Source organism: Xenopus tropicalis, chromosome 5 (assembly GCF_000004195.4).
Source record: "Xenopus tropicalis strain Nigerian chromosome 5, UCB_Xtro_10.0, whole genome shotgun sequence".
Taxonomy (NCBI): domain Eukaryota; kingdom Metazoa; phylum Chordata; class Amphibia; order Anura; family Pipidae; genus Xenopus; species Xenopus tropicalis.
In genome coordinates this window covers 1,634,856-1,706,944 of record NC_030681.2, presented here as the reverse complement: position 1 = coordinate 1,706,944, position 72,089 = coordinate 1,634,856, and the positions used below count along the sequence as shown (strand labels likewise).

Here is a 72,089-nt window from a genome sequence, read left to right as displayed (position 1 = left end):
GAGTTTATCCAACCAGAACTTGGTGCCCACCTAAGTTTATCCAACCAGAGCTTGGTGCCCCCCTGAGTTTATCAAACCAGAGCTTGGTGCTCCCCTGAGTTTATCCCACCAGAGCTCGGTGCCCACCTGAGTTTATCCAACCAGAGCTTGGTGCCCACCTGAGTTTATCCAACCAGAGCTTGGTGCTCACCTGAGTTTATCCAACCAGAGCTCGGTGCCCACCTGAGTTTATCCAACCAGAGCTTGGTGCCCACCTGAGTTTATCCAACCAGAGCTTGGTGCTCACCTGAGTTTATCCCACCAGAGCTCGGTGCCCACCTGAGTTTATCAAACCAGAGCTTGGTGCTCACCTGAGTTTATCCCACCAGAGCTCGGTGCCCACCTGAGTTTATCCAACCAGAGCTCGGTGCCCACCTGAGTTTATCCAACCAGAGCTTGGTGCCCCCCTGAGTTTATCAAACCAGAGCTTGGTGCCCACCTGAGTTTATCCAACCAGAGCTTGGTGCCCCCCTGAGTTTATCAAACCAGAGCTTGGTGCCCACCTGAGTTTATCCAACCAGAGCTTGGTGCCCCCCTGAGTTTATCAAACCAGAGCTTGGTGCTCACCTGAGTTTATCCCACCAGAGCTCGGTGCCCACCTGAGTTTATCCAACCAGAGCTCGGTGCCCACCTGAGTTTATCCAACCAGAGCTCGGTGCCCACCTGAGTTTATCCTACCAGAGCTCGGTGCCCACCTGAGTTTATCCAACCACAGCTTGGTGCCCACCTGAGTTTATCCAACCAGAGCTCGGTGCCCAACTTAGTTTATCCAACCAGAGCTCGGTGCCAACCTGAGTTTATACAACCAGAGCTCGGTGCCCACCTGAGTTTATCCAACCAGAACTTGGTGCCCACCTGAGTTTATCCAACCAGAGCTTGGTGCCCCCCTGAGTTTATCAAACCAGAGCTTGGTGCTCACCTGAGTTTATCCCACCAGAGCTCGGTGCCCACCTGAGTTTATCCCACAAGAGCTCGGTGCTCACCTGAGTTTATCCCACCAGAGCTTGGTGCCCCCCTGAGTTTATCCAACCAGAGCTTGGTGCCCCCCTGAGTTTATCAAACCAGAGCTTGGTGCTCACCTGAGTTTATCCCACCAGAGCTCGGTGCCTACCTGAGTTTATCCCACCAGAGCTCGGTGCCCACCTGAGTTTATCCAACCAGAGCTTGGTGCCCCCCTGAGTTTATCCAACCAGAGCTTGGTGCCCCCCTGAGTTTATCAAACCAGAGCTTGGGGCTCACCTGAGTTTATCCAACCAGAGCTTGGTGCCCACCTGAGTTTATCCAACCAGAGCTCGGTGCCCACCTGAGTTTATCCAACCAGAGCTTGGTGCCCCCCTGAGTTTATCAAACCAGAGCTCGGGGCTCACCTGAGTTTATCCAACCAGAGCTCGGTGCCCACCTGAGTTTATCCAACCAGAGCTCGGTGCCCACCTGAGTTTATCCAACCAGAACTTGGTGCCCACCTGAGTTTATCCAACCAGAGCTTGGTGCCCCCCTGAGTTTATCAAACCAGAGCTTGGTGCTCACCTGAGTTTATCCCACCAGAGCTCGGTGCCCACCTGAGTTTATCCAACCAGAGCTTGGTGCCCACCTGAGTTTATCCAACCAGAGCTCGGTGCCCACCTGAGTTTATCCAACCAGAGCTCGGTGCCCACCTGAGTTTTTCCTACCAGAGCTCGGTGCCCACCTGAGTTTATCCAACCAGAGCTCGGTGCCCACCTGAGTTTATCCAACCAGAGCTCGGTGCCCACCTGAGTTTATCCAACCAGAACTTGGTGCCCACCTAAGTTTATCCAACCAGAGCTTGGTGCCCCCCTGAGTTTATCAAACCGGAGCTTGGTGCTCCCCTGAGTTTATCCCACCAGAGCTCGGTGCCCACCTGAGTTTATCCAACCAGAGCTTGGTGCTCACCTGAGTTTATCCCACCAGAGCTCGGTGCCCACCTGAGTTTATCAAACCAGAGCTTGGTGCTCACCTGAGTTTATCCCACCAGAGCTCGGTGCCCACCTGAGTTTATCCAACCAGAGCTCGGTGCCCACCTGAGTTTATCCAACCAGAGCTTGGTGCCCCCCTGAGTTTATCAAACCAGAGCTTGGTGCCCACCTGAGTTTATCCAACCAGAGCTTGGTGCCCCCCTGAGTTTATCAAACCAGAGCTTGGTGCCCACCTGAGTTTATCCAACCAGAGCTTGGTGCCCCCCTGAGTTTATCAAACCAGAGCTTGGTGCTCACCTGAGTTTATCCCACCAGAGCTCGGTGCCCACCTGAGTTTATCCAACCAGAGCTCGGTGCCCACCTGAGTTTATCCAACCAGAGCTCAGCGCCCACCTGAGTTTATCCAACCAGAGCTCGGTGCCCACCTGAGTTTATCCAACCAGAGCTCTGTGCCCACCTGAGTTGCTCAACAAACAGTTAATAAGAAATCACTGCTTCTCTGGGGATTTGGTTCTGCTCTGGCCCAAATCCCCAGAGGGACCGGGTCAGAGTGTTCAGAGATAAGAACCTCCTGTATGAAAGGGGAAATGTTCCTGTCCCTGGTTTCTCATTATCCCATAATTATTAGCAGGAAAGGGAAGATAATGAGGGAAACATTCACTTCCTGCTGATTGGTCAGTAATTATTGCACTCACTGTAGGTGAGACGTCTCCTTACCCAGCGATATATAGGGGTTGGTAGCACTAGGTAGGTACCTAATATATAGGGGCAGAGACAGGGGAAAGTGTTGGAAGGGTTACTGCCTGCCCTGCTCTCATTTCCCTACAGAAATAGGGGTTGGTAGCACTAGGTAGGTACCTAATATATAGGGGCAGAGACAGGGGAAAGTGTTGGAAGGGTTACTGCCTGCTCTGCTCTCATTTCCCTACAGAAATAGGGGTTGGTAGCACTAGGTAGGTACCTAATATATAGGGGCAGAGACAGGGGAAGGGGTTGGAAGGGTTACTGCCTGCCCTGCTCTCATTTCCCTACAGAAATAGGGGTTGGTAGCACTAGGTAGGTACCTAATATATAGGGGCAGAGACAGGGGAAAGTGTTGGAAGGGTTACTGCCTGCCCTGCTCTCATTTCCCTACAGAAATAGGGGTTGGTAGCACTAGGTAGGTACCTAATATATAGGGGCAGAGACAGGGGAAAGTGTTGGAAGGGTTACTGCCTGCCCTGCTCTCATTTCCCTACAGAAATAGGGGTTGGTAGCACTAGGTAGGTACCTAATATATAGGGGCAGAGACAGGGGAAAGTGTTGGAAGGGTTACTGCCTGCCCTGCTCTCATTTCCCTACAGAAATAGGGGTTGGTAGCACTAGGTAGGTACCTAATATATAGGGGCAGAGACAGGGGAAGGGGTTGGAAGGGTTACTGCCTGCCCCGCTCTCAGTTACAGGAATAGATGAGAGCGCCTATAAGGAGACTGCAGGGACAGGAGACGCCAGAGGTTGAGAATGACACCAATTTGACTGTCTCGGGGCCACACAAAATGTCCCTTCTGGGAGGCGGTTGGTCTGTTCGGGCCGCAGGGTATAATCGTGGTTGGGGGGGGGCAGACCAGGAACCACAAGGAGAATCTGTCTCTTTGTGCCACATTCCTCATCGCCTCACCCTGAGACAGCGCTCACTGTCACTTACCTGTAGGACTCGCTGTCACTTACCTGCAGGACTCACTGTCACTTACCTGTAGGACTCGCTGTCACTTACCTGTAGGACTCGCTGTCACTTACCTGTAGGACTCGCTGTCACTTACCTGTAGGACTCGCTGTCACTTACCTGCAGGACTCGCTGTCACCTGCAGGACTCGCTGTCACTTACCTGTAGGACTCGCTGTCACTTACCTGTAGGACTCGCTGTCACTTACCTGTAGGACTCGCTGTCACTTACCTGCAGGACTCGCTGTCACTTACCTGTAGGACTCGCTGTCACTTACCTGTAGGACTCGCTGTCACTTACCTGTAGGACTCGCTGTCACTTACCTGCAGGACTCGCTGTCACTTACCTGCAGGACTCGCTGTCACTTACCTGCAGGACTCGCTGTCACTTACCTGCAGGACTCGCTGTCACTTACCTGTAGGACTCGCTGTCACTTACCTGTAGGACTCGCTGTCACTTACCTGTAGGATTCGCTGTCACTTACCTGTAGGACTCGCTGTCACTTACCTGTAGGACTCGCTGTCACTTACCTGTAGGACTCGCTGTCACTTACCTGCAGGACTCGCTGTCACTTACCTGTAGGACTCGCTGTCACTTACCTGTAGGACTCGCTGTCACTTACCTGTAGGACTCGCTGTCACTTACCTGTAGGACTCGCTGTCACTTACCTGTAGGACTCGCTGTCACTTACCTGTAGGACTCTCTGTCACTTACCTGTAGGATTCGCTGTCACTTACCTGTAGGACTCGCTGTCACTTACCTGTAGGATTCGCTGTCACTTACCTGTAGGACTCGCTGTCACTTACCTGTAGGACTCGCTGTCACTTACCTGTAGGACTCGCTGTCACTTACCTGTAGGATTCGCTGTCACTTACCTGTAGGACTCGCTGTCACTTACCTGTAGGACTCGCTGTCACTTACCTGTAGGACTCGCTGTCACTTACCTGTAGGACTCGCTGTCACTTACCTGTAGGACTCTCTGTCACTTACCTGTAGGATTCGCTGTCACTTACCTGTAGGACTCGCTGTCACTTACCTGTAGGACTCGCTGTCACTTACCTGTAGGACTCGCTGTCACTTACCTGTAGGACTCGCTGTCACTTACCTGTAGGACTCGCTGTCACTTACCTGCTGGACTCGCTGTCACTTACCTGTAGGACTTGCGGGAGTGGCCAGGGCATGTTAGTAAATAGCTCCTGTTATCCAATGCAGAGGGGCGGGGCTCGGGGCGGGGCTGGGGGTAAGTTCCTTAGGGGGCATCACAACCTATAGATCATTTCTAAGAATTCTGGGTTTAAAATGGACCCCAGTGAGCGGCCGACCCGTCCAGTACGTGCAGCTGCAGTCAGGGGGGGGTTGTTGGGTCCCCAGACAAATGTGGGGGTGTCAGTTTGGCCCAAAGTCTGACCTGGCACTCGAGTCTCTCGGATTCGGAGCTTCAGGACTTTCCCAAGGTCTCGCGCAGAACTGTATCCAAATCCCCGATAACGGGACCTTCATCCCCAGCCCGGAATGTTCTGGCACCGGCAACGGGATTAACCCCCCCAATATCCTTACTCATCTGTATAGCGGGGGGACTGTTACCCCAATGTTTCTATATATCTGTAACCTTGTTATGGGCTAAGGGGGCCCAGCCTGAAGGCCAGTTAGGGGGGGATTTGGGGTGAGTGCTTATTTGTGCCCTGGGTACCCCTGGAACTATAGCGGGGTGACTGTTACCCCAATGTTTCTATATATCTGTAACCTTGTTATGGGCTAAGGGGGCCCAGCCTGAAGGCCAGTTAGGGGGGGATTTGGGGTGAGTGCTTGTGCCCTGGGTACCCCTGGAACTATAGCGGGGTGACTGTTACCCCAATGTTTCTATATATCTGTAACCTTGTTATGGGCTAAGGGGGCCCAGCCTGAAGGCCAGTTAGGGGGGGATTTGGGGTGAGTGCTTGTGCCCTGGGTACCCCTGGAACTATAGCGGGGTGACTGTTACCCCAATGTTTCTATATATCTGTAACCTTGTTATGGGCTAAGGGGGCCCAGCCTGAAGGCCAGTTAGGGGGGGATTTGGGGTGAGTGCTTATTTGTGCCCTGGGTACCCCTGGAACTATAGCGGGGTGACTGTTACCCCAATGTTTCTATATATCTGTAACCTTGTTATGGGCTAAGGGGGCCCAGCCTGAAGGCCAGTTAGGGGGGGATTTGGGGTGAGTGCTTATTTGTGCCCTGGGTACCCCTGGAACTATAGCGGGGTGACTGTTACCCCAATGTTTCTATATATCTGTAACCTTGTTATGGGCTAAGGGGGCCCAGCCTGAAGGCCAGTTAGGGGGGGATTTGGGGTGAGTGCTTGTGCCCTGGGTACCCCTGGAACTATAGCGGGGTGACTGTTACCCCAATGTTTCTATATATCTGTAACCTTGTTATGGGCTAAGGGGGCCCAGCCTGAAGGCCAGTTAGGGGGGGATTTGGGGTGAGTGCTTATTTGTGCCCTGGGTACCCCTGGAACTATAGCGGGGTGACTGTTACCCCAATGTTTCTATATATCTGTAACCTTGTTATGGGCTAAGGGGGCCCAGCCTGAAGGCCAGTTAGGGGGGGATTTGGGGTGCTTATTTGTGCCCTGGGTACCCCTGGAACTATAGCGGGGTGACTGTTACCCCAATGTTTCTATATATCTGTAACCTTGTTATGGGCTAAGGGGGCCCAGCCTGAAGGCCAGTTAGGGGGGGATTTGGGGTGAGTGCTTGTGCCCTGGGTACCCCAGGAACTATAGCGGGGTGACTGTTACCCCAATGTTTCTATATATCTGTAACCTTGTTATGGGCTAAGGGGGCCCAGCCTGAAGGCCAGTTAGGGGGGGATTTGGGGTGAGTGCTTATTTGTGCCCTGGGTACCCCTGGAACTATAGCGGGGTGACTGTTACCCCAATGTTTCTATATATCTGTAACCTTGTTATGGGCTAAGGGGGCCCAGCCTGAAGGCCAGTTAGGGGGGGATTTGGGGTGAGTGCTTGTGCCCTGGGTACCCCTGGAACTATAGCGGGGTGACTGTTACCCCAATGTTTCTATATATCTGTAACCTTGTTATGGGCTAAGGGGGCCCAGCCTGAAGGCCAGTTAGGGGGGGATTTGGGGTGAGTGCTTATTTGTGCCCTGGGTACCCCTGGAACTATAGCGGGGTGACTGTTACCCCAATGTTTCTATATATCTGTAACCTTGTTATGGGCTAAGGGGGCCCAGCCTGAAGGCCAGTTAGGGGGGGATTTGGGGTGCTTATTTGTGCCCTGGGTACCCCTGGAACTATAGCAGGGTGACTGTTACCCCAATGTTTCTATATATCTGTAACCTTGTTATGGGCTAAGGGGGCCCAGCCTGAAGGCCAGTTAGGGGGGGATTTGGGGTGAGTGCTTATTTGTGCCCTGGGTACCCCTGGAACTATAGCGGGGTGACTGTTACCCCAATGTTTCTATATATCTGTAACCTTGTTATGGGCTAAGGGGGCCCAGCCTGAAGGCCAGTTGGGGGGGATTTGGGGTGAGTGCTTATTTGTGCCCTGGGTACCCCTGGAACTATAGCGGGGTGACTGTTACCCCAATGTTTCTATATATCTGTAACCTTGTTATGGGCTAAGGGGGCCCAGCCTGAAGGCCAGTTAGGGGGGGATTTGGGGTGCTTATTTGGGCCCTGGGTACCCCTGGAACAGAACAGTAGGGTTCCCAGGCAGTTGGATACTTACAGGGGTAACTAAAGGGGCAGAGTTGCTCCCTGACAAGAGGAGGTGCCCCCCGGCGGGGCTAATATCCCTATAGGGTGGGGGGGCAATGCAGCAGTGCTACTGTTACAGAGAATATGAAGGTATCACAGTGCATCATGGGAATTGTAGGCATAATTATCTGTGTGAGGGGATAAAGTGCAACAAATTCCCATGTTTCTATGTATAACAGTATCAGAAGTGTCAGCTCTTGTGGGCCCCCGGGGTAAAGCACAGGGCAAATAGCTACATTTCTGCCCCCAAATCCTTGTGGGGCCCATTAGCGCATTATCAGGTTGCACTCGGCTCCTCTCCCCGCGGGGTTAAAGCGAAATCATTAGAGCGAAGCCTTTAGAGCCAAGTGGCGCGTGTCCCAGGGTGGGGCCCCGTGGGTGTGCGGCCAATCCTGCGCGACCTGTTTGGGGCAGGGAACCCACTGGGGCAAAGAGGCAATTAGCAGGGAGAGAATGCCCCTCGGTGTTACTGTGCCCCACAGGGGTAATAGATAGGGGGCAGATCATTATACAGGGGTAGAAGTGGGAGGGAGAATGCCCCTCGGTGTTACTGTGCCCCACAGGGGTAATAGATAGGGGGCAGATCATTATACAGGGGTAGAAGTGGGGGGGAGAATGCCCCTCGGTGTTACTGTGCCCCACAGGGGTAATAGATAGGGGGCAGATCATTATACAGGGGTAGAAGTGTGGGGGAGAATGCCCCTCGGTGTTACTGTGCCCCACAGGGGTAATAGATAGGGGGCAGATCATTATACAGGGGTAGAAGTGGGAGGGAGAATGCCCCTCGGTGTTACTGTGCCCCACAGGGGTAATAGATAGGGGGCAGATCATTATACAGGGGTAGAAGTGGGGGGGAGAATGCCCCTCGGTGTTACTGTGCCCCACAGGGGTAATAGATAGGGGGCAGATCATTATACAGGGGTAGAAGTGGGGGGAGAATATAAGGAGGAGGCATTTCCCATAGGAGCCCCCAGAGAGACGTCTGATGGGGCCGGTGGGGTAACTACTCCCAATAGTTTGCAGTGGGGCAGTTTCAGGGGGGAAGGGGTTAAACAAAGCGCCAGTGAGGGCCGGGGGCCGGGGGTGATGAAAGGAAACTTCTAATTATCTAATCGCCAATAGGAAAGATAAACACCCGCCCCGTGATCTCTCCCTGACATTTCCCTCTGCATTTATTGTACCTGAACCTTCTCTGCCCCCAAATACCCACTGCCCGGGGCAACTGCCGACCAATGCAATTAACTGCCCCCTGGTGGGGCAACTGCTTATCGGTCTGACATGGGCCTCTTGGAGGGGGGATAATAGCCTCTGGGAAGGGACTGGGGCTGTGGGATAGCAGGTATAGTAGGGAGAGATGGTGCCTATAGTAGCAGTGGGGGGATAATAGCCTCTGGGAAGGGACTGGGGCTGTGGGATAGCAGGTATAGTAGGGAGAGATGGTGCCTATAGTAGCAGTGGGGGGATAATAGCCTCTGGGAAGGGACTGGGGCTGTGGGATAGCAGGTATAGTAGGGAGAGATGGTGCCTATAGTAGCAGTGGGGGGATAATAGCCTCTGGGAAGGGACTGGGGCTGTGGGATAGCAGGTATAGTAGGGAGAGATGGTGCCTATAGTAGCAGTGGGGGGATAATAGCCTCTGGGAAGGGACTGGGGCTGTGGGATAGCAGGTATAGTAGGGAGAGATGGTGCCTATAGTAGCAGTGGGGGGGATAATAGCCTCTGGGAAGGGACTGGGGCTGTGGGATAGCAGGTATAGTAGGGAGAGATGGTGCCTATAGTAGCAGTGGGGGGGATAATAGCCTCTGGGAAGGGACTGGGGCTGTGGGATAGCAGGTATAGTAGGGAGAGATGGTGCCTATAGTAACAGTGGGGGGATAATAGCCTCTGGGAAGGGACTGGGGCTGTGGGATAGCAGGTATAGTAGGGAGAGATGGTGCCTATAGTAGCAGTGGGGGGATAATAGCCTCTGGGAAGGGACTGGGGCTGTGGGATAGCAGGTATAGTAGGGAGAGATGGTGCCTATAGTAGCAGTGGGATAATAGCCTCTGGGAAGGGACTGGGGCTGTGGGATAGCAGGTATAGTAGGGAGAGATGGTGCCTATAGTAGCAGTGGGGGGATAATAGCCTCTGGGAAGGGACTGGGGCTGTGGGATAGCAGGTATAGTAGGGAGAGATGGTGCCTATAGTAGCAGTGGGATAATAGCCTCTGGGAAGGGACTGGGGCTGTGGGATAGCAGGTATAGTAGGGAGAGATGGTGCCTATAGTAGCAGTGGGGGGATAATAGCCTCTGGGAAGGGACTGGGGCTGTGGGATAGCAGGTATAGTAGGGAGAGATGGTGCCTATAGTAGCAGTGGGGGGATAATAGCCTCTGGGAAGGGACTGGGGCAGTGGGATAGCAGGTATAGTAGGGAGAGATGGTGCCTATAGTAGCAGTGGGGGGATAATAGCCTCTGGGAAGGGACTGGGGCTGTGGGATAGCAGGTATAGTAGGGAGAGATGGTGCCTATAGTAGCAGTGGGGGGATAATAGCCTCTGGGAAGGGACTGGGGCTGTGGGATAGCAGGTATAGTAGGGAGAGATGGTGCCTATAGTAGCAGTGGGGGGATAATAGCCTCTGGGAAGGGACTGGGGCTGTTGGATAGCAGGTATAGTAGGGAGAGATGGTGCCTATAGTAGCAGTGGGGGGATAATAGCCTCTGGGAAGGGACTGGGGCTGTGGGATAGCAGGTATAGTAGGGAGAGATGGTGCCTATAGTAGCAGTGGGGGGATAATAGCCTCTGGGAAGGGGCTGGGGCTGTGGGATAGCAGGTATAGTAGGGAGAGATGGTGCCTATAGTAGCAGTGGGGGGGTAATGGGGGGTAATATTGTAGTTAATATCTATAGGAAGAGGCTGATTTGGGGAAGATGGTGCTGGGGGGTAACAGAGGCAGTTTAGGACATTGGGGGTAGGAGAGTGGGGGGGGTGGGGGCTATGGGACAATTATATAACACAGAGGTTATTGGGTGTAATACCCCCCCGCCTCGGCCAATCAGTGATTCCGTTGGGGCGGCTGCTGGTTGGAATGTTGCCGGATAATCCTATTTCCATTTATCGGCTTAGGCCGGCGCACAAGCAGTTAATGGGGAGGAGTCAAGCGATTGCGTCGGGTCACGTGAGCGTGAAAAGTCCAACGGCAGCTCCTGTTAATAAATCCGGTGTATTAGAGGTCAGAGAGCTCCCTGCGGGGCCGCACGTCTGTAGGGAACCTGGGGGGGGCGGGGGGTAACAGGGATGTATTGGGGGGCAGGGAGAGGGGGAAATGGGGCCAAACAGGGCAGAAAGGGAAATAATCTGCCTGTAACTGCCCTTTCCAACTCTTCCCTTTGCACCTGCAGGGGTATTTATCATTAAAATCCCATGGGCCCTTCCTACGTTCTGTACAACTACAACTCACACAGGCCCTCACCATAGATTTGTCATACGGTACCTGCCCCCTCAGCGATCTGTTACCCCCACTGGCTCTGTTCTGCGCCCCAGACCAACGGAGCTATTGGCTATGAGTAAAGGCTGCCCAGGGGTGCAGGGCAAGATGGAGACAGTAGGGCAAGATGGTGACAGTAGGGCAAGATGGAGACAGTAGGGCAAGATGGAGACAGTAGGGCAAGATGGAGACAGTAGGGCAAGATGGAGACAGTAGGGCAAGATGGAGACAGTAGGGCAAGATGGAGACAGTAGGGCAAGATGGAGACAGTAGGGCAAGATGGGGACAGTAGGGCAAGATGGAGACAGTAGGACAAGATGGAGACAGTAGGGCAAGATGGAGACAGTAGGGCAAGATGGAGACAGTAGGGCAAGATGGGGACAGTAGGGCGAGATGGAGACAGTAGGGCGAGATGGAGACAGTAGGGCGAGATGGAGACAGTAGGGCGAGATGGAGACAGTAGGGCGAGATGGAGACAGTAGGGCAAGATGGGGACAGTAGGGCAAGATGGAGACAGTAGGGCAAGATGGAGACAGTAGGGCAAGATGGAGACAGTAGGGCAAGATGGAGACAGTAGGGCGAGATGGAGACAGTAGGGCGAGATGGAGACAGTAGGGCGAGATGGAGACAGTAGGGCGAGATGGAGACAGTAGGGCGAGATGGAGACAGTAGGGCGAGATGGAGACAGTAGGGCGAGATGGAGACAGTAGGGCGAGATGGAGACAGTAGGGCGAGATGGAGACAGTAGGGCAAGATGGAGACAGTAGGGCAAGATGGGGACAGTAGGGCAAGATGGAGACAGTAGGGCAAGATGGAGACAGTAGGGCAAGATGGAGACAGTAGGGCAAGATGGAGACAGTAGGGCAAGATGGAGACAGTAGGGCAAGATGGAGACAGTAGGGCAAGATGGGGACAGTAGGGCAAGATGGAGACAGTAGGGCAAGATGGAGACAGTAGGGCAAGATGGAGACAGTAGGGTAAGATGGGGACAGAAGGGCAAGATGGAGACAGTTGGGCAAGATGGAGACAGTAGGAGAAGATGGAGACAGTAGGGCAAGATGGAGACAGTTGGGCAAGATGGAGACAGTAGGAGAAGATGGAGACAGTAGGACAAGATGGAGACAGTAGGACAAGATGGGGACAGTAGGGCAAGATGGTGACAGTAGGGCAAGATGGAGACAGTAGGGCAAGATGGAGACAGTAGGGCAAGATGGAGACAGTAGGGCAAGATGGAGACAGTAGGGCAAGATGGAGACAGTAGGGCAAGATGGGGACAGTAGGGCAAGATGGAGACAGTAGGGCAAGATGGAGACAGTAGGGCAAGATGGAGACAGTAGGGCAAGATGGAGACAGTAGGGCAAGATGGGGACAGTAGGGCAAGATGGAGACAGTAGGGCAAGATGGAGACAGTAGGGCAAGATGGAGACAGTAGGGCAAGATGGAGACAGTAGGAGAAGATGGAGACAGTAGGGCAAGATGGAGACAGTTGGGCAAGATGGAGACAGTAGGGCAAGATGGGGACAGTAGGGCAAGATGGAGACAGTAGGGCAAGATGGAGACAGTAGGGCAAGATGGAGACAGTAGGGCAAGATGGAGACAGTAGGACAAGATGGGACAGTAGGGCAAGAGACAGTAGGGCAAGATGGAGACAGTAGGGCAAGATGGAGACAGTAGGGCAAGATGGAGACAGTAGGGCAAGATGGAGACAGTAGGGCAAGATGGAGACAGTAGGGCAAGATGGAGACAGTAGGACAAGATGGGGACAGTAGGGCAAGATGGAGACAGTAGGGCAAGATGGAGACAGTAGGACAAGATGGAGACAGTAGGACAAGAGGGAGACAGTAGGGCAAGATGGGGACAGTAGGGCAAGATGGAGACAGTAGGACAAGATGGAGACAGTAGGACAAGAGGGAGACAGTAGGGCAAGATGGGGACAGTAGGGCAAGATGGAGACAGTAGGGCAAGATGGAGACAGTAGGGCAAGATGGAGACAGTAGGACAAGATGGAGACAGTAGGACAAGAGGGAGACAGTAGGGCAAGATGGGGACAGTAGGGCAAGATGGAGACAGTAGGACAAGATGGAGACAGTAGGACAAGAGGGAGACAGTAGGGCAAGATGGAGACAGTAGGGCAAGATGGAGACAGTAGGGCAAGAGTAAGACAATAAGTCAAGATGGAGACAGTAGGGCAAGATGGAGACAGTAGGGCAAGAGTAAGACAATAAGTCAAGATGGAAAAGATCAGAGAAAAGTGGAAATAAAGGGGCAACATGTATAACTATAACTATATAGTAAGATTTAAAGGGCCACAGGACAGAATGTCTTTTGCCCCAGATACCCCCCCCCCTCAACCCGGTGCTGTGATTAGGAGGGTGAATCCCAGTAGGACTGTGGGTGGGAGTCTGTGGCTAATAGTGGGGGGGCTGCGTGCGTCGGGGCGTCTCCTCCCCTATTAGTAGTTACTCTCCCATGGAATCAGTTCCTCTCGGTTCCCTTTGATTCATGGGAGTGAGGAGCCGGGAGCTGATGGGACTCGCCCAGACCCCGAGGAGGTGCAATTAGCCAGATCCGGGGGATTAACCGGCACAAAGCCGCCGCCTCCAACCTGCCCCCCCCCCCCCCATTCCCAGGGGAAGCTGGAGTAGGAGTAAGCGGTTTCTACTCACACCGGCAGGGCTGGGCCACCGACACCTTCTCATACGGGGGGGGGGGGGGGGCAACCTGGTTGCTAGGCTCACGTTTACCTTAGTAACCAGGCAGTGGATGAAAGGCTGGAATATGAATAGGGGAGGGGCTGAATAGTAACAGTAACAATATTAATACACGTGTAAGTGCACAGAGCAATAGCGTTTGGTTGTTGGGGTCAGTGACCCCCATTTGAAGGCTGGAAAGATATAGAAGATAAAGGCAAATAGTTTGAAATGATAAAAAATAAATAATGAAGACCAATTGCAAAGTTACTAGGAATAGGGCATTCTATGACATACTAAACGCCAATGTAAAGGTGACCCCCCCCCCTTCCTTTATTACTAGGGATGCGCCGATTCAGGGTTCAGCCAGATCCCAAAATAGGGAATTTGGTGCATTCCTACTTAATACTCACACGGAGTAAGCTCTGAGTAGGAGATTGGGGTAAGAGATGGACGGTATGCTCACACGGAGTAAGCTCTGAGTAGGAGATTGGGGTAAGAGATGGACGGTATGCTCACACGGAGTAAGCTTTGAGTAGGAGATTGGGGTAAGAGATGGACGGTATGCTCACACGGAGTAAGCTTTGAGTAGGAGATTGGGGTAAGAGATGGACGGTATGCTCACACAGAGTAAGCTTTGAGTAGGAGATTGGGGTAAGTGATGGACGGTATGCTCACACGGAGTAAGCTTTGAGTAGGAGATTGGGGTAAGTGATGGACGGTATGCTCACACGGAGTAAGCTTTGAGTAGGAGATTGGGGTAAGAGATGGACGGTATGCTCACACGGAGTAAGCTTTGAGTAGGAGATTGGGGTAAGAGATGGACGTATGCTCACACAGAGTAAGCTTTGAGTAGGAGATTGGGGTAAGTGATGGACGGTATGCTCACATGGAGTAAGCTTTGAGTAGGAGATTGGGGTAAGTGATGGACAGTATGCTCTCATGGAGTAAGCTTTGAGTTGGAGATTGGGGTAAGTGATGGACGGTATGCTCACATGGAGTAAGCTTTGAGTTGGAGATTGGGGTAAGTGATGGACAGTATGCTCTCATGGAGTAAGCTTTGAGTTGGAGATTGGGGTAAGTGATGGACGGTATGCTCACACGGAGTAAGCTTTGAGTAGGAGATTGGGGTAAGTGATGGACAGTATGCTCTCATGGAGTAAACGTGGAGTAGCAGGTTTATATTCACAGGGAATACATTTAGGGCCGGCACCCAATTCTATCATGGAGTAAGGCTGGAGTAAGGCTGGAGTAAGGCTGGAGTAAGGCTGGAGTAAGGCTGGAGTAAGGCTGGAGTAAGGCTGGAGTAGGAGATTCCCACTGATACTGAGGAAGGGGATCGATCACTCAGACAATGAGTATGTGAGTATGGAGCACACAGGGCAGTTTGCAGGGGGCAGATTTGGAGTTGGGTATTTACAATTCATAGTAAGAAGTTCCTACCCAAGTAACCAAAGTAATGGTATGTTCCGGGGGCTCCGGCCTGAACCCACAGGGTCACGGGGCAGATAAACTGGGCAGCGGGAAGTTCCATGAAGGGGCCGACACAGGGGTAGTAAAAAAGTTTTAAAAAATCTTCATTTCTGCCCTCCTTTCTGCCCTCCTTTGTGCCCTCCTTTCTGCCCTCCTTTCTGCCCTCCTTTCTGCCCTCCTTTCTGCCCTCCTTTCTGCCCTCCTTTCTGCCCTCCTTTGTGCCCTCCTTTCTGCCCTCCTTTGTGCCCTCCTTTCTGCCCTCCTTTCTGCCCTCCTTTCTGCCCTCCTTTCTGCAGCTTTTGGGTTTGTTTAGAACTGGAATTTCCGGTTCTTTGAAGCAACAGAAAGTGGGAACCAACCGGATCGGCCCCCAAATACCCGTTTCCCAGGGGTAGAAGATAAAGTGTGGGGGGTACAAGGAAGTTACACTCTGGGGGTTACAGGGTTGGAGTCAGGAATCGAGGGGTTATTCTGTGACTTGGGGCTAATGAGATCCCCCCTAGTGCCCCCCCGAGGGTTCCTTGTTGCACCCCTACAATTCCTGGGGGGACACCTGGCTTCCTGCCCCGGTGCTGGGGGTATTTGGTTATGGGGGGGGGATATTCCGGAGTCTGAAGGGCAGGTAAGTGTTGTGCGTAGTCAGAACCAGCAGTGAAAAGAACAGACTCTGCTTTGGGCTTTATTTCCCCTTTAAATGGGATGAGGGGGGAGAAATGATACAATGGTTCTGGCATGGGATTGGGCCAGAGGGACTAACTGCCCCCCAGGGGCAACAAATGACTGGGGGTTAATAGCTACAAGTTGTGCCACCCTGTCAGCGCTGGGGGCATCGGGGCTAAAAGTCGCACCCAGTTGGATTCTCAGGGGGTGAGTGACCCCCACACCCCATGAACCTCTCCTGACACAGCAACAACCCCATTACCCCCCCACCCCCAACTTGGCAGCATTCCCGGGGGGGCGGGGCCATCAGAACAATGTTATATACATTCCAAGTTAATTGGGCCACACTCTCCGACCAATGGGAAGGCCGGCCTGTATCAGCATACCCTCAGCACTGGGAACCAGTCAAGTGGCTGCAGCGGATGCCAGCACCTTATTGGCTACTGCAGGGAGGCGGTGCCCCAGGAATACGAGCCCAAAGGGGGGGGGCGATGACACATTGTTTTGTGTATTGGTAAACAGACACGCATGCCCTATTAACCCTTCCAGCACTGGCGCCACTCTGCACCCTTTCACTGCCAGGCCCTCTAGCTGCACCCGGGGGGTAAATAGAGTTGCCCTGCACCAGACTGAGCAATCACTAGCGCCCCAGGAGACAGAACTAGACATCACTAGTGCCCCAGGAGACAGAACTAGACCTCACTAGCGCCCCAGGAGACAGAACTAGACCTCACTAGCGCCCCAGGAGACAGAACTAGACCTCACTAGTGCCCCAGGAGACAGAACTAGACCTCACTAGCGCCCCAGGAGACAGAACTAGACCTCACTAGCGCCCCAGGAGACAGAACTAGACCTCACTAGCGCCCCAGGAGACAGAACTAGACCTCACTAGCGCCCCAGGAGACAGAACTAGACCTCACTAGCGGCCCAGGAGACAGAACTAGACCTCACTAGTGCCCCAGGAGACAGAACTAGACCTCACTAGTGCCCCAGGAGACAGAACTAGACCTCACTAGCGCCCCAGGAGACAGAACTAGACCTCACTAGCGCCCCAGGAGACAGAACTAGACATCACTAGTGCCCCAGGAGACAGAACTAGACCTCACTAGTGCCCCAGGAGACAGAACTAGACCTCACTAGTGCCCCAGGAGACAGAACTAGACCTCACTAGCGCCCCAGGAGACAGAACTAGACCTCACTAGCGCCCCAGGAGACAGAACTAGACCTCACTAGCGCCCCAGGAGACAGAACTAGACCTCACTAGTGCCCCAGGAGACAGAACTAGACCTCACTAGCGCCCCAGGAGACAGAACTAGACCTCACTAGTGCCCCAGGAGACAGAACTAGACCTCACTAGCGCCCCAGGAGACAGAACTAGACCTCACTAGTGGCCCAGGAGACAGAACTAGACCTCACTAGTGCCCCAGGAGACAGAACTAGACCTCACTAGTGCCCCAGGAGACAGAACTAGACCTCACTAGCGCCCCAGGAGACAGAACTAGACCTCACTAGCGCCCCAGGAGACAGAACTAGACATCACTAGTGCCCCAGGAGACAGAACTAGACCTCACTAGTGCCCCAGGAGACAGAACTAGACCTCACTAGCGCCCCAGGAGACAGAACTAGACCTCACTAGTGCCCCAGGAGACAGAACTAGACCTCACTAGTGCCCCAGGAGACAGAACTAGACCTCTCTAGCGCCCCAGGAGACAGAACTAGACCTCACTAGCGCCCCAGGAGACAGAACTAGACCTCACTAGTGCCCCAGGAGACAGAACTAGACCTCTCTAGCGCCCCAGGAGACAGAACTAGACCTCACTAGCGCCCCAGGAGACAGAACTAGACCTCACTAGCGCCCCAGGAGACAGAACTAGACCTCTCTAGCGCCCCAGGAGACAGAACTAGACCTCACTAGCGCCCCAGGAGACAGAACTAGACCTCACTAGCGCCCCAGGAGACAGAACTAGACCTCACTAGCGCCCCAGGAGACAGAACTAGACCTCACTAGCGCCCCAGGAGACAGAACTAGACCTCACTAGCGCCCCAGGAGACAGAACTAGACCTCACTAGCGCCCCAGGAGACAGAACTAGACCTCACTAGCGCCCCAGGAGACAGAACTAGACCTCACTAGCGCCCCAGGAGACAGAACTAGACCTCACTAGCGCCCCAGGAGACAGAACTAGACCTCACTAGCGCCCCAGGAGACAGAACTAGACCTCACTAGCGCCCCAGGAGAAAGAACTAGACCTCACTAGCGCCCCAGGAGACAGAACTAGACATCACTAGTGCCCCAGGAGACAGAACTAGACCTCACTAGTGCCCCAGGAGACAGAACTAGACCTCACTAGCGCCCCAGGAGAAAGAACTAGACCTCACTAGCGCCCCAGGAGACAGAACTAGGTATCACTAGCGCCCCAGGAGACAGAACTAGGTATCACTAGCGCCCCAGGAGACAGAACTAGACCTCACTAGCGCCCCAGGAGACAGAACTAGACCTCACTAGCGCCCCAGGAGACAGAACTAGACCTCACTAGCGCCCCAGGAGACAGAACTAGACCTCACTAGCGCCCCAGGAGACAGAACTAGACCTCACTAGCGCCCCAGGAGACAGAACTAGACCTCACTAGCGCCCCAGGAGACAGAACTAGACCTCACTAGCGCCCCAGGAGACAGAACTAGACCTCACTAGCGCCCCAGGAGACAGAACTAGACCTCACTAGCGCCCCAGGAGACAGAACTAGACCTCACTAGCGCCCCAGGAGACAGAACTAGACCTCACTAGCGCCCCAGGAGACAGAACTAGACCTCACTAGCGCCCCAGGAGACAGAACTAGACCTCACTAGCGCCCCAGGAGACAGAACTAGACCTCACTAGCGCCCCAGGAGACAGAACTAGGCATCACTAGCGGCCCAGGAGACAGAACTAGGCATCACTAGTGCCCCAGGAGACAGAACTAGACATCACTAGTGGCCCAGGAAACAGAACTAGACATCACTAGTGGCCCAGGAGACAGAACTAGACCTCACTAGCGCCCCAGGAGACAGAACTAGACATCACTAGTGGCCCAGGAGACAGAACTAGACATCACTAGCGCCCCAGGAGACAGAACTAGGCATCACTAGTGGCCCAGGAGACAGAACTAGGCATCACTAGTGCCCCAGGAGACAGAACTAGACCTCACTAGTGGCCCAGGAGACAGAACTAGACATCACTAGTGGCCCAGGAGACAGAACTAGTTGGACTAGTGGCCGCCTATGGTACTTAATGTTGCCACTTGGTAGCGCTTCCCAGTATGTACCCCACCCTTCCTCTCTCATGCCATCTGCCCCCATGAGGCTTTGGCACTGTGTCAGGGCACAGAAACTCATCTCGTGCCAACTCACTATAGCCTCCCCTGCCCAGGCCCTGGCATGAACTGCCCCAATAATCTCTCACACATCATGTTCTGAGCTACAAATGCCCAATAAATCTGTGTCAGTGTTGGCCTATAAGCACGTTAGCCTTTCCTCAATAGGCCGGGTCATTCTATTCTCATTAACCCCTCACCCCTACATCAAATTTGACTGGATAAGGATAAGTCTCATAATTTATTGTTTTAGATAACAAAAAATATATATATTTTGAGAGCAGTTGCTATAGCTGCTCAGATAGTGTCATGGGCTAACAAATGGCGCTCAGATAGCTTCTCAGGCTGACAAATGGAGCTCAGAAAAACTTCTCAGGCTGACAAATGGAGAACAGATAGCTTCCCAGGCTGATAAATGGAGCTCAGATAGCTTCCCAGGCTGATAAATGGAGAACAGATAGCTTCCCAGGCTGATAAATGGAGCTCAGATAGCTTCCCAGGCTGACAAATGGAGAACAGATAGCTTCCCAGGCTGATAAATGGAGCTCAGATAGCTTCCCAGGCTGATAAATGGAGCTCAGATAGCTTCCCAGGCTGACAAATGGAGAACAGATAGCTTCCCAGGCTGATAAATGGAGCTCAGATAGCTTCCCAGGCTGATAAATGGAGCTCAGATAGCTTCCCAGGCTGACAAATGGCACTCGGATAGCTTCTCAGGCTGACAAATGGAGCTCAGAAAAACTTCTCAGGCTGACAAATGGAGAACAGATAGCGTCCCAGGCTGATAAATGGAGCTCAGATAGCTTCCCAGGCTGACAAATGGAGAACAGATAGCTTCCCGGGTTGACAAATGGAGAACAGATAGCTTTCCAGTTGACAAATAGAGCTCAAATAGCTTTCCAGTTGATAAATAGAGCTCAAATAGCTTCCCAGGCTGATAAATGGAGCTCAGATAGCTTTCCAGTTGACAAATAGAGCTCAGATAGCTTCCCAGGCTGACAAATGGTGCTCAGATCAGATAGCTCCCCAGGCTGACAAATGGAGAACAGATAGATTCCCGGGTTGACAAATGGAGAACAGATAGCTTTCCAGTTGACAAATAGAGCTCAAATAGCTTCCCAGGCTGATAAATGGAGGTCAGATAGCTTTCAGTTGACAAATAGAGCTCAGATAGCTTCTCAGGCTGACAAATGGCGCTCAGATAGCTTCCCAGGCTGACAAATGGAGCTCAGATTGCTTCTCAGGCTGACAAATGGAGCTCAGATTGCTTCCCAGGCTGACAAATGGCGCTCAGATAGCTTCCCAGCTGACAAATGGCGCTCAGATTGCTTCCCAGGCTGACAAATGGCGCTCAGATAGCTTCCCAGCTGATAAATGGCGCTCAGATTGCTTCCCAGGCTGACAAATGGCGCTCAGATAGCTTCCCAGGCTGACAAATGGCGCTCAGATTGCTTCCCAGGCTGACAAATGGAGCTCAGATTGCTTCCCAGGCTGACAAATGGAGCTCAGATAGCTTCCCAGGCTGACAAATGGAGCTCAGATTGCTTCCCAGGCTGACAAATGGAGCTCAGATTGCTTCCCAGGCTGACAAATGGAGCTCAGATTGCTTCCCAGGCTGACAAATGGAGCTCAGATTGCTTCCCAGGCTGACAAATGGAGCTCAGATTGCTTCCCAGGCTGACAAATGGCGCTCAGATTGCTTCCCAGGCTGACAAATGGAGCTCAGATTGCTTCCCAGGCTGACAAATGGCGCTCAGATTGCTTCCCAGGCTGACAAATGGAGCTCAGATTGCTTCCCAGGCTGACAAATGGAGCTCAGATTGCTTCCCAGGCTGACAAATGGAGCTCAGATTGCTTCCCAGGCTGACAAATGGAGCTCAGATTGCTTCCCAGGCTGACAAATGGAGCTCAGATTGCTTCCCAGGCTGACAAATGGAGCTCAGATTGCTTCCCAGGCTGACAAATGGAGCTCAGATAGCTTGTTAGATAGATTTCATAGGCTATTAAGGAAATGGCACTTTAAAATAACAAAACCTGTTACAATTTTATAATTATGGGCAAATATCACCCCCATATTGTTATTTAGCCCCCAATAGATGCCTGACTGGGTCATACCCCGCGTGGGCAACCAATCAAACAAAAGTATCCATATATTCATTTTCATGACAGTTTTTAATAAAAACAATAAGCATCGGAACATTTTAAAATGGTATATTTATACTTTAGTTTAAAAATAAATATTTCTAAGATATTTTTAAAAGAAAGTGTTAATAACTTTTTTTTGTATCTTTTTACAATTACAAATCAAAGCACCAATAAATAAAGAGACATAATATTACAATTAAAAAAAAAATTGTTAGGCACAATTATCTCATTTCCGTTTTTTTGTCTGTTTTCATTTTATTTACAAAAAAAAAAACGAGTTTTTTGCCTAATACACAAATATACAGATACGAATCATTCGGCCCTCGCGGAGCACTAGGAGGAAGGGGTTAATGATTCCATCTATTGGTTAGTAAGATAGTGGTAAAATGGTCAGTAGCAGCATTAATGCACCAATCAGATCCACCGAACCGCTGCACGCTCATCGGCCTATAGCAAGCCACCCAGATAGCCCTGTGCTAGGGGGTACTAAGGTCCGTGACCTGGGGAAGGGGTATTATGGTCCGTGACCTTGGAGGGGGGGTACTAAGGTCCGTGACCTGGGGAAGGGGTATTATGGTCCGTGACCTTGGAGGGGGGGTACTAAGGTCCGTGACCTGGGGAAGGGGTATTATGGTCCGTGACCTTGGAGGGGGGGTACTAAGGTCCGTGACTTGGGGAAGCGGTATTATGGTCCGTGACCTTGTGGGGGGGTACTAAGGTCCCTAATTCTGTGGGACAGGGGAATTTGTGGGGGACACTGGAAGTTGGGGGGCTACCAAGACTCATACAGGTAACCCCCCCATCATGCCCCCAGTAGAACACCAGGATCCCCATTGCACGGCTGAGTTTTGGTGTTTTTCTTGCCCAAAGCGACCCAAATCCCACAGTGTATGTGCCAGGAGTCCATCCATGGGCAGAACCCAACTGCCAGCTACAGATTGGCACCCCTATATACACTCCCTTATGGGGGGGCAACCCTTTATTTCTCCAGGAACAGCCCCCCCAGAACCTTATTATTCAGAACAAGGCGGGGCTGTACCGGTCCATCTGTGCCCAATCAGAAGCAAGCCCATATACTTGCGGCACGTACCATTGGCTGGGCAACTCCACCCGTTGGGCTCCTCGATTCTCCATTAATGCTGCGCGAGACCATTTCTATCCACAGTCAGGTTCTCACGTCTATGGGCTCTAGGGCTGGAGAGGAACCAAGGCTGCACTCACACTCACACTCACATAACGGCTCCCTTAGTAGCTCTATGATTTACACATCAGCATTAAGCACATTGGGTTACATTCTAACAAGCTGGGGTTGCCCCACAATGAGCCCAGGGGCAGGGGCCTCCAATGGGGTGTCAGGATGTCCCCGACATGGGGGTCATTTCCTATGGGCAGTGGAACCACCACAACTGGACAGATCCTGTAGGGGGGCATTTAGGCACAGATGAGGGGGACGTTCCTTATGGGACTGGGGCACTCTATACAACGCCCCCCCCCCCCAAGGCTGCTCTTTATATGACACTATTACGTTAGCAGCACCGACCAATCACAAGTGTCGGTGATGACTTTTTGGCTACGTGACCTAATGCTTCTCATTCCAAAAACAACGTTCTAGGTTCCCTTCATGGCCTGGGCTTGTGACTAGTGCCGGCCCATACAGAGCCCAATGGGGCAACGGGGAATTCATTTAATCGGGAACAGACTTTATGGCCATTTCTATCCGTTTCATTGGCCCAGGGCAGGTACCGTATTGGAAGTGGCGGTTCTGTCAGTAGAACGTGGGCCACGAGTCACTAAATGGCATTTTGCTGAATCACGTGACCCATAATTAGCAGGCATTAGGGAAATCCCAGGCAGGTGATTATTGCCTTGTACTGGTTCGGTTCTGGCGGTACCAAGGTGGGTAACTGATCCAACACGCGTGGCCCTACCTAAGCACTGGGCTACCGGTATCAGGGCGGCGGCCCGGGGCAATGAAATGTGTAACAGGTTTGGGCACCGAAGTCGATTGGCCGGAATGGATCCGACACCCATCTCCCTCAGCACCTTCCCAGAAGCACCCAACACTGACAGAAATGACATGACCACCAGAGAGAAGAGAAACGTCAGACAATTTATGAAATTCTTTTATAAATAAGCTTAGATTTAAATATGACAAAGAATACTGAGCCCCCCCCCCCCCCACTCGCTATTAAATTACCGGCATTAAATAAACACAGGGTGCGATGCTCTGATGTACGTGCCGCTAGCGGGGGCGCTATTTACATTAGTACTGTCAGGGGCGGGTTACTCCCTCGCTCACTCACACTCACACTCAATATAAATATGTACACGCGCACATACACACATCCCGGCAAGGGCGCATTCCTGCCAATCAGACAAACCCAATGGCGCCACCAACACGTGCCCCGAGCCGCGGCCTCTGCATAAACGGTGCCCACGTTACAGTAGTTATTTACTTTCAATGACAATGAAAGGCACTTACACGTTCTTGGGGTGAGACCCCCTACAATGCATTCTCAGTATTTGGCACAGGGGGGGGTACCTAGAGAGGAAGGTTACATGCAGCCAGGCACAGCTTGTGTCTATGGAGGGTGCGGGGAGTTAGAAGTGGGAGGAGCCATATATGCACACAAGGACGGGGCAAGTACAAAAGGAGCAAAGAACGTGAACGGGTTAAAATAAAATGCCCCCCAAGGCGGAGCTATGAATCTGTAAGGCGAAGGCCACACATGGCGGGGACTCGGAATGGGTTTAACGCTTTATATTCCCGTGCCCAAATCTGCACCGTGGGCCTTAGAGAGAGGCTGTTATTGCCCCGGCACCACGGGGGGGGGCCTTGTGTGGCACCGGCCTTAGAGAGAGGGCTTATGGGTAACACTGATTAAAGGCAGATACACCCTGCTATATTCTCTTACTGTACAGCCCTATACCCAGAATGCTCAGCTGCAGAGGCTTCGTGCCCACACGATCTCTAGATCTCTACATTCGCTGCTTTATTTTTCCTTCATTGCGGTGAAACCGATGGAGGGTCAATGAGTCGCTTCAGTCACTGGCGCCAGGCAGGCACGGGTTAATTCTAGCCGCCCCAAGTGCAAAAACCAGTGCCGACCCGGGCTACAGATTCACTAGCCGCACATACAGGCTTGCTTGGGGACACTACAGAAACAGGTGTGAGTGTGAGTGAGTGTGTAAGTGACTACGCAAGGTTACAGTGAATGTCTCTTTAAGGACTCCAGTGACAGCACAAAGCACAAAGCCGCCCCACTCACATCTCTATTATGTGCATTGGATTTACATGTATGTGTGTGTGTGTGTGCGTGTGTGTGTACATGTGTGTGTGCGTGTGTACATGTGTGTGTACATGTGTGTGTGTGTACATGTGTGTGTGTGTGTGTACATGTGTGTGTGTGTCTGCAACAAAACCGTGAGAGCCTGAAGACTCCCCCACTGGAAGGCAAGCCTCACTCAACTCAGGCAAGTCTCATTCAAAGGAAAGCAGGCTGCACTCAGTATGAGTGAGTCCCGCTCGTATTACAGCACTTCCACTCATTATGAGTGAGTCTTCCTCAATGAGGTGAGAATGAACTCATTGTATCAGTTCCACCAATCGCCCCTTGAGTTACTGCTTTGCTCCTGGGGGTCCCGTGGGCACTGGGCTGAGCGCGGCCCTGACAAACTGGCGGCCATAGCGAGTCTGGTATTTACGTCTCTATGCGCTTCCTGCAGGGTCCGACCCAGAGCCACGAGGATGCGGTTCCGGGTAATGGAGAGAATGGGCTTCAGCTTTAGTCCAAATACACGGGCGTCGAGTCTCTAGAAGTCACTGAAACATTCTCGGAACCTTTCCAAGATGGCGGCTCTTAGCAAGTCCGAGGGCAGGGAGGGTTTCCCAATGGTGCCCCCCGTATCCTCCAATCATATTGCTGAACTGCAAATCCAAAGGAAACAAATCGAATAGTAAGAGAAGTTCTGTATCGGCCCAAAACATCCGGCTGTGCCCATGTGTGCCCCGTATTGGGCAGGGGGGGCACATTCAGAATTTGGCTGCTATTTCTCCAGAAACAACAGATGAAGGAAGCCTGGGGGTTCGGGGTGCCTGGCGTTTAGCAGCAATAAAGGTGGGAAGGAAAAGGAGAATCTGGTGGGCTTGTCCCGTCCCTCTTGTCGGAATGCTTGAAACCAAAGTGCTGTGCTGAGTACCGATCCTTCATATGGACTCTGTGTCGGCAGGGGGGGCGCTCACCGGCGCGGCTTTTCACATCTGGGGGGGGGGGAGAAGGGAGAGATTGTTACAAACCAGTTCATATTTCACTAATAAAAACATTCATTTCTATCTAAAACTGCTGGAAATGTCCCCAAATGGAGAGGCCGGGCCCCGGGAGTGCCAGCCAGTTGTGCCATGGGGCCCTGTGCCAAGTGTGGGCACTAACCGGGCGCAGAACCATCCGGGATCCCACCCCCGCGCCAGATGCACCGCTGCACACTCGCCATTGCTATAATAATATCTATATTCTCCATTACATCATGGGAAAGGCAAATGTACCATGCAATGGGGCAACTGGGGCAGTGGGGCATTAGCCAATAGGACAGGCCCTACTATACAACTCCTACTGCCACTGGGGGCCCCCGCCTCTAACACACTCCGGGCCGGAGCCTTTTTCCCTGGAATCATCTTGCGTGCCAGCTGGACCAATCAGACAAGGGCTATGATCAGATCCCCGATTACTGAGATCCCTAAGCACACACAGCTGGCTATAAAGCTAAATACTGGGTCAGGGGGTCCGGGCCCCCTAGGCAGTAACACAAGACATGAAGAGAGAAAGAAGGGGCACAGATGTTATTGGGGGGCACAGATGTTATGGGGGGTCACTTACATTGCTGCAGGGAGGTGCCAGAGCGCATGTTAGTGAGCGAGTTCAGCAGAGAGCGCGGCCCCCGTATAAATGGATGGGTCTAGGCTCCTTGCCTCTCCTAGTGAAACACAACACACTGCTCTAATTGTGATCCATTAGCTCTCTCTCCCTCAGAACCTTCTCCTGATATCTGGGCCCAGAGGGGGGAGCGGCCGGGGGGTTCTGTTCTAGAACAGCCCACAAACATCCGTGTCTAGAACCCCGGGGAACAGTGGCTGGAGGGGAAGCAGCCCAGGTGTATTTGTGCAACTCCCCTACCCACTGTGCCTGGGGGGGCACATATATGTAGCACTGTGTAACCCCCCCCCCCACTGACCTGAGTAAGTGCCAACGCTGTGCCAAGGAGATAAATGGCAGCAGTGCTACTATAGCTATTATACCTACTGCCCATACTCTGCCCCCCTCCCCATAATCTACCCCACCCCCCATACTCTGCCACCCCCTCCTCCCCATACTCTGACCCCTCCCCATACTCTGCCCCCCTCCTCCCCATTCTCTGCCCCCCTCCTCCCCATACTCTGCCACCCCCTCCCCATACTCTGCCCCCCTCCTCCCCATTCTCTGCCCCCCCTCCTCCCCATTCTCTGCCCCCCCTCCTCCCCATTCTCTGCCCCCCTCCTCCCCATACTCTGCCCCCCCTCCTCCCCATTCTCTGCCCCCCCTCCTCCCCATTCTCTGCCCCCTCCTCCCATTCTCTGCCCCCCTCCTCCCCATTCTCTGCCCCCCTCCTCCCCATTCTCTGCCCCCTCCTCCCCATACTCTGCCCCCCTCCTCCCCCATTCTCTGCCCCCTCCTCCCCATACTCTGCCCCCCTCCTCCCCATTCTCTGCCCCCTCCTCCCCATACTCTGCCACCCCCTCCCCATACTCTGCCCCCCTCCTCCCCATTCTCTGCCCCCCTCCTCCCCATTCTCTGCCCCCCTCCTCCCCATTCTCTGCCCCCTCCTCCCCATACTCTGCCACCCCTCCCCATACTCTGCCCCCTCCTCCCCATACTCTGCCACCCCCTCCTCCCCATACTCTGCCACCCCCTCCCCATACAGGTGAGTAAGGCTCTAGCACAGCACAAGTCTGACACTGCCTCTCCCTACAGACATGTCGGCTGGCTCCCCGCTCGGAGTAACAGGATTTCTGGCTATTATTGCCCCCGGATTACAGAAAGCCCATAAAACCAAGCTGTTATGGAAGAAGTGACTAAACATTTGTTTCATTCAGTTTCCCTTTGGCACCTAAGCACCCGGCGCTCACTCTCACCCACCCCAGCCTGACTGGGGCCGTGGGAACCAGAGAGACTAGTGAGTAAGAGAGAGAGTGTGAGTGAGTGAGAGTGTGTGACAGTGAGCGTGAGTGAGGGGCAGTAGTAAGGGGAATTGGATTCTCCCAAAGGCTCTGGCTCCCCCCCCGGCTCAGTACGGAGACTGTTGCTAAGGGAAGTGCATGGGGCAGAGTTGGGCTCAGGATAGGGTGCATAGAGGCAATGGCGGGCAGAGCAATAGGGCGCACAGGGAGACAGAGCTGAGAGTGTAGCATGGCAGTACCCGCCCCAGCCAATGAGCAGGAAGAAGCCGCCCTACCCGGGCCCAACTGGTACTGGTACTGGTACTGGTGTGTCCCACGTGCAGTAGAAACCAACCTGCAAGTCCTCTCGTTTAACTCTAGCTGCCTCGCTTTGCAACGTGAGTCTGTGTTTTTACAGGAGCATTTACATGTCTGGGGATCTTGGACAAACAAGTGTTTTCTCTGGGATTTCTCTGTGCAAGGCTCACAATGACTGCAAAAAGCAAAAAGGAAAAAAAGAGAGTTCTAAGCTACAGCGCATAGGCAAGAGAAATGTAACATGCATTGTCCCCCCCAAACATCCCCCCCGCCACCCCCCCACATTATACAATAAAGTGCAACACAAAGCAACAATGGGGAGAGTCTAGAGGTTGGCCTAGGCCCAAAACAAAGATGGCCGCCATATCTGACCCAAGTACCTCCAGCCATGGTGACCCCCCAACAACCTGCAGTCTCTCCCCAACTCCCAAACCCCAAACCCCCAGGAGCCCTGAGAGCAAAGCAAAGCAGAACCAGAACCAGCCCGGCACTAGCGGCAGCGCTGTATGTGGAAGGTGCAAAGTATTCAGGAACCGTCATAAATCAACTGCAAATATATTCATTAATAAGCACATAATATAGCCATCAGGGACAGGCTCAGGCAGGGGGGGTTGTACCTAATGTAGGGGAACCAATGGCTGCACAGTATCAGGGACAGGCTCAGGCAGGGGGGGGTTGTACCTAATGTAGGGGAACCAATGGCTGCACAGTATCAGGGACAGGCTCAGGCAGGGGGGGTTGTACCTAATGTAGGGGAACCAATGGCTGCACAGTATCAGGGACAGGCTCAGCCGGGGGGGGTTGTACCTAATGTAGGGGAACCAATGGCTGCCACAGTATCAGGGACAGGCTCAGGCAGGGGGGGTTTGTACCTAATGTAGGGGAACCAATGGCTGCACAGTATCAGGGACAGGCTCAGGCGGGGGGGGGGGGGGTTGTACCTAATGTAGGGGAACCAATGGCTGCACAGTATCAGGGACAGGCTCAGGCAGGGGGGGGTTTGTACCTAATGTAGGGGAACCAATGGCTGCACAGTATCAGGGACAGGCTCAGGCAGGGGGGGTTTGTACACCTAATGTAGGGGAACCAATGGCTGCACAGTATCAGGGACAGGCTCAGGCGGGGGGGGGGGGTTGTACCTAATGTAGGGGAACCAATGGCTGCACAGTATCAGGGACAGGCTCAGGCGGGGGGGGGGGGTTGTACCTAATGTAGGGGAACCAATGGCTGCACAGTATCAGGGACAGGCTCAGGCAGGGGGGGGTTGTACCTAATGTAGGGGAACCAATGGTTGTACAGTATCAGGGACAGGCTCAGGCAGGGGGGGTTGTACCTAATGTAGGGGAACCAATGGCTGCACAGTATCAGGGACAGGCTCAGGCAGGGGGGGTTTGTACCTAATGTAGGGGAACCAATGGCTGCACAGTATCAGGGACAGGCTCAGGCAGGGGGGGTTTGTACCTAATGTAGGGGAACCAATGGCTGCACAGTATCAGGCTCAGGCAGGGGGGGGGGGTTGTAGGGGAACCAATGGCTGCACAGTATCAGGGATTTAAGATTTTTGGATTTGACAAACCCCTTACTGTAAAGGTCCCTGCATGCTATATTATATAATAAATATTTAATATATAAGTAAGACAATTAGAGCTGTATATGTGCAGGAGGCCTAGGGGAACCAATGGCTGCACAGTATCAGGGACAGGCTCAGGCAGGGGGGGTTGTACCTAATGTAGGGGAACCAATGGCTGCACAGTATCAGGGACAGGCTCAGCCGGGGGGGGTTGTACCTAATGTAGGGGAACCAATGGCTGCACAGTATCAGGGACAGGCTCAGGCAGGGGGGGGTTTGTACCTAATGTAGGGGAACCAATGGCTGCACAGTATCAGGGACAGGCTCAGGCGGGGGGGGGGGGGGGTTGTACCTAATGTAGGGGAACCAATGGCTGCACAGTATCAGGGACAGGCTCAGGCAGGGGGGGTTTGTACCTAATGTAGGGGAACCAATGGCTGCACAGTATCAGGGACAGGCTCAGGCAGGGCGGGGTTGTACCTAATGTAGGGGAACCAATGGCTGCACAGTATCAGGGACAGGCTCAGGCGGGGGGGGGGGGTTGTACCTAATGTAGGGGAACCAATGGCTGCACAGTATCAGGGACAGGCTCAGGCAGGGGGGGTTTGTACCTAATGTAGGGGAACCAATGGCTGCACAGTATCAGGGACAGGCTCAGGCAGGGCGGGGTTGTACCTAATGTAGGGGAACCAATGGCTGCACAGTATGAGGGACAGGCTCAGGCAGGGGGGGTTGTACCTAATGTAGGGGAACCAATGGCTGCACAGTATCAGGGACAGGCTCAGGCAGGGGGGGGGTTGTACCTAATGTAGGGGAACCAATGGTTGTACAGTATCAGGGACAGGCTCAGGCAGGGGGGGTTGTACCTAATGTAGGGGAACCAATGGCTGCACAGTATCAGGGACAGGCTCAGGCAGGGGGGGTTGTACCTAATGTAGGGGAACCAATGGCTGCACAGTATCAGGCTCAGGCGGGGGGGGGGGGTTGTAGGGGAACCAATGGCTGCACAGTATCAGGGATTTAAGATTTTTGGATTTGACAAACCCCTTACTGTAAAGGTCCCTGCATGCTATATTATATAATAAATATTTAATATATAAGTAAGACAATTAGAGCTGTATATGTGCAGGAGGCCTAAGGAAATGTTTATTCTCTCGGCAGTGAGAGGGTTAAGAGGCAGTAGAATCCGTATGAGACAGTTTCCCAGTTATATAACCTTCCAAATGCAGGGTTTGCCATTGGAAAGAGAAAGGGTTAGTGGAGACGGTTACACAGGGACAGACAGAGAGACAGACGGGACAGACAGACAGACAGACGGGACAGACAGACAGACAGAGAGACAGACGGGACAGAGAGACAGACGGGGAGAGCAGACACGTCTCAGAACCAGCCTGGGATCATTCCAACCTACAAACGTGGGGGTTAAAATAAGGAATTTGGAAGCAAAGCTCTCTAGCAGTAAAATCCTGCATGCACAACACGGGGGGCAATAGGAGATTATACATAATATTTATATAACGGACACCAGTAAGAGAATGATCAGTGAATGAGAACGTATGGGTGCTGGGCCAGTGTGAGTGGGTCACGGAACCAACCGTCCTCCGATCCTGGGGGGCCCAGACAGTAACGGCCATGCAGTTGGTCCTGCCCATAAATACTGGTACTGGCAGCTAACTGCCCAACTGGCGCTGGTTCTGGCACCTTATACACTCCGTACGTTATTGGGGCTCCTTATTGGGGAACAATGAATGGGTGGGGCTGGCAGTGGCCCAGAAAGATCCCCCATATGGATCCCCTGTACAAACCCAATTGACGTGTATAGGGTTTCTGGGGGAACGTTACTAAGTAACCTGCTCCCCCCTTGGATACATTTACCCCAAAGCGCCAGGATGGGTTTTGACCAGATAAGGCAGTGTATATATATATATATATACACAAGAGGTTTCCAGACAAGGGATCTTCCTGTGCACCTTCGGGGGGGGGGGGGGGGGGGGGGGGGGGAGTTCACCCTTAAGCTGTTAGTATATTATAGAATGGCCAATTTTTAAGCAACTTTTCAATTGGTCTTCATTATGTATTTGTCATAGTTTTTGAATTATTTGCCTTCTTCTTCAAATGGGGGTCACTGACCCCGGCAGCCAAACCCTATTGCTCTGTGAGGCTCCAGTTTTATTGTTATTGTTACTTTTTATTCCTTATCTTTCTATTCAGCCCCTCCCCTATTCATATATCAGCCTCTCAACCAAACCACCCCCTGGTTGCTAAGGATACTTGGACCCTAGCAACCAGATAGCTGCTAAAACTCCAAGCTGGAAAATAGTTAAAAAACTACAAATAATACAAAATGAAGACCAACTGTAACTCTCTACATCACACCAACAGTTAACTCAGTGGTGACCAACCCCTTTAATGGCTTTAACCCTTTAATAGGGTTACCCCCACCGTACCGACACAGGGAGCGAGCTAGTGATCCAGCGCACACTCACACTCACGCCCACACTCACACGTGCCTCAAAGAACTCGATTCTTGACCCGATACGTCTCACAACACTCAGCTAAATGCACCAATAGGCTGAGGCTATGAGGAAGGATCCGCCCATTCCCAGCATAGGCACCAGTGTTTCCCATAATGCACTGCAGCCGGGCCTGGGGCAGTTGTGAGGTTAGTGGAGCTGTTAGTAGGTGCTCTTTGGTACCGCCAGTCAGGGTTTGGCCCTCGGGGGCCCAGTTTCATTGCTCCCCATGCCATTTATTCAGTATAAATACCGTATTAACCCTACATGTGACGTTTCAAGGGCAAGTTAGCACCAGGCACCCGGTCCCTAAGCTCTGCTGCTGCCATTAATATACTCGTCAGTTACACAGGGAGTAACCCCTGCAGCAAAGAGGAGCGCTGGGTACTATTATGGGATATATTATACTGCACAGTCACAGGCACGGACCCCGGGCAAGGAATGGTTAATGTCTGTGGAATCAAACACCCAATGATTAGTAGAGATGGAAGCAAAGAAAAGATCAGTTCGACCCCCCAAGTGTCAGAGCCCCCCAGTAATGTCACATGGTGAAATCCCGCCTCAATGCGATCAGGAGATTTTTAGGGGTGAATTATGCTCATTATCGGGGGTCTATAAAAGGATGGATACATATATCTGTATAATGCAATGACTGAGCAGGACATGCATGTTATGCGCCACTATCTGGGACTGCGGCGTTACATGTGCCCCTAGCTGCAGCATTAAATGCGACAATATACAATATAATAAATCTCATGATGGCATTAAGTTGGGCCAATCAGGTGCCCCGTGGGGGCTCTCTCCCAATGGGTGAGGTGGTTAGTGGGATTGATTAGTGAGATGTAGGCCAGTAGGATGGAGGCGCCTGATTGGACCGTAGCAAGCATACGATACAAACGTACAAGTGCTTCGGTTTGTACCGGATTTTCTTGCGCTTTCGTTTAAGGCCCTTCCCTCGTTTTGCTTTTCTGAAAGAAAAAAATAAAAGAAGGAGAGACAGAGAGAGAAAGAGCAAAACCCGAGGGAAGACTGGAGCGATGCTGCGGGAAAGCCATGGAAGGAAAGAGACGGCACAGGCAGCGGCCATGTTGGTACCCCCGGGACAAGAGAATGCTCGGGGTACAGCCAATCAGAGCCTCCGTACAAGGGCATGTGACTGTAAGGTCACAGCTGGTCTGAAGCTGCAGAAGCTTCTGTGTATTTGCAAATGGAAAGTTTCCCTTGATTTCATGGGTCCAAGGTCTGGCCATGTCAGGAAACGTGTATTTGCTAAAGGGGGTGTGGCCATAGAGGCAGAGAGGATGATGGGACGGCGCTGCTCTAAAGGGAACACTAAGCAGGAACCCAATTCTGCCTGTCTGACATGGGGCCCGAGGGAACGGCAAATGGCACCGAATGGAAGTGGCAATTCCTGCGCCTCACCGCACAATACAGGGAGCGACGGACTGCTGCAAAGCCAGGGGCAATATGAAGGGTAAGTAGCTGGCAGCCAGGGGCAATATGAAGGGTAAGTAGCTGGCAGCCAGGGGCAATATGAAGGGTAAGTAGCTGGCAGCCAGGGGCAATATGAAGGGTAAGTAGCTGGCAGCCAGGGGCAATATGAAGGGTAAGTAGCTGGCAGCCAGGGGCAATATGAAGGGTAGCTAGCTGGCTGCCAGGGGCAATATGAAGGGTAAGTAGCTGGCAGCCAGGGGCAATATGAAGGGTAGCTAGCTGGCTGCCAGGGGCAATATGAAGGGTAAGTAGCTGGCAGCCAGGGGCAATATGAAGGGTAAGTAGCTGGCAGCCAGGGGCAATATGAAGGGTAGCTAGCTGGCTGCCAGGGGCAATATGAAGGGTAAGTAGCTGGCAGCCAGGGGCAATATGAAGGGTAGCTAGCTGGCTGCCAGGGGCAATATGAAGGGTAAGTAGCTGGCAGCCAGGGGCAATATGAAGGGTAAGTAGCTGGCAGCCAGGGGCAATATGAAGGGTAGCTAGCTGGCTGCCAGGGGCAATATGAAAGGTAGCTAGCTGGCAGCCAAGGGCAATATGAAGGGTAAGTAGCTGGCAGCCAGGGGCAATATGAAGGGTAGCTAGCTGGCAGCCAGGGGCAATATGAAGGGTAAGTAGCTGGCAGCCAGGGGCAATATGAAGGGTAAGTAGCTGGCAGCCAGGGGCAATATGAAGGGTAAGTAGCTGGCAGCCAGGGGCAATATGAAGGGTAAGTAGCTGGCAGCCAGGGGTAATATGAAGGGTAGCTAGCTGGCAGCCAGGGGCAATATGAAGGGTAAGTAGCTGGCAGCCAGGGGTAATATGAAGGGTAGCTAGCTGGCAGCCAGGGGCAATATGAAGGGTAAGTAGCTGGCTGCCAGGGGCAATATGAAGGGTAAGTAGCTGGCAGCCAGGGGCAATATGAAGGGTAAGTAGCTGGCAGCCAGGGGCAATATGAAGGGCAAGTAGCTGGCAGCCAGGGGCAATATGAAGGGTAGCTAGCTGGCTGCCAGGGGCAATATGAAAGGTAGCTAGCTGGCAGCCAGGGGCAATATGAAGGGTAGCTAGCTGGCAGCCAGGGGCAATATGAAGGGTAAGTAGCTGGCAGCCAGGGGCAATATGAAGGGTAAGTAGCTGGCAGCCAGGGGCAATATGAAGGGTAAGTAGCTGGCAGCCAGGGGCAATATGAAGGGTAAGTAGCTGGCTGACAGCGCCTGTCTCAGTAAGAAGCATCTGGGCAGCAGAGGTGACCTTTCCCACACGTGGCTGGGTATAAATAGAAAGCTGCCAGCAATAACATTGCCCTCCCAGATGCCCTTCCCGCTGCGGCGCTCACTCCGGAGCAGAATAATGACACTAAATTGGGAATGTATTCTGCCACACTGTCCCATCGCTGCCGGAGCCACACAAGGACCCACAAGGTTATACACAAAATGGCCCACGCTGATGCCCCGCTGGGGCCCGGGGGTAGAAAGGCACTCTCCTGCTGCCCAGTGCCCACAGTTGTATTCTGTTGCCAAATCTATGCCCTAAAGCCCATTAATGTAGGCCCTTACCTGCTCCGCGTGGGAGGGTCCTATACAAACTGTGGGAGTGGCTAATAAATGGGTGGAGTTACACTCCTGCAGCCTGAGTGGCTCTGAGGGCCCTTGCTAGGGTGCTTCCTACAGGGTAGTGGGGCAATAATACTCTCTCACAGGCCGCCCTGTGTCTCTGCTCAGCATTAAACACGTTTTCCAACCACATCCAGTAAAAAAAATAACACGATTAACCCTGAAAGGGAGGGGCCGCCCAAAACGGGATTCTTTCATCATAATAGAAATGCGATGATATTTGTTATAAGTGGGGTCTGACTCCGGCCTGTCTGGGACTCGCTTGCTCCGGGGGGATGTGACTTCCAGCTGACCGCTGGGCCGCCCAAGCCAACATGGTGATGAAACCCAAGCCTGGCCCCAATCTCATTCCCCTTCTGTAACAGAGAGGCCTGAGAAATGCACAAACGTGCAACGTACAGCGGCTGTGTGGGGGGAAAAGGTCTTACTGCCCCAGTAACTGCCCCAGTACAAGCCGTCGGGCCTCAGCCCCAGAACCCCCTCCAGCCCAGCCACCCACCTCTGCTTTGCCCTATTACCCTATAATTCATAACAGCCCCTTGCAGGGTGAGGGCACACTTATCCAACGTTGCCCCCGAGGGCAATGCATATGTTTTCCCACCGGCGATCTACATTACTGTCATTGGGAAAGGAGACCAGTCACCCACAACCAAGGGCCTGTACGGTGCAATAGGTGCCCACTACCCCCCGTGGGGCAGGAAGGACTGTGCTATGCAGCATCCAATGATCACAAACGTTGCGAAATATTCCCCCAAAACCAGCGTACAGTACATTAGATTATATTTAGCAAAAGCCCCAGAGGGTTAATAAGGGAGGTGCAGAACAGGCACAGGGTACAAACGCGGGACCCTTGGAGAGTTAGAGATAGGGGGAATAGCCAGTAGGAGAGTTCTGCCATTACCTATATACCGTTCTGCAGATTGTAAGCCTTTGTGCGCAGGGCTCTCTGACCCTAATTGTATTCTGTGAGCCCCCCCGCCTGTTATAAATGAGTGCTGTAACTTGCTGCCACTATATAAATGATGATGATGATGATGATGATAGAGTAGGGTAGTTGCTTTGCACCCCTATGAGAGCACATATACGGGGGGGGGGGGGGTACACAGTTAGTAAGTAGGATTTCCAGTCCTGCCCTACCTAGAGGGGCTGATTGCAGCCGGGGCAGAATGATAGTGACCAATCCAATGAGAGTGAATGTCAGTGATACATCGGTCTCCTCTCCACAGGAGACATGCTGCATTTCCCAACGCCCCCCCACCACACACACCAAACAGCATAGATTTCATACTCCCCCCGTGCCGGGGCTGTGGGCTCATACAGGGTTAAACACAAAGCCACCACCACCACCGCTGCCACCAAATTACTGCCCTGGCACCAGTCTAGCACCTAGGGGAGGGGGGAACAGTACAGAACCTTATAGAACAATTACAGCAAGAACATCAGAACACAAGGGAATCAAAAATGCTGGTTTGGAGCCCCCAGCAGGCATTGGCCTTCCCTGTACAATAAGGATTGTGTACAATAAGGGAATGCTGTGGGCACCAGAGACTGGGAATATGCGTATATGCACATATGTAGGTCAGCACCGACTCCCAGCATTCCCTGCCTCCCAGGCTGTTTTATGAATCAGTTTTAGCCAAGAATAAAGGCATTTTTGTTTCCATTTATGGCCTGATGTTACCAGGGATCGGTCCAACACAGAATCAAAGGAACAGTTACATCACCACAAAGCCCAAAGCATTGCTACAGGTCCTGCAGATATTATTATGGGATGGACACAGATCTGCCCCGGCCTATCACATGCCTCTGATCTACGGAACACAAACAGACTGGGCTGAAATGATCATAGAAAGGGACACACTTACTTTTCCTGCTTGCTCTTTACTTCTTTCTTTGGTCTGAAAGGAAAATAAAATGATTTAGGAAAGAACAGTAAGTACAGGTAAGTGACAGTTATAGGTACAGAGAGGTATTCAGGGTCGGACTGGGGGGTGATGGGCCCACCGGGCTCCCGTCCCAGGAGCCCTGCAGGTGTCCCCTAACCCCCTGCCGAGGCCCCCCAACCGACGTCCTACCCCAAACATGTAAATTTACCGCGTCAGGGGAGGAGCGGTCGGGCTGGGGGAGCACTGCAACAGTCGGGTCTGGGCTGCCGGGGCCCACCGAGATTTTTCCCGGTGTCCCGCCGGCCCAGTCTGGGGGACTGTGGTGGCCATAGAAAGCACAGGTGAAACAGGAAGTCCCTAGGCCAGTACCAAAGCCCACTGGGCCGAGCCCCACAGCTTACCTGCATTCACACTGACTGTGCTGCTGAAAGCTCATATCCATGATATGTTGGCTTATGTGAGGCTTGATTTTCATTATCTGTAGGGAACACAAAATAAACAGTGTTAACCTTGGCTTTCTGCTCATGGAGATCAATGGCCCAGGGAGAGAGCAACGGGCAGGGAAGGAGGAGGCTACATTTCATACAATATGGCACCCAAAATGCTGTACACAATTTATACAAAATGGAGCATGGGGTCTGGCAGTTACATTATTACTGTATAGCCCTAATGTATTTGTATTTTACCTGGAACTGAGGGATGGTGCTGTAAAGTGCCGCCTGTTATTATTGCCCATTATAGGTTAGTATTATACGTGTAGCAAAGCTATTCCGCACTGCTAGCACTCACTGTTAGCCAAGCCCAAGCTGAAGGTTGCCCTATAGGTAATGACGTGTAGCTCTACCCACCTGGGCACCGAGGGGTCAAATCCCTTTAATGCCTTATTTTGTAAAGAAATAGTGGTGGCTGGAATTAAGGGGATTGGCCAACACACAGGGAGTGGATTTGAGAAAAAGCAGACAGACTGGAATGATTGGCCCTGAGGTGCCGCCAACCCGGGGAGAAAAACGAAAGGTTACTGAAGTGTAGGAGACGCTGACAAGATACATAGCGTTCTCTGCCCAATTCCTCTCCACGCAAAAGTGACCTTGTGGAATATGAGAAACGGCAGAGTCGGTTTGGAATACTAAGTATTGCCCACATAATGGGGCAGGCTATGGAAGCACACAGCTCCCTGCTTCAGCCAATGAAATACAAGGAGATCGGGGCTCATTTATCAACACTGGGCAAATTGGCCTGTGGGCAGTAACCCACAGCAACCAATCAGTGATTTGTTTTTTTCCAGCCAGCTGCAGGTAGCCATTGGTTGCCAAGGGTTATTGCCCATGAGCCATTTTGCCCAGTATTGATAAATAACCCCCTTCCAGCAATGATACATCACTGGGCCATAGTGAATAGGGCCCAATTAGAGTGCAAGCTCCTTACCTGCATGGTGATGTTGTAACTTTCCGTAGGAACACATTCCAAGCTCTCGTCGTTGCAGCAACCCGCACATCTCATCAGCGGCACGCAGGACGGCTTGAAGATATACTCCACCTCGTCCGGGTATTCCTGGAATATATCGACCAGGATCTCCCGCACTTGGCACATACTGCGCTCGTACACTTTTAGGAACTTCACCACTGCACTCGGGAGAGAAAAGAGAGGAGAACTTTAATGGGGTTTCTATGGCCATCGCTATAGGACGAACCTACTTATGGGCACTACAGCAGCCAATCAGATGATGCCTAGCACTGTTTTAACAACAATTACAATGAAAGCCATTTGCTGATTGGGTGCAGGGTGCACAGACTGCTCAACAAGCCTTAATGAGCTTGGGAAATATGCCGGCTATTGAGGTGTGGTTAATTAGCAGCGCTATATTATTTACAGCGCCATAAATACTCGCTCATTAAAGGGACAGGCTACATTTAGCCACAAACTCTAAGGGAAGAGGAGGATTCACCTCAATTACACCGGGTTGGGCTGAGTGAGTCAATGCAGCCACTGTCTCAGGATGGAACAAGTCACAGCCATTTGTACCATGACTTTGGGGAGCAATAAAGCGGGGAGTCCCCTCTCTGGGTACGGCGGCCAATTAGATCAGCAGTTCTTGGGAGGGGGACAAAGGGCACTAGTCAAGATGTTTTTAGCCACATGGCGTCAGGATTAGCAGAAAAAATCCAATCTCAGTCACCGCATCCCAGTGTGATTGTTCTAGCGGCCGCGGGGATTAGCGCGTAAAGCTCACAAATATGTCAGCGGCATTCCTCCCACTGCTTATGGGACGCCTCGCTCTAGAACCCCCTACCAACACTTCCAACCCACAGACCCGACAAGCATCACTTTACTTTTATGCCCCTGGGAAGCTGGGGCATTCCTCCCACTGCTTATGGGACGCCTCGCTCTAGAACCCCCTACGGACACTTCCGCCCCACAGACCCGACAAGCACCACTTTACTTTTATGCCCCTGGGAAGCGGGGGCATTCCTCCCACTGCTTATGGGACGCCTCGCTCTAGAACCCCCTACGGACACTTCCGCCCCACAGACCCGACAAGCATCACTTTACTTTTATGCCCCTGGGAAGCGGGGGCATTCCTCCCACTGCTTATGGGATGCCTCGCTCTAGAACCCCCTACCAACACTTCCAACCCACAGACCCGACAAGCATCACTTTACTTTTATGCCCCTGGGAAGCGGGGGCATTCCTCACACTGCTTATGGGACGCCTCGCTCTAGAACCCCCTACAGACACTTCCGCCCCACAGGCCCGAGAAGCATCACTTTACTTTTATGCCCCCGGGAAGCGGGGGCATTCCTCACACTGCTTATGGGACGCCTCGCTCTAGAACCCCCTACAGACACTTCCGCCCCACAGGCCCGAGAAGCATCACTTTACTTTTATGCCCCTGGGAAGCGGGGGCATTCCTCTCACTGCTTATGGGACGCCCTACGGACACTTCCGCCCCACAGACCCTTTACTGCGTGTCACACCAACTGCCCCAGCGCCCCAAGTAGGTTTAGGGGGCACACTAAGGGGGAATGTATCTTTATAGGGATCAGAAGAGGCCTAGCGTGGGAGTCTTCCGTTAACTCCTAATGCACCAAAGTCTCCCCAAAAGCTCTCCCCTCCCTTCTAAACTGCAACCTTTGCACCTCGCCCATTACTGCCCTATATCCCTGCCTCCCTTTCTACTTGGTACCTTCCCCTTAGCTCTGCCCCCAGCCCACTTGCCCCCATACAGGCACCCACTGGCACTCAAGCCACCTCACAGTTGGTAGTTATATAAGCCATTTCCATTCCGGCTGCCTTTCAGCACTTGGATACCCTACAGAAGTGCATGACTATTACCCCAAAGCAAATAACAATCAATGCCCTACAGAAGCACCATGGCAGAAACACTGTGACCCTTGAGCCGAGGAGCTGTCAGACAGCAGGGTGGCACTTAGGGGGAAAGGGCTTTCCGGTAGGCGTTAGAGCGGAACCAACAGACACGGCACGAGATATTGGGTTAATCCCCCAGGAATCCGGTAAACCCTAAAGCTGTGAAAAGCAAAGATCTGTAATCCCGGGGCTGAGCTGGGGCGAGCTGCCGTACTGCTTGCAGGTACAGAGACCTGGAGCGCCAGTTAATAACTGCCTGATAAGGAAACCCATTGCATCATGGAAAAATCTGCTCCACTTTGTGTGGCCGAGGGCTTCCCACAGAGGCACAGCCATGGGGTGTCACGTAACCAGTAAATGACAGCAGGGCACGTAACACAAGATGTGCTGTTTTATTACCACACACAATTGCCGGGGTTTTATAGAGGCTGCACATTACTAGGGGCCATATGGGCCTTGATACCAGTCCTGCCCCCCAAGCCCTTCCTCGGCACCCCAAGCGTTTCCCAGGGAGGCACTGTGACTGGGTTACAATATGCCGGGGGGGGGAAAGGGCTCCATTGCCGCTTGCCTGCACTGCACGCTCCCCACGTTTCAGCAGCCGAAAATAAAAGGGCTGAGTAATGTTGAGCTGGTGGCGGATAATAATAGAAGAGGGAAAAGGAGGAATATGATGATGTGCCCCCCCCGGCACCACTCTCTCAATTCCCCCGGCACCGGATTGCAGCAGATTTGCCCCTACACCAGCATAGAATAAAAGCAGCCCCTCGTTAGACTGGCCGCTCACCAGTCGGCTGCCCAGTTCTGCCAGCGTATGCCAAGGGTGACAGGCCCTGAACGTGCCCCTGGGACATGGAACAATCCGCCTGCCCGCTGGGACTGTGGCGGGGTAGTTTGGTGGGGGTAATTCCATGCACCCTGAAGTGGCTCTGCTCTCGCTGCATTTCTAATGCTTGGAAGCTGCTCATTTACAGGTCAATGGTGCGTCTCAGCGAATCAGAACAGCACTTAGAGATAAGCCCTGTACAATGTGAGCCGCGATCTGCTGATGTGGGCAAGTTCCCAAGCTGGTGAAAGTGCTGAATACCAACATCCATGTTTCTATCGGTCTCCCATGACCCAGTGCTAATAGACAGGGCACGCGGGCACCCACACGGGGCTACGGGGCAGATAATGGGGTGGGAAGTCACACGGAAGCAGAACAAATACAAACACTTCCACTCCATTTACTTTACAAAACAAGAAGCACAAACCGTGACATTTATGGTATTTGCCCAGTGCCCAAAATCTGATGGCTCAGAATTGCACCAGGGTGCCATCTCTCCCTTATCATTGGGCACATCTCTGTCTTAATTGATACACAAGCCTAAGTGGCATTTGGCTCCTATCAGTGGGCAGGACAGGACACATAGGATACCAGTAAGCAGGCCTAGGTGGCATTTGGCTCCTATCAGTGGGCAGGGCGGGACACATTGGCTACCAGTGAGCAGGCCTAGGTGGCATTTGGCTCCTATCAGTGGGCAGGACAGGACACATTGGCTACCAGTGAGCAGGCCTAGGTGGCATTTGGCTCCTATCAGTGGGCAGGACGGGACACATTGGCTACCAGTGAGCAGGCCTAGGTGGCATTTGGCTCCTATCAGTGGGCAGGACGGGACACATTGGCTACCAGTGAGCAGGCCTAGGTGGCATTTGGCTCCTATCAGTGGGCAGGACGGGACACATTGGCTACCAGTGAGCAGGCCTAGGTGGCATTTGGCTCCTATCAGTGGGCAGGACAGGACACATTGGCTACCAGTGAGCAGGCCTAGGTGGCATTTGGCTCCTATCAGTGGGCAGGACGGGACACATTGGCTACCAGTGAGCAGGCCTAGGTGGCATTTGGCTCCTATCAGTGGGCAGGACGGGACACATTGGCTACCAGTGAGCAGGCCTAGGTGGCATTTGGCTCCTATCAGTGGGCAGGACGGGACACATTGGCTACCAGTGAGCAGGCCTAGGTGGCATTTGGCTCCTATCAGTGGGCAGGACGGGACACATTGGCTACCAGTGAGCAGGCCTAGGTGGCATTTGGCTCCTATCAGTGGGCAGGACGGGACACATTGGCTACCAGTGAGCAGGCCTAGGTGGCATTTGGCTCCTATCAGTGGGCAGGACGGGACACATTGGCTACCAGTGAGCAGGCCTAGGTGGCACTTGGCTCCTATCAGTGGGCAGGACAGGACACATTGGCTACCAGTGAGCAGGCCTAGGTGGCACTTGGCTCCTATCAGTGGGCAGGACAGGACACATTGGCTACCAGTGAGCAGGCCTATCAGAGTCACTTATGCAGTCAGAGACATGGCTGCACACTGCTTCTATGCAATATAAAGGCAATTTATAAAGAGAGATATGGGCCGAGAAGCAGTAGTGACTTCAGCTTGGCGCGTATCCTCGTTCCTAATTGGCTATTGCACTGCATCCAACTACACAGGGTAAAATGAGAAACTGCTATTATTGCAAACAGAGAGTTTCTGGTGGTCCCAAATCCCACCAAGTGCACATAGAAACCAGGAGAGGGCAGCATCATGAAACTGCTACTCAGTTAACCCTATCAGTGTAAGGGAAACCCTCGCTGCCTTTATTAGCGAGTTCCACATTGATGCTGCTTGGCTGGCTAACACAACGGGAGGCTTATGGTGCTGGGCATTTTAAGGCTGGGAGAGAACATTACAGGTCCTTCACTCCAGTGTATGTATTGAAATAATAATTACAAATTAATAGGTCCTTACCTTCTGTTGGTTTATGGTCTCCCTCGCCTGGCATAGGGGCTGCCCCGGACAACTGAGAAAGGAAAAGAAGAGTGAGCAAAGCCAGTAAAATCTTTCTGTAACAAACAAGCATGGTATATACATCAGCGAGGGGCAATATATACACAGCACCCTACTTGTTGTACAGGGAACTCTGGGCTTATTCTCTGGGGTACTGACTATGGAAATAAACCAAATTATGTTACACCAACTAGCAGCCCTTGGCTTTGGGGTGGCACAGCCTCCTCCCAATCCATTCCCATTGCTATGGGCACATACAGGCCATGCCAGGGAGGCCATGCTATGGGCACATACAGGCCATGCCAGGGAGAGCCCTAATCCTTCAGTCCCAGTGCCAGGGCACAGAACACCATGTGAGGGATGGAGTTAAGGAGAATAACGTGGGGAAGGGAGTGGGAAGAAGACAAGGAATAGCTCTGAACCTGCTGGGAGAGACCCTGCCAGTTTTCCTGAGAGCTCTAATGAAATCCAGAAGGGGGTGCGGGTGGGAGAGAGCGAGGCTCTCGCAGGCTAACATGGAAATAGACCACATGTTTTCATTTAGTGGATGTCTAATTAGACCTTCTGCCTGTTAATTCTTTGTTCTACATATTTACCCTGATATTAACCCCTTCTGCTCCCTAAGAGGGATGCGATGGGTCAGTAACAAGGTCAGATTTAATGGACTGGAAGCTGGAGACTTAAAGGGAATTTTGGATGAATAAAATGTACAGGTTGGAGCGCGGAATGGCTGCCGCCGATATCACAATAGAGGGAAGAGAATTCAATTCAATGTGGCCCCCAATGGGATGTGACAGGAGAGGGGGGCAGAAGCCGCCATTGCCCCAGTCTGTTTGCTGCCCACAGGGGAAGCTGAAGGTCAGGCTGGGGCAAAACAAACACAGCGGCCGAGGCCTCGCACGTTGGATTTTGTCCTGTGCGGCTGCAGGTAAAGCCCAAGTGCTCAGTACAAAGTCTACGCTCCGACATACAAACAGAGCTAAACAAGCAGGGACATTGTGCAACCAGCCATGGCTACTGGGGGCATTACACGGAACAGGCTGCGTGACTATCTCACCCCAACCGGCCCATTTACACTTACAGTTACAGCAGCGAGAGAGGAAAATGGCCGAATATGACACGTTGGTCAGTCTGGGGGGGGGGGGGGGGGGGGAGATAGAGGCTTTAATGGGGGGAGGCCACTATGTCCTCAGGCTTCGGGCCTATGAGTTGTGAAGGGCTGTCAGGTTGCGTTGCCATAGTAACCATGACTGAAGGATATGTCTAATCAATCAGAAACATTGATTAATGGGCTAGCAGCTTCTGGTAACAAGAATGGCTGAAAGTAAGCTTTTGGGGCAACTGTAGGTTCATTCTGAGCCCCCCCCCCCCCAAACTAATCACTTGGTACATGCCACACAAACCAACCTGAATGGCACCAATAATGAGAGAACCAAGAGAGCAAAGATCCCCCCATGTTATGAGCTTTGGTTCGATCTATGGTGGGGCAACCTGCTGTCAGAAATAACTAGCCAGTTCATGCCAACAATGGGCCGGTGCCCACTAGTAATGCCCAACAGTGACACAACTCGGTGCATCAGGGATCCCCAACACTGCCAGCAGCCAATCGCTTCCCTGAGATCAACAGGCAGCTGAGGGTGACAGTGAGGGCACAATGGATTGCAAGCAGCCAATCACTGAGCCAATGGGCTAGTGGGCAGCATATGACACGGGCATATTTTGATGCTATTTAAGCTGTTTTTCTCGCATTCATAAAACAGATTTGCAGCCTTCGGCCCGGATATCCCTGTTTCTAAACAGAAAGTTCTTTTGCTGGAAATGAGAGTCCCCTCCGGCTCGGGATACAAACCAATCATTTCTGGATTCTCCAAACAAAGAAACAGCCCAATACATATTTAAATCTAAAAAAACCCCCATGTTGCATCATCAGAGCCTTTTGTGGTGCGATGGCCGACTGCCCAATGCCATTAGCGGCAGAGCCCGGCCTTCTCCCCGGGGCAGTAATACAGGGAACAAGGCTGTGTGTGTATTGCTGGCATTGGCATGGCTCCTTCCTGGCGCTCCTACCCCCATACGTGCCAATCTGAAGATAACGGCAGTGTGGCACCTAATCACCCCCCAGATTGGCACGTGTGGGATAGGATAATGGCAGTGTGGCACCTAATCACCCCCCAGATTGGCACGTGTGGGATAGGATAACGGCAGTGTGGCACCTAATCACCCCCAGATTGGCACAATCAGATCTTTGCTTTCATTTTCTGTTCAAAGTGAATGGCTGATTGGTTGCTACTGGCAACTGCACTGGTGCAATTTAGCACCTATGTATGTAATCAGCCCTACAGCCTGGGCCCAGCACAGATTTGCCTCCATGTTTGTGGGCACAGGGCAGGGCCTCGGGTACCATTATAATGTTTGCATTTCCACTTACCCTTTCCCTCTGCTCCTGCCCAACCCCAGCTGAGCAGCAAGTAACTCCCACTGGGCCTCAACTGAGCAAGCAATGGCTCGTGCCGGGCCGGGCTACGTGGGCAAACAGCTCCGGCTGGGCCTCGGCGCTGCAATCTAATCTGCACGACGCATGACTCACATTGTTGTCAGGTCGCTGCTCTGTGTGTAAGTCAGGCAGTCTCTCTATATGCACTCTCTTCCCAGTCACCTGCGCTCTCTTCCCAGTCACCTGCGCTCTCTTCCCAGTCACCTGCGCTCATCTGCTGCCAGTCTGCCCCAACAACCCCCCCTCTCTCTCTCTACCTGCCCCCAACATACCTCTCTTTCTCTCTATCTGCCCCAACATTCTTCCATCTTACTCTACCTGCACCAACATACCTCCCCCTCTCTCTCTATCTGCCCCAACATTCTTCCATCTTACTCTACCTGCACCAACATACCTCCCCCTCTCTCTCTATCTGCCCCAACATTCTTCCATCTTACTCTACCTGCACCAACATACCTCCCTCTCTATCTCTACCTGCCCCAACATACCCCCCTCTCTCTCTATTACCCCAACATACCTCCCTGTCTCTACCTGCCCCCAGTGGTCCCGGTTCACCCCAAGCTGCTGATAGGATGTTGCAGTGTGTGTGGCTAAGGTCTCGGCCCGCGGCTGGCAGATAGCCCTGGCACAACTCAAGGGCAGTTAGAAAAAAACAAAGTGTTTACTTCTGATGATTTGAAGTGAGAAATCTATAAATGTTCCGGACATTACAGAGAAGTTCTAGGGCCCCCAGTCGGCTCCACATTTCCAGCCAGGCCAGGAAGGAATGGCTGAGAGGCAGGGGGCCCCCAGCGCTTACTGCAGGGTAAAGGCCACAGATCTCGTTGCCCCGTACACTCGGCCCCGGGGTAACGCTCTGTGTCACATTGTGCGGAGCAATGTGCTGCAGGAGGGACATGCGGGGGTTAAGTTTAGTCACACATGTGACACTGGCTTAAGGTCCTTTAAAGGTAAAATAGCAGGTTCCATAGGAAAGGCCGGTGACCTTGTGGTGCCTGTGAAGGTCACTGCCATACTGCTCATTGGCTGCCGCCTCCCCCCCGGCTGCCCGCGTTTCATTAAATATTTCCACCTAACAAAAGTCCCGGCCTCTCCCTTTTATCTGCCCGTCTCTCCTCCTCCTCCGGCCCTTACCCCTGTGCTGCCCTATGGGGAGAGACTGCAGGATCGGCCTCTCGGCAGGGAGGAGGGGGTTAAGCACCATGCCCAACACCCACATTCTACCGGCTAATGACTGTCTGGCACCCACGGAGTTAACCAGACAAGCGTGACAGGGGCAGGTAACTGGCAGCCCAATCCCGGCACGTCCCTTTAACAGACAGAACTTTCTATATGAACCCCACCTGGGCCTGTGTGCATAACATAAGGAGAAGGGGCAGAAGGGCTGTTACACCTTGTCAGTGAAAGGGTTAAACACTCAGCCACCCTGTGTGCAGCCTCTGGTTTCTCATTAGTCTGTGTAAGTGGAGGGAAACACAATGAAGGGAAACCCTGACTGAATACATGAGGGTCCTCCAGCAGCAGTGCTGCCGGGGTGGGCACAGACCCCCGATAATGGGCAGTCTGGGCTATTGAGTCTGGGCTGCTACTCCTTTCAGGAATTCGTTGCCACTTCCAGCGTTATTATGGGATGGGGCCTGTTCCTTGCACTGGAAATAAATAAAGGGGAAAAAAAAAAAAAAAAAAACTCAGGCGAGTCACATGAAAGAGATTTCAAGGGCCTTTCGTCTGTCTCAGGCTGCTGAACACTTGGAAAAAGTCTACGTGCGGCACGGAGAGCTTCCCTAGAGCCGGCCTACCCGCTGGCGTCAGCAAAGGGGACCAGTGGCAAGCAGGGGCCAAGCTGGCCCATTAACAGTCTGCTCACACTGCGCCTCCCCAGCAGCTATGGAAATAAAGCACTTGTTCCTCAGGGGTTAATATCCTGCCACTGTCCCATAGCGGCTTTCTATCTGCCTGCCTGGGAAAGAGTTAATAGAGACTCCCGCCTGGGAAAGAGTTAATAGAGACTCCGGCCTGGGAAAGAGTTAATAGAGGGTCCGGCCTGGGAAAGAGTTAATAGAGGGTCCGGCCTGGGAAAGAGTTAATAGAGGGACTGGCCTGGGAAAGAGTTAATAGAGGGTCTGGCCTGGGAAAGAGTTAATAGAGGGTCTGGCCTGGGAAAGAGTTAATAGAGGGTCCGGCCTGGGAAAGAGTTAATAGAGGGTCCGGCCTGGGAAAGAGTTAATAGAGGGTCTGGCCTGGGAAAGAGTTAATAGAGGGACTGGCCTGGGAAAGAGTTAATAGAGGGTCTGGCCTGGGAAAGAGTTAATAGAGACTCTGGCCTGGGAAAGAGTTAATAGAGACTCTGGCCTGGGAAAGAGTTAATAGAGACTCTGGCCTGGGAAAGAGTTAATAGAGACTCCCGCCTGGGAAAGAGTTAATAGAGACTCTGGCCTGGGAAAGAGTTAATAGAGACTCTCTCCTGGGAAAGAGTGAATAGAGACTCCCGCCTGGGAAAGAGTTAATAGAGACTCCCGCCTGGGAAAGAGTTAATAGAGACTCCTGCCTGGGAAAGAGTTAATAGAGACTCCTGCCTGGGAAAGAGTTAATAGAGGGTCCGGCCTGGGAAAGAGTTAATAGAGAGTCCCGCCTGGGAAAGAGTTAATGGCGAGGAGATCTCAGCCAACCAGTGACAGAGGGGAGGGACAGGCTGAAGTGCTGGGAATAGAGGCCGGAGCTGCACTAAACTTGCTTCATTCAGTCAAATCCATTCAGAATTTCCCCCTTTCTGCCCCGGGGAGGGAGGGAGGGGGGGGGGGGGCCATAGAACTGCCCCCAAGCAATGCCCCACTGTTCCACCAACAAGCGGTTAATGAGAAGCCGATTTGGGATGTGCGGCCCCAGCTCTGAACGGGGGCATTTGCCTTTATATTCCCCCTGCCGTTCCCACGTTTCTCAGATTCCCATTATAGAGAGGAACCCCCACTGGGGGGTCAGGAACGGGGTGCCAGTCGCTTCAAGGTGGCACATACACACCCCCTGGTTATATATACGTACCCCCTGGGTAAGTCGCACAGTTTATATATACCCACCCCCTGGGTAAGTCGCACAGTTTATATATACGTACCCCCTGGGTAAGTCGCACAGTTTATATATACCCACCCCCTGGGTAAGTCGCACAGTTTATATATACCCACCCCCTGGGTAAGACGCACTGTTTATATATATGTACCCCTGGGTAAGACGCACAGTTTATATATACCCACCCCCTGGGTAAGTCGCACAGTTTATATATACCCACCCCCTGGGTAAGTCGCACAGTTTATATATACCCACCCCCTGGGTAAGTCGCACAGTTTATATATACGTACCCCCTGGGTAAGTCGCACAGTTTATATATACCCACCCCCTGGGTAAGTCGCACAGTTTATATATACCCACCCAGTGGGTAAGTCGCACTGTTTATATATACGTACCCCCTGGGTAAGTCGCACAGTTTATATATACCCACCCCCTGGGTAAGTCGCACTGTTTATATATACGTACCCCCTGGGTAAGTCGCACAGTTTATATATACCCACCCCCTGGGTAAGACGCACAGTTTATATATACGTCCCCCCTGGGTAAGTCGCACAGTTTATATATACATCCCCCTTGGGTAAGACGCACCGTTTATATATACGTCCCCCCTGGGTAAGTCGCACAGTTTATATATACCCACCCCCTGGGTAAGACGCACAGTTTATATATACGTCCCCCCTGGGTAAGTCGCACAGTTTATATATACGTACCCCCTGGGTAAGACGCACAGTTTATATATACCCACCCCCTGGGTAAGACGCACAGTTTATATATACGTACCCCCTGGGTAAGTCGCACAGTTTATATATACGTACCCCCTGGGTAAGATGCACAGTTTATATATACCCACCCCCTGGGTAAGACGCACAGTTTATATATACCCACCCCCTGGGTAAGACGCACTGTTTATATATACCCACCCCCTGGGTAAGACGCACTGTTTATATATACCCACCCCCTGGGTAAGTCGCACAGTTTATATATACGTACCCCCTGGGTAAGACGCACAGTTTATATATATGTACCCCCTGGGTAAGACGCACAGTTTATATATACCCACCCCCTGGGTAAGTCGCACAGTTTATATATACGTACCCCCTGGGTAAGACGCACAGTTTATATATATGTACCCCCTGGGTAAGACGCACAGTTTATATATACGTACCCCCTGGGTAAGACGCACAGTTTATATATATGTACCCCCTGGGTAAGACGCACTGTTTATATATACCCACCCCCTGGGTAAGACGCACTGTTTATATATACCCACCCCCTGGGTAAGACGCACAGTTTATATATACCCACCCCCTGGGTAAGACGCACAGTTTATATATACGTACCCCCTGGGTAAGACGCACAGTTTATATATACGTACCCCCTGGGTAAGACGCACAGTTTATATATACCCACCCCCTGGGTAAGTCGCACAGTTTATATATACCCACCCCCTGGGTAAGTCGCACAGTTTATATAACTGACGCACAGTTTATATATACCCACCCCCTGGGTAAGACGCACAGTTTATATATACGTACCCCCTGGGTAAGACGCACAGTTTATATATATGTACCCCCTGGGTAAGACGCACAGTTTATATATACCCACCCCCTGGGTAAGACGCACAGTTTATATATACCCACCCCCTGGGTAAGTCGCACAGTTTATATATACGTACCCCCTGGGTAAGACGCACAGTTTATATATATGTACCCCCTGGGTAAGATGCACAGTTTATATATACGTACCCCCTGGGTAAGACGCACAGTTTATATATATGTACCCCCTGGGTAAGACGCACTGTTTATATATACCCACCCCCTGGGTAAGACGCACTGTTTATATATACGTACCCCCTGGGTAAGACGCACAGTTTATATATACCCACCCCCTGGGTAAGTCGCACAGTTTATATAACTGACGCACTGTTTATATATACCCACCCCCTGGGTAAGACGCACTGTTTATATATACGTACCCCCTGGGTAAGTCGCACTGTTTATATATACCCACCCCCTGGGTAAGACGCACTGTTTATATATACGTACCCCCTGGGTAAGTCGCACAGTTTATATATACGTACCCCCTAGGTAAGTCGCACAGTTTATATATACGTACCCCTGGGTAAGTCGCACAGTTTATATATACCCACCCCCTGGGTAAGTCGCACAGTTTATATATACGTACCCCCTGGGTAAGTCGCACAGTTTATATATACGTACCCCCTGGGTAAGACGCACAGTTTATATATACGTACCCCCTGGGTAAGTCGCACAGTTTATATATACGTACCCCTGGGTAAGTCGCACAGTTTATATATACCCACCCCCTGGGTAAGTCGCACAGTTTATATATACGTACCCCCTGGGTAAGACGCACAGTTTATATATACGTACCCCCTGGGTAAGTCGCACTGTTTATATATACGTACCCCCTGGGTAAGTCGCACAGTTTATATATACCCACCCCCTGGGTAAGTCGCACAGTTTATATATACGTACCCCCTGGGTAAGACGCACAGTTTATATATACCCACCCCCTGGGTAAGACGTACAGTTTATATATACGTACCCCCTGGGTAAGACGCACTGTTTATATATACGTACCCCCTGGGTAAGACGCACAGTTTATATATACCCACCCCCTGGGTAAGACGCACTGTTTATATATACGTACCCCCTGGGTAAGACGCACTGTTTATATATACCCACCCCCTGGGTAAGTCGCACAGTTTATATATACGTACCCCCTGGGTAAGATGCACAGTTTATATATACGTACCCCCTGGGTAAGACGCACTGTTTATATATACGTACCCCCTGGGTAAGACGCACAGTTTATATATACGTACCCCCTGGGTAAGACGCACTGTTTATATATACCCACCCCCTGGGTAAGTCGCACTGTTTATATATACCCACCCCCTGGGTAAGTCGCACAGTTTATATATACGTACCCCCTGGGTAAGTCGCACTGTTTATATATACCCACCCCCTGGGTAAGTCGCACAGTTTATATATACCCACCCCCTGGGTAAGACGCACTGTTTATATATATGTACCCCTGGGTAAGACGCACAGTTTATATATACGTACCCCCTGGGTAAGTCGCACTGTTTATATATACCCACCCCCTGGGTAAGACGCACTGTTTATATATACCCACCCCCTGGGTAAGTCGCACAGTTTATATATACGTACCCCCTGGGTAAGACGCACTGTTTATATATATGTACCCCTGGGTAAGACGCACAGTTTATATATACCCACCCCCTGGGTAAGTCGCACTGTTTATATATACCCACCCCCTGGGTAAGTCGCACAGTTTATATATACGTACCCCCTGGGTAAGACGCACAGTTTTTATATATACGTACCCCCTGGGTAAGACGCACTGTTTATATATACCCACCCCCTGGGTAAGACGCACTGTTTATATATACGAAACCCTGGGTAAGACGCACTGTTTCTATATACGTACCCCCTGGGTAAGACGCACTGTTTCTATATACGTACCCCCTGGGTAAGACGCACAGTTTATATATACGTACCCCCTGGGTAAGTCGCACAGTTTATATATACGTACCCCCTGGGTAAGACGCACAGTTTATATATACGTACCCCCTGGGTAAGACGTACAGTTTATATATACGTACCCCCTGGGTAAGACGTACAGTTTATATATACGTACCCCCTGGGTAAGACGCACAGTTTATATATATGTACCCCCTGGGTAAGACGCACAGTTTATATATACCCACCCCCTGGGTAAGACGCACAGTTTATATATACGTACCCCCTGGGTAAGACGCACAGTTTATATATATGTACCCCCTGGGTAAGACGCACTGTTTATATATACCCACCCCCTGGGTAAGACGCACTGTTTATATATACGTACCCCCTGGGTAAGACGCACAGTTTATATATACGTACCCCCTGGGTAAGACGCACAGTTTATATATATGTACCCCCTGGGTAAGACGCACAGTTTATATATACCCACCCCCTGGGTAAGACGCACTGTTTATATATACGTACCCCCTGGGTAAGACGCACAGTTTATATATACGTACCCCCTGGGTAAGACGCACTGTTTCTATATACGTACCCCCTGGGTAAGACGCACAGTTTATATATACGTACCCCCTGGGTAAGACGTACAGTTTATATATACGTACCCCCTGGGTAAGTCGCACAGTTTATATATACGTACCCCCTGGGTAAGATGCACAGTTTATATATACCCACCCCCTGGGTAAGACGCACAGTTTATATATACCCACCCCCTGGGTAAGACGCACTGTTTATATATACCCACCCCCTGGGTAAGACGCACTGTTTATATATACCCACCCCCTGGGTAAGACGCACAGTTTATATATACGTACCCCCTGGGTAAGACGCACAGTTTATATATATGTACCCCCTGGGTAAGACGCACAGTTTATATATACCCACCCCCTGGGTAAGACGCACAGTTTATATATACGTACCCCCTGGGTAAGACGCACAGTTTATATATATGTACCCCCTGGGTAAGACGCACTGTTTATATATACCCACCCCCTGGGTAAGACGCACTGTTTATATATACGTACCCCCTGGGTAAGACGCACAGTTTATATATACCCACCCCCTGGGTAAGTCGCACAGTTTATATAACTGACGCACTGTTTATATATACCCACCCCCTGGGTAAGACACACTGTTTATATATACCCACCCCCTGGGTAAGTCGCACAGTTTATATATACGTACCCCCTGGGTAAGACGCACAGTTTATATATACGTACCCCCTGGGTAAGACGCACAGTTTATATATACGTACCCCTGGGTAAGACGCACTGTTTATATATACGTACCCCCTGGGTAAGTCGCACTGTTTATATATACCCACCCCCTGGGTAAGTCGCACAGTTTATATATACGTACCCCCTAGGTAAGTCGCACAGTTTATATATACGTACCCCTGGGTAAGTCGCACAGTTTATATATACCCACCCCCTGGGTAAGTCGCACAGTTTATATATACGTACCCCCTGGGTAAGTCGCACAGTTTATATATACGTACCCCCTGGGTAAGACGCACAGTTTATATATACGTACCCCCTGGGTAAGTCGCACAGTTTATATATACGTACCCCTGGGTAAGTCGCACAGTTTATATATACCCACCCCCTGGGTAAGTCGCACAGTTTATATATACGTACCCCCTGGGTAAGACGCACAGTTTATATATACGTACCCCCTGGGTAAGTCGCACTGTTTATATATACGTACCCCCTGGGTAAGTCGCACAGTTTATATATACCCACCCCCTGGGTAAGTCGCACAGTTTATATATACGTACCCCCTAGGTAAGTCGCACAGTTTATATATACGTACCCCTGGGTAAGTCGCACAGTTTATATATACCCACCCCCTGGGTAAGTCGCACAGTTTATATATACGTACCCCCTGGGTAAGTCGCACTGTTTATATATACGTACCCCCTGGGTAAGTCGCACTGTTTATATATACGTACCCCCTGGGTAAGACGTACAGTTTATATATACCCACCCCCTGGGTAAGTCGCACAGTTTATATATACGTACCCCCTAGGTAAGTCGCACAGTTTATATATACGTACCCCTGGGTAAGTCGCACAGTTTATATATACCCACCCCCTGGGTAAGTCGCACAGTTTATATATACGTACCCCCTGGGTAAGTCGCACAGTTTATATATACGTACCCCCTGGGTAAGACGCACAGTTTATATATACGTACCCCCTGGGTAAGTCGCACAGTTTATATATACGTACCCCTGGGTAAGTCGCACAGTTTATATATACCCACCCCCTGGGTAAGTCGCACAGTTTATATATACGTACCCCCTGGGTAAGACGCACAGTTTATATATACGTACCCCCTGGGTAAGTCGCACTGTTTATATATACGTACCCCCTGGGTAAGTCGCACAGTTTATATATACCCACCCCCTGGGTAAGTCGCACAGTTTATATATACGTACCCCCTAGGTAAGTCGCAGAGTTTATATATACGTACCCCTGGGTAAGTCGCACAGTTTATATATACCCACCCCCTGGGTAAGTCGCACAGTTTATATATACGTACCCCCTGGGTAAGTCGCACTGTTTATATATACGTACCCCCTGGGTAAGTCGCACTGTTTATATATACGTACCCCCTGGGTAAGACGTACAGTTTATATATACGTACCCCCTGGGTAAGTCGCACAGTTTATATATATGTACCCCCTGGGTAAGACGTACAGTTTATATATACGTACCCCCTGGGTAAGACGCACTGTTTCTATATACGTACCCCCTGGGTAAGACGCACTGTTTCTATATACGTACCCCCTGGGTAAGTCGCACAGTTTATATATATGTACCCCCTGGGTAAGTCGCACAGTTTATATATACGTACCCCCTGGGTAAGTCGCACAGTTTATATATACGTACCCCCTGGGTAAGACGCACAGTTTATATATACCCACCCCCTGGGTAAGACGCACAGTTTTTATATACGTACCCCCTGGGTAAGACGCACAGTTTATATATACCCACCCCCTGGGTAAGTCGCACAGTTTATATATACCCACCCCCTGGGTAAGACGCACAGTTTTTATATACGTACCCCTGGGTAAGACGCACAGTTTATATATATACGTACCCCCTGGGTAAGTCGCACAGTTTATATATACGTACCCCCTGGGTAAGACGCACTGTTTATATATACCCACCCCCTGGGTAAGACGCACTGTTTATATATACCCACCCCCTGGGTAAGACGCACTGTTTATATATACGTACCCCCTGGGTAAGACGGATGATGCACTGTTTATATATATGTACCCCCTGGGTAAGTCGCAAAGTTTATATATACGTACCCCCTGGGTAAGACGCACAGTTTATATGTACGTACCCCCTGGGTAAGACGCACTGTTTATATATACCCACCCCCTGGGTAAGTCGCACTGTTTATATATACCCACCCCCTGGGTAAGACGCACTGTTTATATATACCCACCCCCTGGGTAAGTCGCACAGTTTATATATACCCACCCCCTGGGTAAGTCGCACAGTTTATATATACGTACCCCCTGGGTAAGACGCACTGTTTATATATACGTACCCCCTGGGTAAGACGCACTGTTTATATATACGTACCCCCTGGGTAAGACGCACTGTTTATATATACGTACCCCCTGGGTAAGACGGACGATACACTGTTTATATATACGTACCCCCTGGGTAAGATGCACTGTTTATATATACGTACCCCCTGGGTAAGACGCACTGTTATTATATACGTACCCCCTGGGTAAGACGTACAGTTTATATATACGTACCCCCTGGGTAAGACGGATGACGCACTGTTTATATATATGTACCCCCTGGGTAAGACGTACAGTTTATATATACGTACCCCCTGGGTAAGACGGACGATACACTGTTTATATATACGTACCCCCTGGGTAAGACGGAAAATGCACTGTTTATATATACGTACCCCCTGGGTAAGACGGACAATGCACTGTTTATATATACGTACCCCCTGGGTAAGACCGACGATGCACTGTTTATATATACGTACCCCCTGGGTAAGACGGACGATGCACTGTTTATATATACGTACCCCCTGGGTAAGACGTATAGTTTATATATACGTACCCCCTGGGTAAGACGCACTATTTATATATACGTACCCCCTGGGTAAGACCGACGATGCACTGTTTATATATACGTACCCCCTGGGTAAGACGTACAGTTTATATATACGTACCCCCTGGGTAAGACGGATGATGCACTGTTTATATATACGTACCCCCTGGGTAAGACGCACTGTTTATATATACCCATCCCCTGGGTAAGACGGACGATACACTGTTTATATATACGTACCCCCTGGGTAAGACGGACGATGCACTGTTTATATATACGTACCCCCTGGGTAAGACGGACGATGCACTGTTTATATATACGTACCCCCTGGGTAAGACGCACTGTTTATATATACCCATCCCCTGGGTAAGACGGACGATACACTGTTTATATATACGTACCCCCTGGGTATGACGGACGATAAACTGTTTATATATACGTACCCCCTGGGTAAGACGCACTGTTTATATATACCCACCCCCTGGGTAAGACGCACTGTTTATATATACGTACCCCCTGGGTAAGACGCACTGTTTATATATACGTACCCCCTGGGTAAGACGGACGATACACTGTATATATATACGTACCCCCTGGGTAAGACGCACTGTTTATATATACCCACCCCCTGGGTAAGACGCACTGTTTATATATACGTACCCCCTGGGTAAGACGCACTGTTTATATATACCCACCCCCTGGGTAAGACGCACTGTTTATATATACGTACCCCCTGGGTAAGACGGACGATACACTGTATATATATACGTACCCCCTGGGTAAGACGCACTGTTTATATATACCCATCCCCTGGGTAAGACGGACGATACACTGTTTATATATACGTACCCCCTGGGTATGACGGACAATACACTGTTTATATATACGTACCCCCTTGGTATGACGGACGATACACTGTTTATATATACGTACCCCCTGGGTAAGACGCACTGTTTATATATACGTACCCCCTGGGTAAGACGCACTGTTTATATATACGTACCCCCTGGGTAAGACGGGTGATACACAGTTTATATATACGTACCCCCTGGGTAAGATGGGTGGACGCACTGTTTATATATACGTACCCCCTGGGTAAGACGGACGATACACTGTTTATATATACGTACCCCCTGGGTAAGACGGACGATACACTGTTTATATATACGTACCCCCTGGGCAAGACGGGTGATGCACTGTTTATATATACGTACCCCCTGGGTAAGACGCACTGTTTATATATACGTACCCCCTGGGTAAGACGGACGATACACTGTTTATATATACGTACCCCCTGGGTATGACGGACGATACACTGTTTATATATACGTACCCCCTGGGTAAGACGGACGATACACTGTTTATATATACGTACCCCCTGGGTATGACGGACGATACACTGTTTATATATACGTACCCCCTGGGTAAGACGGACGATACACTGTTTATATATACGTACCCCCTGGGTATGACGGACGATACACTGTTTATATATACGTACCCCCTGGGTAAGACGGACGATACACTGTTTATATATACGTACCCCCTGGGTAAGACGCACTGTTTATATATACGTACCCCCTGGGTAAGACGGACGATACACTGTTTATATATACGTACCCCCTGGGTAAGACGCACTGTTTATATATACGTACCCCCTGGGTAAGACGCACTGTTTATATATACCCATCCCCTGGGTAAGACGGACGATACACTGTTTATATATACGTACCCCCTGGGTATGACGGACGATAAACTGTTTATATATACGTACCCCCTGGGTAAGACGCACTGTTTATATATACCCACCCCTGGGTAAGACGCACTGTTTATATATACGTACCCCCTGGGTAAGACGCACTGTTTATATATACGTACCCCCTGGGTAAGACGGACGATACACTGTATATATATACGTACCCCCTGGGTAAGACGCACTGTTTATATATACCCACCCCCTGGGTAAGACGCACTGTTTATATATACGTACCCCCTGGGTAAGACGCACTGTTTATATATACCCACCCCCTGGGTAAGACGCACTGTTTATATATACGTACCCCCTGGGTAAGACGGACGATACACTGTATATATATACGTACCCCCTGGGTAAGACGCACTGTTTATATATACCCATCCCCTGGGTAAGACGGACGATACACTGTTTATATATACGTACCCCCTGGGTATGACGGACAATACACTGTTTATATATACGTACCCCCTTGGTATGACGGACGATACACTGTTTATATATACGTACCCCTGGGTAAGACGCACTGTTTATATATACGTACCCCCTGGGTAAGACGCACTGTTTATATATACGTACCCCCTGGGTAAGACGGGTGATACACAGTTTATATATACGTACCCCCTGGGTAAGACGCACTGTTTATATATACGTACCCCCTGGGTAAGACGCACTGTTTATATATACGTACCCCCTGGGTAAGACGGGTGATACACAGTTTATATATACGTACCCCCTGGGTAAGACGGGTGGACGCACTGTTTATATATACGTACCCCCTGGGTAAGATGGACGATACACTGTTTATATATACGTACCCCCTGGGTAAGACGGACGATACACTGTTTATATATACGTACCCCCTGGGCAAGACGGGTGATGCACTGTTTATATATACGTACCCCCTGGGTAAGACGCACTGTTTATATATATGTACCCCCTGGGTAAGACGGACGATACACTGTTTATATATACGTACCCCCTGGGTATGACGGACGATACACTGTTTATATATACGTACCCCTGGGTAAGACGGACGATACACTGTTTATATATACGTACCCCCTGGGTATGACGGACGATACACTGTTTATATATACGTACCCCCTGGGTAAGACGGACGATACACTGTTTATATATACGTACCCCCTGGGTAAGACGCACTGTTTATATATACGTACCCCCTGGGTAAGACGGACGATACACTGTTTATATATACGTACCCCCTGGGTAAGATGCACTGTTTATATATATACGTACCCCCTGGGTAAGACGCACTGTTTATATATACGTACCCCCTGGGTAAGACACACTGTTTATATATACGTACCCCCTGGGTAAGACGGGTGATACACTTTTTATATATACGTACCCCCTGGGTAAGACGCACTGTTAATATATACGTACCCCCTGGGTAAGACGCACTGTTTATATATATGTACCCCCTGGGTAAGACAGGTGGCGCACTGTTTATATATACGTACCCCCTGGGTAAGACGGACGATACACTGTTTATATATACGTACCCCCTGGGTAAGACGGACGATACACTGTTTATATATACGTACCCCCTGGGTAAGACGCACTGTTTATATATACGTACCCCCTGGGTAAGACGGACGATACACTGTTTATATATACGTACCCCCTGGGTAAGACGCACTGTTTATATATACGTACCCCCTGGGTAAGACGGACGATACACTGTTTATATATACGTACCCCCTGGGTAAGACGGACGATGCACTGTTTATATATACGTACCCCTGGGTAAGACGGGTGACGCACTGTTTATATATACGTACCCCCTGGGTAAGACGGACGATCCACTGTTTATATATACGTACCCCCTGGGTAAGACGGACGATGCACTGTTTATATATACGTACCCCCTGGGTAAGACGCACTGTTTATATATACGTACCCCCTGGGTAAGACGGACGATACACTGTTTATATATACGTACCCCCTGGGTAAGACGCACTGTTTATATATACGTACCCCCTGGGTAAGACGGACGATACACTGTTTATATATACGTACCCCCTGGGTAAGACGGACGATGCACTGTTTATATATACGTACCCCCTGGGTAAGACGGGTGACGCACTGTTTATATATACGTACCCCCTGGGTAAGACGGACGATCCACTGTTTATATATACGTACCCCCTGGGTAAGACGGACGATACACTGTTTATATATACGTACCCCCTGGGTAAGACGGACGATGCACTGTTTATATATACGTACCCCCTGGGTAAGACGGGTGACGCACTGTTTATATATACGTACCCCCTGGGTATGACGGACGATACAGTTTATATATACCCACCCCCTGGGTATGACGGACGATGCACTGTATATATATACGTACCCCCTGGGTAAGACGGGTGATGCACTGTTTATATATACGTACCCCCTGGGTATGACGGACGATGCACTGTTTATATATACGTACCCCCTGGGTATGACGGACGATGCACTGTTTATATATATGTACCCCCTGGGTATGACGGACGATGCACTGTTTATATATACGTACCCCCTGGGTAAGACGGGTGATGCACTGTTTATATATACGTACCCCCTGGGTATGACGGACGATGCACTGTTTATATATACGTACCCCCTGGGTATGACGGACGATACACTGTTTATATATACGTACCCCCTGGGTATGACGGACGATGCACTGTTTATATATACGTACCCCCTGGGTATGACGGACGATGCACTGTTTATATATACGTACCCCCTGGGTAAGACGGACGATGCACTGTTTATATATACGTACCCCCTGGGTAAGACGGACGATGCACTGTTTATATATACGTACCCCCTGGGTAAGACGGACGATGCACTGTTTATATATACGTACCCCCTGGGTAAGACGGACGATGCACTGTTTATATATACGTACCCCCTGGGTAAGACGGACGATGCACTGTTTATATATACGTACCCCCTGGGTAAGACGGACGATGCACTGTTTATATATACGTACCCCCTGGGTAAGACGTACAATACACTGTTTATATATATACATATATACGTATCCCCAGGGCAGGACGGTTTTATCTCTGGGCTTCAGTACCAGCACCAACTGGCAGCCTTAGTGTTAATGAACGTTTAAGGACCAACAGCAGAGCAACGCGGATATGAAAGGGTCCATACCTGTTTGATACATGTCATCTCCCAGGCAGGGCACATCCATTCACACTGTCACTATAGGTGCCTCTATTGTTACTATAGGTGCCCCTGTGCCAATATCTCTATTGTTATTATAGGTTCCCACGTGCCAACATCTCTATTGTTACTATAGGTGATCCCATACTAATATCTCCATTGTTGCTATAGGTGACCCCACACGAATATCTCCATTGTTACTATAGGCAACCCTTACCTATATCTATATTGTTGCTATAGGTGACCCCCACACTAACACCTACTGTATATTGTTACTATCCTAGTATCTCCATTGTTGCTATAGGTGATCCCACCCTAATATCTCCATTGTTGCTATAGGTGATCCCACCCGAATATCCCCATTGTAGCTATAGGTGACCCCCATACTACCGTCTATATTGTTGCTATAGGTGACCCCCCCATACTAATATCTTTATTGCTGCTATAGGTGACCCCACACTAGTATCTATATTGTTACTATAGGTGACCCCACACTAATACCTAAATTGTTAATATAGGTGATCCCATCCTAATATCTCCATTGTTGCTATAGGTGGTCCCATCCTTATATCTCCATTGTTGCTACAGGCGACCCCATACTAATATCTATATTGCTGCTATAGGTGACCCCATACGAATATCTAAATTGTTCCTATAGGCCACCTCATGCGAATATCTATATTGTTGATATAGGTGATCCCATACAAATATCCATATTGTTACTATAGGTGATCCCACACAAATATCTCCATTGACACTATAGGCGATCCCATACTAATATCCACACTGTTGCTATAGGTGACCCCCATACTAATAGCCACATTGTAGCTATAGGTGACCCCCATACTAAAATCTATATTGTTGCTATAGGTGACCCCATACGGCGATCTACATAGCTACTATAGGTGCTCCCACACTAATATATATATATATATATATATACTGCCGCTATAGGTGACCCCACATGAATAGCTATATTGTTACTATAGGTGACCCCCATACTAATATCCATAGTTACCATAGGTGACCCCATACTAATATCCATATTGTTACTATAGGTGACCCCAGAGTAATATCCATATTGTTACTATAGGTGACCCCATACTAATATCCATAGTTACTATAGGTGACCCCATACTAATACCGATATTGTTACTATAGGTGATCCCACACTAATATCCACATTGTTACTATAGGTGATCCCACACTAATATCCACATTGTTACTATAGGTGATCCCACACTAATATCCACATTGTTACTATAGGTGATCCCACACTAATATCCACATTGTTACTATAGGTGATCCCACACTAATATCCATATTGTTACTATAGGTGATCCCATACTAATACCCATATTGTTACTATAGGTGATCCCATACTAATATCCACATTGTTACTATAGGTGATCCCATACTAATATCCATATTGTTACTATAGGTGACCCCATACTAATATCCATATTGTTACTATAGGTGATCCCATACTAATATCCACATTGTTACTATAGGTGATCCCATACTAATATCCACATTGTAACTATAGGTGATCCCATACTAATATCCATATTGTTACTATAGGTGACCCCATACTAATATCCATATTGTTACTATAGGTGACCCCATACTAATATCCATATTGTTACTATAGGTGATCCCATACTAATATCCATATTGTTACTATAGGTGACCCCATACTAATATCCATATTGTTACTATAGGTGATCACATACTAAATATCCATATTGTTACTATAGGTGACCCCATACTAATATCCATATTGTTACTATAGGTGATCCCATACTAATATCCATATTGTTACTATAGGTGACCCCATACTAATATCCATATTGTTACTATAGGTGACCCCATACTAATATCCATATTGTTACTATAGGTGATCCCATACTAATATCCATATTGTTACTATAGGTGATCCCATACTAATATCCATATTGTTACTATAGGTGATCCCATACTAATATCCATAGTTACCATAGGTGATCCCATACTAATATCTATATTGTTACTATAGGTGCTCATGTGCTATACTCATCGTTGTAGCTACAGGTGATGATGTGCCATTATCCCATTGTTACTATGGGTGCTGTTGCCCTATAACCCCATTGATACTTCAGGTACTGCAACCAGTGGCATAATTAGAATTGGGCCCCACATGAAAATCAATTTAAGGGCCACTACACTTTGGGAATAAGATTTCAAATAATTGATGGAAAATGCTTATTAGTTCCCCTCCTGGGCCCCCCAGCAGTTGCTCCCTATATAGACTACTCTCCTCACTATTACTATAGGTACCCGTCATTCCATAGACTTGATGGCCGGCGTAGAAATCAGTTTTATATTCCTTTCCCCACAACTCCTGCACTCAGAGCCGGGCAGAACCCTACTCCGTGGGTATGTATAGGAAGACAACATTTAACTCTTTAGTGTACCTAAGAATAGCAGAGGCGCTACAGGCCGGCAGCTCAAATGAATTCTTAAGGAGCCCCTGCGCGGCTGTGGGGATATGCCAAGGCCACCGAACTGCTGCTGTTAACTCTTGCTGCTGCCAGGGGTTAAATTCACGCTCTACACGCTGACGCCTGGGCACAGACTCATTAAGAATCCCTATTCCCAATATAATTAGGCACAACTCAGATTTCCACTGAACTTTTTTTCCTTTGTCATGAGATCATGAGGAAGATGAGGGAAATAGAGTTTGTCGGTACAAGTGCCCTAGGGCAAATGGTACAAGCGCCAATGCCCCCAAACACCACTTCCCCCATATAGCACCATACAAAGGCAGCCATGCCATCTCCCGGTGCCACACAGCCTGGGAGTAATAGTTTGTCGGTACAAGTGCCCTAGGGCAAATGGTACAAGCGCCAATGCCCCCAAACACCACGTCCCCCATATAAAGCCATACAAAGGCAGCCATGCCATCTCCCGGTGCCACACAGCCTGGGAGTAATAGTTTGTCGGTACAAGTGCCCTAGGGTAAATGGTACAAGCGCCAATGCCCCCAAACACCACTTCCCCCATATAGCACCATACAAAGGCAGCCATGCCATCTCCCGGTGCCACACAGCCTGGGAGTAATAGTTTGTCGGTACAAGTGCCCTAGGGTAAATGGTACAAGCTCTAATGCCCCCAAACACCACTTCCCCCATATAGCACCATACAAAGGCAGCCATGCCATCTCCCGGTGCCACACAGACTGGGAGTAATAGTTTGTCGGTACAAGTGCCCTAGGGCAAATGGTACAAGCTCTAATGCCCCCAAACACCACGTCCCCCATATAAAGCCATACAAAGGCAGCCATGCCATCTCCCGGTGCCACACAGCCTGGGAGTAATAGTTTGTCGGTACAAGTGCCCTAGGGCAAATGGTACAAGCTCCAATGCCCACTGCTCCCAAAGCCATACAAAGGCAGCCATGCCATCTCCCGGTGCCACACTGGGACACGGAGCGCTGAATGGTGGCAGTGTTACAAAGTAGCAGCACGAGGATCGTACGGAGAAGCTGACCATCTGTTCATAGATAGCCGGTGTTAGTAAATACGGCAGGGGCTACCTGGAGATGCCCCTCTCACACACCCGACACTGCCCTCGTTACGCCTGCCCGGCATTCACTGATCCCATCTGCTAGGGGGCGATCCCCACAAGCAAATCCTGATGCAATCTGATCCCTTATTGCAGTTAGTTGCCCAATGCTCCGTCTCTCTGGCCCAGGCTGCCAGCCACAGCGTTGCCCTCTAACCAGTTCCATAGGGGCCTCTCCGCTGCTGCCATAGCCCTGTCCCCATTCCTCATAGGAGCAGGAATCCTAGCAATCTCCAGACTAATTAGACAACCAGCACCACTAATACCCACAAATAATAATAATAATAATAGCAGCAGGGCAGTGTGGGTAACTGAAGAGTATTAAATACTATTACTCCACTTGGTATTTTCTGATCCATTGTGGAAAGTACTGAGAATGTGTAGCAGCAAAAGCCACATTTGCCCCATGTAATACCCCCGGCAGGGCACATCCCTGTGGCACTTACCTGGGCATGGGGTATGTAGAGCAATACAGCCAAGCCCCAGTGGATCCAGCTCGGCAGAAAGTTCATGATTTTCCGGTGGGGGGCTCAGGGAATGGGGGGAACCCAAGGTTAGGGAGCAGTCCCGGCTCCCCCAGTGTGTGAGTCGGTCGCGGTCGGTCGGGCCCTCAGTCAGCCCCCACAGCTGCCACAAGCGGCCACATAATCCCGGTCGGTGAGGCTACAGTGTAACAGTGTAACAGATACAATGTAACAAGATCCCAGCAAAGTTCCAGCAACTCTCAATGCATCGCGGGTAACTGCCCCGGCCCGGGGGCTTCTCTCCCACACTCACTGCCAACTGTACATGCCAACCTGCCCGGGGTACAATCCTGCCCTCCTCTATCCAATGGTACCGGCCGATCCAAAGGCAAATCGATCCCTGCGCCTCGGCGGCTTCTCCTGTTTCACTGCGCTCTTCTGTCTGTGTCAGCTCCGGTTCTGATCGCAGGATAGCCAACTGGGCAGAGCCCCGCCCCCCGCCGCCTAGTCCCGCCCCCCGCCGCCTAGCCCCGCCCCCAACTATGCCCGGCCCAGCCCCGCCTCCTTACACAGCAGAGCCTGTGCTATAAGACTCGTACCTTTCTACAGCTCCCCCTGCCTTCCCTTCCCGGCAGCCCCACCGCAGCAACCGGGCTCCCCCTACCCCCATAGTAACAACACTAAGGATAATACTATGGCACCTATAGTAGCACTAAGGGTTAATTATAGCCTCTGGGAAGGGACTGGGGCTGTGGGATAGCAGGTATAGTAGGGAGAGATGGTGCCTATAGTAGCAGTGGGGGGATAATAGCCTCTGGGAAGGTACTGGGGCTGTGGGATAGCAGGTATAGTAGGGAGAGATGGTGCCTATAGTAGCAGTGGGGGGATAATAGCCTCTGGGAAGGGACTGGGGCTGTGGGATAGCAGGTATAGTAGGGAGAGATGGTGCCTATAGTAGCAGTGGGGGGATAATAGCCTCTGGGAAGGGACTGGGCTGTGGGATAGCAGGTATAGTAGGGAGAGATGGTGCCTATAGTAGCAGTGGGGGGATAATAGCCTCTGGGAAGGGACTGGGGCTGTGGGATAGCAGGTATAGTAGGGAGAGATGGTGCCTATAGTAGCAGTGGGGGGATAATAGCCTCTGGGAAGGGACTGGGGCTGTGGGATAGCAGGTATAGTAGGGAGAGATGGTGCCTATAGTAGCAGTGGGATAATAGCCTCTGGGAAGGGACTGGGGCTGTGGGATAGCAGGTATAGTAGGGAGAGATGGTGCCTATAGTAGCAGTGGGGGATAATAGCCTCTGGGAAGGGACTGGGGCTGTGGGATAGCAGGTATAGTAGGGAGAGATGGTGCCTATAGTAGCAGTGGGGGGGATAATAGCCTCTGGGAAGGGACTGGGGCTGTGGGATAGCAGGTATAGTAGGGAGAGATGGTGCCTATAGTAGCAGTGGGGGGATAATAGCCTCTGGGAAGGGACTGGGGCTGTGGGATAGCAGGTATAGTAGGGAGAGATGGTGCCTATAGTAGCAGTGGGGGGATAATAGCCTCTGGGAAGGGACTGGGGCTGTGGCATAGCAGGTATAGTAGGGAGAGATGGTGCCTATAGTAGCAGTGGGGGGGGGGTAATAGCCTCTGGGAAGGGACTGGGGCTGTGGGATAGCAGGTATAGTAGGGAGAGATGGTGCCTATAGTAGCAGTGGGGGGATAATAGCCTCTGGGAAGGGACTGGGGCTGTGGGATAGCAGGTATAGTAGGGAGAGATGGTGCCTATAGTAGCAGTGGGGGATAATAGCCTCTGGGAAGGGACTGGGGCTGTGGGATAGCAGGTATAGTAGGGAGAGATGGTGCCTATAGTAGCAGTGGGGGATAATAGCCTCTGGGAAGGGACTGGGGCTGTGGGATAGCAGGTATAGTAGGGAGAGATGGTGCCTATAGTAGCAGTGGGATAATAGCCTCTGGGAAGGGACTGGGGCTGTGGGATAGCAGGTATAGTAGGGAGAGATGGTGCCTATAGTAGCAGTGGGGGATAATAGCCTCTGGGAAGGGACTGGGGCTGTGGGATAGCAGGTATAGTAGGGAGAGATGGTGCCTATAGTAGCAGTGGGGGGGGGGGGATAATAGCCTCTGGGAAGGGACTGGGGCTGTGGCATAGCAGGTATAGTAGGGGAGATGCAGGATAGCCCACTAAGGGAATGCTACTACATTCAGACAGTAGTAATACCTATCTGGCCATGTTACCTACAGAGAGATGTAGCTTTGCCCACCCATGTGGCCTGACCTCCCTTAGGGTGGCTATAGGTATGTGCTCCCTATATACACTGCCCCTAGCACTGGTGCCCTAGGGTTGTGGTGCCCTGTGGTTGGGGTGCCCAGTGGTTGGGGTGCCACAGAGAGCATGCTGAGGTGTTGGGCGGTGATGCTGGGGGGAATGAGAAGCCTCCATTTGCCCCCATGTGACTGTGGATAATGGGAGGAATGCTGGGCCCGGCGGAGGAAATGAGCTGTAATCACCTGGAACACTAGAGATTAGGCAAGAATGGGCAAAGGGCCACACTCGGCTGCCATGAAAGCCTCCCGATGAGCTGGTTATCAGCACGCGATTACACGGAGACAAATAAGTGCCATTGTTCAAACACATTCCCCATTCCCCCCTCACATTTCCCCCCCCCCGCGCACTGGCAGCCCCCCCTGTGTGCTTAGCCTCTCCATTGTTCCCTTAAAGGGGCAAGTAGGGTTTGTGACTGCCCCGCTCCCCCTGTAGGCAATGATGGATAAAGCCGGGCCTGCTCCCAGCTGGGCTTAGCAGAAATCCCGTGGCCGGAATGGCCTTTGCCCAGATGTACAGTTAAGGTGGCCATACGCATCCTTCTAGCCATGTATGGGGCCCTCCTGCCTGCTGACCGATATCTGGCTGAGATTGGGCAGATATTGTTTGGGCAGGATCAGCCAATGGCCTGTATCCCCATCATTGTGATCTCATACAGTAGCTGGCCTGATCATCTTTATATGTATGGCCAGCTTTAGATGTTGGCAGCCAATCACAGCTCTGCCTTCACACAGGAAACAATGAACTGTGGTTCCCTGTCAGGTCTGCCCAGCTCCTGATTGGCTGCCGCTTGTTCTCTCGCACAGCCTTGAAAAGCAGCTTAAGTTACATTTCTTCAATTTTTAGGGAGAATAATTCAACAGCAAATACTAATGATTCTACATTTATTATTATTATTAACATTTATTTATAAAGCTCCAACATATTCCGCAGCGCTGTACAAGCCCTCCTCCTTCTCCATACAGCACCCCCTATACTGCCTCCCACTGGCTCATATATCCCTAATTATCCCTATAGATAAGCCCAGCCTATAGATAACGCAACCCCAAAAGAGACTGATCACCCCAGTAATTGGCTGCACAACTCACAGTAACACATGAACCGGGGGTACCACATGCTGATAAACTACCGACCCACTACCTGACACCCCACGTACTGTGTGCAACATACATTTAGCAGGCAGGCCCCCGGTGCATAAACCATACACATTGGGGGGGTGGAATAGCAGGCAGGCCCCCGGTGCATAAGCCATACACAGTGCAGGGGGGGAATAGCAGGCAGGCCCCCGGTGCATAAGCCATACACAGTGCAGGGGGGGGAATAACAGGCCCCCGGTACATAAGCCATACACAGTGCAGGGGGGGAGGAATAGCAGGCAGGCCCCCGGTGCATAAGCCATACACAGTGCAGGGGGGGGAATAGCAGGCAGGCCCCCGGTGCATAAGCCATACACAGTGCAGGGGGGGGAATAACAGGCCCCCGGTACATAAGCCATACACAGTGCAGGGGGGGAATAGCAGGCAGGCCCCCGGTACATAAGCCATACACAGTGCGGGGGGGGAATAGCAGGCAGGCCCCCGGTGCATAAGCCATACACAGTGCAGGGGGGGGGGGGATAACAGGCCCCCGGTACATAAGCCATACACAGTGCGGGGGGGGGGATAACAGGCCCCCGGTACATAAGCCATACACAGTGCAGGGGGGGGGGGGAATAACAGACCCCCGGTGCATAAGCCATACACAGTGCAGGGGGGGGGGAATAACAGACCCCCGGTGCATAAGCCATACACAGTGCGGGGGGGGGGGGAATAACAGGCCCCCGGTACATAAGCCATACACAGTGCAGGGGGGGGGGGGGGAATAACAGGCCCCCGGTACATAAGCCATACACAGTGCAGGATGTATGAGGAGGAAGGTCAGGCTGAAAGCATGGGGAGCACGTGAGAGAAAGGGAAATGAATAGCTCTGGGACGGCACCTACTGGCCGCTGGAGACAGTAAGAGGATTTATTGGGACCCAGCAATAGAACCTCCCCGCCACCTCCTGTCATTGGTTGTAACGGTTAGGAATAAGGCAGCGAGAGCCGGACAAACCCCATACTCACTGCCCACAAATACAGGGTGAGAATCCAAACACTGGGAAGAACTGGGAAGGAAACATTGCTCAGGAGTCTGCGCTCTTTCTAGACATCCCCAGAGAGCTGATGTACATCTCAGCCCTAGTAGGCGACTCCATGTAACTACTACTACTTGTGTATCCTGTCATGTCCTGCCTTACCAGCTCCTGTGCCCCAATGGGAAAGCAATGCCACCTGAATGCCCATGCCCCTGGAATTGCTTTTCCATCCTGGGGTTCCCAGTGCCAAGGTACACCCGACTGCATCACCCACTAAAATCCCCTAAAATCAGCCCTGGCTTTAGGCCTTCCCATGCTACATGGGCAGCCTATGTGACATGGAATATTGCTGCAATCAGGGCCTTATTTATATATAGGCACCAGCCCTGGCCATAATCTAACAATGTTTTGGCCTTCAGCCTCTATTCTTTGGGCAAAATAAAAAAAAAGGTGGAACTGGAATTATTTGGATAAGTATTCCATATTCTCTAAGTAAACAAGAGCATTCCTTACTTTAGGCCCCAAGAACAAAATATCTTGTTCAGAGGCTTTATTTGGTGCCAGTTTCAGTAAGATGGCCCACTTTATGCCTTTAGGCCAACTTCCCTCAGCCACAGAACTTTCCCAACATCACTTTATTCAACATATTTTTCATTTGCGTGGCCTACTCTCTTAAGTAGGGGTTCCCAGTTTCTCTCAAAATTTGGGACAGTTCTTTATGGATTCTTTGGAAGATATAAAGTTGCCAAGCAAACGGATCTTCTCCCAATATCCCAACCTGCCCTGGGGCCAAAAGATTGAATTAGATCGGCGGGTGTAGGTGCCGTCAGTTTGGGGACCATATAAACGAGCCGATCCAGTCCCCAATCTGACGGAAAAATCAAATCTGCCCAATTTCAGGAAAGATGTTGGTTGGAGAGGCCCATCGTTCGTGCCCATACAGGGGCAGATAAGCTCTGTGCCAAATGACCAATATCGGCAGCTAGAATTGGCCCGTGTATGGCCACCTTTACTTCTATGGGTTTAATTTGCCTATGATTATGCACCCAACAACTCCACTGGTAAATCCCCCTTCTCTTGTGTATTATGATGGTATCTGCCATCTTTCTCCCAGGATTTTTTTCTCTCTCATGTTCCTGTTCCCGATAACAACCCTGCTGCTATATCTGCCATCTGCTTTGCTACCAAGAAAAGCTGAAAGAAATCATCTCTTTCCTGATAGAAAAAACAAATCCTGAACCCAACTGTCAGAGTTCGCCTGCGGCCAATATTCGGCGCATGTACGATCACGTGCTCACAAGTCCGCTGTCAAGCACCTAGGCGTCAGTACTCACGCGCGTAAGTGATTGCGCACGTTTTGTTGCAAGCCCGCATTTGATCATGCGTACGCAAGCTCTCGTGTGGTTTCAGACGCATGCACATCTAGCGTAAATAGCCGTTGAGGCCTACGCTCCAGTGCTGATCAAAAGGTCATTGGCTTTGGCTGACACTGAGCGTTCCTGAACTTCTGATCCTTGGACTTCTGATTACGGCTTGTTTCTTGGGTTTATCCTTCTGCTTGACTCCTGACATTGATCTTCAGGTTCTGACCCCGGCCTGTTTGCAACTACCTCTCTCTACATCCAGTTTCCTTCTATTGGGTGCCTACCTGTAGTTAAAGACTCATCTAATATACAGGTATTTACGGCACTCCTGCTATTCTTCAGCTGGGCCTGTTACTGTTCCTATATCCAGCGCAGGGAAGGCTAGTTACCATCTGACTCACCGTGGTACCTCACACTATCACCTCGCCATGGAGTCTGGTGACCAAGCAGCCTCTTCCTCAGATATGCTTTCCCAACAACTGGCAGCGCTTACTCAAGCGGTTCAGGACTTACAAGGGAGCTACTAACAACTTCAGCCTCAGATCCAGGGCCATTGGTGCAGCTGCTAATCCGGCCCCAGTGAACCCTGCTGCCCTCTCTAGTGCTGCAGTTACTCACCCACCGGTCCTAGAACCCAAGATGCCTCTGCCTGAGCTGTGGTTCGGAGACAGAAAGAAGTTTTGTGCCTTCCTTAATGTCATTTGTTATTCCTTTTAAAACCCCATATGTATGCCTCTGAACAGAATAAGGTTGGGTTAGCTATTTCTCTGCTGCCCGGAGAGCCTAAGACCTGGGCACATCGTTTACTGGAGATTCGGAGCCCTCTGTTAAGTGACTTAAATGCCTTTTTCTGTGCCATGGGACAACTCTATGATGACCCTAAGAGATTGGCAACTGCAGAAGCCATAATAAGCTCACCGCAGCAGGGCAAATGCCCAGTAGAGGACTATGTTACGGAGTTCCGTACTTATGCCACAAATACTGAATGGAATGATAAAGCTCTCAAACATCAATTTCGTATAGGGTTAAGTGGGTCCCTAAAAAGATGACTTGGCCCGTGTAGGAGTCCCGGAAAGTCTAGAAGATCTTATTGAGCTGGTAAT

At 51.0% G+C, this 72,089-nt stretch overlaps 1 protein-coding gene and 1 long non-coding RNA gene across 2 annotated transcripts; one reads left to right on the top strand and one right to left on the bottom strand.

The window, feature by feature from the left end:
* The first annotated feature begins 21,230 nt into the window (after positions 1 to 21,230).
* On the top strand, positions 21,231 to 24,462 carry LOC116410944. Its single transcript, XR_004222777.1, has 2 exons — positions 21,231 to 21,702; positions 21,817 to 24,462. It is a non-coding gene; the product is annotated as an uncharacterized LOC116410944 (long non-coding RNA).
* A 2,781-nt stretch (positions 24,463 to 27,243) lies between these two features.
* vegfa (vascular endothelial growth factor A) lies at positions 27,244 to 65,609 on the bottom strand. The gene is given in 7 exon segments (NM_001114232.1): positions 27,244 to 27,430; positions 27,432 to 27,894; positions 36,751 to 36,783; positions 37,173 to 37,249; positions 38,197 to 38,393; positions 42,909 to 42,960; positions 65,163 to 65,609. Coding segments are annotated over 7 exon segments (903 nt in total). The 5' UTR covers positions 65,229 to 65,609; the 3' UTR covers positions 27,244 to 27,415.
* Positions 65,610 to 72,089: the final 6,480 nt, after the last annotated feature.